Source organism: Aegilops tauschii, chromosome 1 (genome assembly GCF_002575655.3).
Source record: "Aegilops tauschii subsp. strangulata cultivar AL8/78 chromosome 1, Aet v6.0, whole genome shotgun sequence".
NCBI classification, from domain to species: Eukaryota; Viridiplantae; Streptophyta; class Magnoliopsida; order Poales; family Poaceae; genus Aegilops; species Aegilops tauschii.
Window position 1 is genome coordinate 91,389,536 of NC_053035.3, and position 71,767 is coordinate 91,461,302.

Genomic DNA, 71,767 nt, shown 5'->3' on the forward strand with positions numbered 1-71,767 from the left:
GGGCGACACGCAGAATGCGGAGGAGCCGTAATAAGCAAAGGCGCCGATGTTCCATGGCTAAAGGGTTCCTTCCCAGAGGTATCCAGCTTATGGCAACGGGTGTGGTTTTACATCACAGCTCCCCGGGGTACTAAGTGGGTGGCCGCCCCTGCCTTTCGCTCGGGCCCCCCGCCACAACTGACGTCATGGATCAACAGGGGGCCGGACTGGGGGCCAGTAAATGATGTGCCATTATTGCAGAGTCGCATCCGAGATCTCCTCGAGAGAGATGTTAGCCTGGTCACGGTAATGCAAGTCATGCTAGTTCGTCGAGTCCCGCCTTGCAAACGTCGACCTCTCCGTATGTGGGAGTTCAACCCGGAAGGACCGCGAGCTATTCAGCACTTACTCGGCATGACGCTCGAAGAGATGTACAGATTGTTCTTCAGATCACGAATAAAGTGTCCGGACACCACCGAGGATGCGGGTCTGAGCTGCAATCGTCCAGATACCCAAGTAAGTAGTCCTTCGGCCGAACACGTTGTCTCTTTATTTATCACAACATCATTTTGAAAAGTCGCTCTTTGACCAGGACTGGGTAAAAAAGGCGAAGATGATCAGGTGTTCGGCCCCCCTTCCCGAAGGCTCAGCAGATCCAGTACTGGCCAGAATGCTTGAGCTTGCGCCTTATCAAGCGCCCTCAGGGGAAGATAAAGGGGGGAATAAAGAGGCTGGAAGTGGGCCTCACTCATTATTCATCCAAACCGGGGGAATTAGCGCCTCCGCGAAGGAGGATAGCCGGGGAGAAGAATCTGAAATTCCCTCTCCCCAAGGAAGGAAGAGGACCGCCTCTGAAGACTTGGATGGTTTCCAAACGAGGGAAGAAATCTTCGCCAGAGGGTCCCGCCCCGGAGGGTATCCTTACCGCACAGTGCCCGCAAGGGTATCAGCCCTCCACCGAGCTGTAAGTAAACAAAAGTACTCCATAGTAAAAATATCCTGCTTTATTTCTGAGGACAATAACCGAAGCATATGTCTTGTAGTTCGGATCGTAGCCCTTCTCGACAGAGTTCGTCTTCGGGGGATCTTCTTCCGGAGATGATGGAGAGCGAAACACCTCCCCATGCCTCCCCGCCTCATGAGGCGGGCGACCCTGAGGTGTCGTCATGGAGGATTTCTCCTGATCCGCCAAGGACAGAGGGTAACCCTTCGGCCACCCGAAGTCCGGAGTATTCGGCTCCTAAGGAGAGCAACAGAAAAAGGCCGGGACTGTCCGGTGCGTGACCCGACGCACTGATGAATCTTCTGGAGCAAGCGGCTATCTCAGAAGCGCATCGTACGCTGATGGGTACGGTGGTTGAGAGGATTTCATCTGCCGAAAGCGGGTTGCATGAAGCTTTTATGAGCCTGCTGAGAGGCTTTGAGGTACGCAAAGTAGTATATGTTTTTGACGGTACCGCACACGCTAGGTGTGCCCTATGCAGATAGTAGCCCCTGAGACTCTGGTTGCTGTCGAAAACGGCAGCAAACAGAGGATCATAGTCCCAGATAATAATCATGCCGCCTTCATGTGCAGGTGGCTAGCCGGACTGGTGAGTTTGCCGAGCTGAAGCGGCAACTTGATGCGGCAGATGCCAACATTGTGCTTGTAAACAAGCGGCTTGACGAGGCACAGGGTATGTGTTTTCTCTGGTGATCAACACATATTAAGAGGAGCATGATGCTAGTATATTTAATATGTTGTGACTGCAGATGGGGTTGCCGCCGTGGAGACCCTTCGGGCGGAACTTACCCGAGCCAAGGAACAAACCAGGAAGAGTAATGCGGCCACTCTAAAGGCGGTCGAAGAGCTGAGAGCTGAACAGGCTGCGCATTGCCAAAGCAAGGATAAAATAGCCAAGATGGTTGTTGAGTTGAAAAATGCCGCCGACCGTTACGAGCTTCTTGAAAAGGAAAGCCGAACGAAGATGACGGACCTGGAGAAGGCCATGGTCGCAGCCAAGGACGCCCGCTCTAAAATCAGAGCGGCGAAGGAGGAGCTACGTCAAGCCGAAGATATCGCGACTGGGAAGCCCTTTTTGTTGCAAACGAAGTTCGGAGATCCTAAGTATGCCCCTCTTGATCAGTTATGGAGTTCTGCAGACGCATACGTGGATTTGGCAGCGAGTGCTGCTGATGCGGCCGAGTTTTTCAAAGATCAAAAAGATCGTGAAGTGGAAAAGTTGTTCTGGTCACAGTTCAATGTTCCAGTGCGTCTGCTGCTGTTAAATGAGCGAATGGCCGAGTGGGCCGAGCTCCATAGGTTGTCCGGGCTTGCCATGAGGTCTGTTGTGGATCATCTTTGGCCGGAAGGACCAAGGCCGAATAGTTATTTTGGCTTAGTGCAACGATTCCTTGGTGCTGTGCCGCATATCGACGCTATGAAGAGGTTGGCGTGTATAGAGGGTGCACGGATGGCTCTTGCCCATGTCAAGACATACTGGGCAGAGATGGAGGCCACCGCTATTGCAACCCAGAGTTCGGTCGTAGGCCGAGTATCGGCTGAGCACTACTTTGAAGAAGTCCTTGAAGGCGCTCGTTTAATAGAGGCTCAGTGCTCAAACAATATTATGTTCTAATGACATGTATCCCCATTGTAAGAACAATGTTATTTGAATTATAAAGGATGTGTTTATACTTTTGCCTGAAAGTATTATTATGCCTCCTGTGCAGTTGTTTATGTATATATATGTATATATCCTGAAAGTTTGCAGTCGTTGGCTTCAGCCCCCACGCATATAATGCGGGGGTGTTCACAAAAGCACGTCTTCACACTTGATCCAACGTCTTGGTCCATTAAGGAGGTGGTAGTGCGGCGAACGAGGCAATCGGACTATATTGCTTTAACACTTTCACTTAACCATAGGAGTTTGACAGTGGGGCTACTATATAGCCCCTGGTATTTCCGCGGCTATCCGAATATGGTGCGTGTACATACATGGCCAGGAAAACCGGCCCTTCGTTAATGCGGAGGAATCCCGAAGATTCCGCTAGGTCATCGAGTGGTTGACCAGTCTCGCGCTTTATCATGACAGTCAGTTTTCGGCTTCCTCTATTGAGGTGCTCATCCGGATGAACCAGGGCACAATCGCAGTAGTTCTCCCGGTGCCACCTTAGCCGATAGAGCGGAACGTAAGGTAGCAAAACACGGGAGCCGGGCAAACCCAACATTTGACCAAAGACATGATTTGGAGCTGATGCATATAAGGCCAAACTCGCGACGCCAAACACTCCCTAAGGTATTCGGTCTTTATAACATATACTGGGTTGAGCAATGCCCTTGATAATGAACCCCGAGTGTCCAGGTACGTGCAATATTCTGACGCGAAATGCCAATAACGTCAGCATCCTTCCGGTTATACTGAGTATCCGGAGGATGTGAAGCAACAAAAGACAGTAAAAAAGGTTTACACAGGGTCTTAATCTAAAAAGAAACCTTTGAGCGGGTCCCTGCTGCACGTCTGCGCCTGTGTCTCCATTGTGCCATATCCTGGAAGGGTGTAGCATGATTATCATCTGTAAAAGAGAAGAACTTAGGTGAAAGTTGTCGTGCGAAAATTGGTTATTCTCAATAAACCATTAAAATTCAAGATAAGTAAAGTTGGGCCGAACTAGTCCTTTTTATACGCGGGAAGCCCCTGGTACCGCCTATGGGGGTATAATCATCAAACCAATCTCAGGTTTATCTAAGCTGTTACAGCTAGTAATGCGCCGGACTCGTCTAGCCGTGTCCGTGGTCTTGACGACCGATCATTTATTCTGGTTGGAGAGGTCGTTTAGTGTTCGGCTGTTAAAGCCGCCGCGCGTTCTTCCGCGCGTAAGGAACGCTCAATATTTCCACTAACTGTGATGATGCCACGTGGACCGGGCATCTTGAGCTTAAGAGAAGCGTAATGCGGTACTACATTAAAACGAGCGAAAGCTGTTATTCCGAGTAGTGCTTGATAGCTGCTTCGGAATGGAGCGATGTCGAAGGTTAACTTTTCACTTCGGAAGTTGTCGGGGGAACCGAATACAACCTCTAGTACTAGAGAGCCCGTACAGCGGGCCTCTGGGCCTGGTATTACCCCTTTAAAGGTAGTAGTACTTTGGCAGATTCTTGTCGGGTCTATCCCCATTTTGCGGACTGTGTCCTGATATATCAGATTAAGACTACTGCCACCGTCCATGAGGACTTGGGTGAGATGGTATCCGTCGATAATTGGGTCTAGCACCAAGGCAGTCAATCCTCCGTGCCGGATACTTGTCAGGTGATCCCTGCGATCAAAGGTGATTGGGCGGGCCGACCAAGGGTTGAACTTGGGGGTGACGGGCTCTACGGCGCACGTGTCTTGGAGTGCATGTTTGCCCTTTCTTTCTGTTACGTGAATCATGTTCACTGTTTTGACCTCTGGTGGGAATTTTTTCTGTCCCCCAGTGCTTTGCTGACGAGGCTCATCCTCGTCTTCACTTGGTGTCTCCCTCCCCTTGTGTTCGGCGTTTAGCTTGCCGGCCTGCTTGAAGACCCAGCATTCTCTGTGGGTGTGATTCACAGGTTTGTCGGAGGTGCCGTGAATCTGACATAATTTGTCTAGAATCTTGTTGAGGCTGGACGGTCCATCTCTGTTGCCTTTGAAAGGCTTCTTCCGCTGACCGGGTAGAGAGCCCCTGAATCCGGCGTTTACCGTCGTGTTGGCTGGGCTATCTTCGTTATTTCGACGCTTGATTTTACTGCATCGTGGTTTTCCATTACCATCCCTGACTTCAGATGTGCCTGGGTTGCTGGTGCTACTACGAGCCAGCCAGCTATCTTCGCCCGCGCAAAACCGGGTCATGAGGCTTGTTAGGGCTACCATTGCCCTTGGTTTTTCTTGGCCGAGGTGTCTGGCGAGCCATTCGTCGCGAACGCTGTGTTTGAAAGCTGCTAAGGCTTCGGCGTCCGGGCAGTCGACGATTTGGTTCTTCTTAGTGAGAAATCTGTTCCAAAGCTTTCGGGCTGACTCTCCGGGCTGTTAAATTATATGACTTAAATCGTCTGCGTCCGGAGGTCGGACATAAGTCCCTTGAAAACTGGCCCTAAAAGCATCCTCAAGCTCCTCCCAACTTCCTATTGAATTTTCGGGGAGGCTCTTCAGCCAGTGCCGAGCTGGTCCTTTCAGCTTGAGGGGCAGGTATTTAATGGCGTGGAGATCGTCTCCGCGAGCCATATGGATATGGAGGATGAAGTCCTCAATCCAGACCCCAGGGTTTGTCGTTCCGTCGTACGCCTCTATGTTCACGGGCTTGAATCCCTCTGGAAATTCATGATCCAGTACCTCATCGGTGAAGCATAGGGGGTGTGTGGCACCCCTGTATTTGGATGTATCGTGGCATTCGGACGGTTGTAGTATTCGGTTTTGATTTTGTGCCGGAGCACGCTTCCTAGATCCATAGATGGACATGGTCATACCGGATTTTTGGCGCAAGTCCTCACGTAAATCGTGTGTCGACTTATGTGCGGCCCCGTTAGCCGCCCTATCGCGGCCACGAGGTGGTCGATCCGGCTGATCGGCCGTTTTATTCTTCGGCTGTGTAGGCTCTACAGCCTCATCATCGAACTCAGGCAACAGCTTGCGCTTTGGATAGCTCTTTGTATGGCAACTACCACCATACTTTTCTTCAGTGTCGAGCACTTTGTTCCATCTACTGTTGAGCGTATTCTGCGCGGCCTTAAGCCTTTGCTTCTGCTTCTGCTTCTTCAGACTCCTCACGGTGGCAATAAGCCTTCTACGGAGGTTCTCTTGTTCCAAGTGCCTTTCCGGGATGACGTGTGCGTCGTCGTCCGGACTGTTTTCCTCTCTGGAGAGAGTTTGATGAGCTTTATCCTCGGCGCCGACGTGTTCAGACAGCTGCTCCGTACTATGTTCGCCGTTCGCTGGTTCATCCTACTCTATCGCTGGGTCAATGTTGTCGTCTCCTCTGGAGTTGACCGGGGTGTTATTTTCTCTTGCGCTGTTATCGCTGTTTTTGCCGAGGCGGGATTTGGAGCGGCGCCTACGCCGTCGCTTTGGTTGCTTCTCGAGGGAGCTATCCTTCGCTGCATCCTTCCGTTCCTCGTCATTGTTTTCTTTGGGTGTATCCACCATGTATATATCGTGTGATGAGGTGGCGGTCCAGCGCCCTGTGGGCGGTGGTTCCTGTTCGTCTCCTGCATCGTCGTCCATACCGTCGATGTCTTCGGAGTCGAAGTCGAGCATGTCGGTTAAATCATCGACAGTGGCTACTAAGTGGTTGGTGGGTGGGGAGCGAATTTCTTCGTCATCCCCATCCCATTCTAGCCGGACATAGTTCGGCCAAGGTCCTCCTGACAAGGAGAGAGATCTTAATGAATTTAGCACATCGCCAAAAGGCGAGTGCTGAAAGATATCCGCGGAGGTAAACTCCATGATCGGTGCCCAGTCGGATTCGATAGGCACGAACGCAGGCGGCTCGGAGCCCGTGGCCGGGGACGAATCCAATGGTTCGGCAACACGGCTCTCATAGGAGGTGAAGTCAGTATTCGGCTCTATCGCCACTGAGAGTGCGGCCTCCGTGGCGGGGTCTATCCACCCGTCCTCAGATGGCGCAATCTGTTCCGGATTGAGGGCCGGAGTAGTTGCAGGTGTGATCTCCCGAACACTGTCCGACGGCAGAGTTAAGTCATGTCCGTCGTGATTGTGCGGCGCACCTGACATGGGCGCGAATCCATCGAAGATCAAGTCTCCGCGGATGTCGGCAGTATAGTTCAAGTTTCCGAACCTGACCTGATGGCCAGGGGCGTAGCTCTCAATCTGCTCCAGATGGCCAAGCGAGTTGGCCCGCAGTACAAAGCCGCCGAATATGAAGATCTGTCCGGGGAGGAAAACCTCACCCTGGATCGCATCGTTGCCGATGATCGAAGTAGCCATCAAGCCTTACGGTGACGGCATAGTGGAACTCTCAATGAAAGCACCAATGTCGGTGTCAAAACCGGTGGATCTCGGGTAGGGGGTCCCGAACTGTGCGTCTAAGGCGGATGGTAACAGGAGGCGGGGGACACGATGTTTACCTAGGTTCGGGCCCTCTCGATGGAGGTAATACCCTACTTCCTGCTTGATTGATCTTGATGATATGAGTATTACAAGAGTTGATCTACCACGAGATCATAGAGGCTAAACCCTAGAAGCTAGCCTATGGTATGATTGTTGTTGTCCTACGGACTACACCCTCCGGTTTATATAGACACCGGAGGGGGCTAGGGTTACACAGAGTCGGTTACAAGGGAGGAGATCTACATATCCGTATCGCCAAGCTTGCCTTCCACGCCAAGGAGAGTCCCATCCGGACACGGGACGAAGTCTTCAATCTTGTATCTTCATAGTCCAACAGTCCGGCTAAAGTATATAGTTCGGCCGTCCGAGGACCCCCTAATCCAGGACTCCCTCACCCCCCTATCGCCCACACTCACTTGGCGACGATTCCAAATACCGTCGCGAAAAAGGGTAAAAACCGTTTGTATAGCACCGATGCGTACGAGTGGAACAACAAAAAAAGTTTTAAAAAGATTTTCCCCGTTTTTCTAAAAATTTGGATTTTCCCCGATACTAAAGATTAAACCAAGAATTTCAATTTTAAAAAACAGAGTAATTCAATGTACATTAAAAACTCAGTTTTTCTCGTTACTAAAGAATAAAACCAAGAAGTTCAATTTAAAACCGTGGAGAAGTTTGATATTTAATTCAAAACTCAAAAAAATTTGATTACTAAAGAATAAAACAAATAAGTTCAACTTAAAATAACGAAGAAGTTTGATGTTTCTAACAAAACTACAATTTTCATATTTCTAAAAATACATAAAATAAATTCAAATAAAAAAGTTAGAGCACTTCGATATAGAAGTTCGATGATTATAGAAAACTCAGATTTTCCTCGTTATTAAAGAATGGAAACAAGAAGTTCAAAAATAAAAAACAAGAAGTTCAACTTTTAAAAATAGAACGCTTCAAAATTTCATAAAAAAGAATTAAGAAATAAAAGCAGGAAGTCCATATTAAAAAGATGGAGAAGTTTGATGATTATAGAAAACTGAGATTTTCCTCGTTATTAAAGAATGGAAAAAAGAAGTTCAAAAATAAAATAACAAGAAGTTCAACTTTTAAAAATAGAGCGCTTCAAAATTCATAAAAAAGGATTAAGAAAATCAGATTAAAAATTCATAAAAAAACTCAGATATTTTCACATAACCGAGAGAATTTCAGATTGATAACTGCCAGAAGTTCACGTACTACACGTTGTGCATTTTGTATTAAAAAGAATAAAAAAGCAAAGCTAAAAGTTTTGTTGTTATAAGTTCAAGTCCTCCGTCGGAGAAAGTTAAAAAAAATATTGTGAGAGAGGTTTATACAAAAGGAATATCATTTGTGTAACACTGACGAATGGATGAGAAAATTAAAAACGAAAATACGTCACAAAAGTTCAACGTGAAGACAGCAGGAAGTTCAACTACTACAATGAATGAATTTCAGATGAAAAGCTTTTAAAATCGTCGCGAGTATGAAAAAAGATCACACGGGGAAGTTGTGTGTTTACAACACCTTTCCATCGGTATATCACTTGCTCAATTTCGGTGAGTGTTCCGGTGAGTGTATGGAGAGCTACGGGCAAAAAAAAGCACGTGAAAAACAGAGTGAAGTTCAAGTAGACATGCCGAGAAGTTCGAGTTCTTCACGCGGTGCATTTTCGAAGAATCTGTGTTGCGATAAAGGCAGAACGAATGATCCCGCCATTTTTGAAATTACTTGAAAACGGCTTGGAATCAGAGAAAACCATCAAGATGAAAAATTTCGCATTTTCCATAGTTTTTCAACGGTATATTATTTGCCCCATTCTGATAAAGTTTGTAGGAATTATGACGAAAATACGTTTATAGCTATTATCAAAATTTCCTTAAAACAGTAAGGAATTGGAAGAAACAATGTATACCAAAAAATTCGCATTTCCTCAAGCTTTCCAATGCCGTATCATTTGCTGCATTCCGACATACGGTTAAAAAATTAGCTCAAAAATACAAACTTGATGGAACTTGTACCGTTTTTTAAATTATTTTTAAACCGTTCAAAATTAGAAAAAACTTTCAACATGAGAAAGTAGCGCATTTTTATAAGCTTTCCAACGCCATATCAATTGCCTCAATTGGATTAGCCGTTTAGAAATGACACCGAAAATATGAACACGGTTGTTCGGTTTGCAAAATTTTACGATTTTCCAAATTACTCTTTACCCATAGGGAATTAGAGAAAACTTTCAACATGTGGAAGGAGCGGTTTTGCAGCAGATTTCCAACGCCATATTATTTGCCTCATTCCGATAAACGTTTTAGAAATGCGATCAAAAATACGATTCACATTTTTGGTATGAAGAAAAAACGGTTTTCAAAACTGCTCTTAAACCGCTCACATTTTGCCAAAAAATTTCCTTGGGTCATGATACTCGTGTCCATATCTTTCCAACGGTATATCGCAAGCCCCATTTGGGCAATGTTGATGGAAGTTCAACCTAGCACTTGGGGAAGTTCAACATACTACTGCCGGGGCAGGTCACGTTGTGATCAGAATATTATTCTCATCCCGTGATCAGAATAGTGTTTATGTGTGTATGTACTATTCATCATCTAGGGTGTAGAATAAGTTATTCTTCACCCGAGGTAATCTTACGATCGTTTCCTAAATAAATTACATATGAAATATAAATAGTTACATTCATGTCGATTCACTATGTAATATTTGACATACAAAACAAAAATATAGATCATAAGACTAGAAAATTTGCATTTTATGTATATTTTACACTATATTTTTACGTCTACAATTTTACGTAACATAAATATTTTTTACGTTGATTACATATTTTATTACGCTCTCTTATTACGTATGAAATAAGACAAAAATTTACGGAACGTAAAATTACAGTGCATTGATGCTAAAATAGAGAGGGTGAAGAGGATCGTCACGATCACACATGATCACCTAAGAAAATGAATCATTGGACAAACTATTTTTCTTAGAAGATGTTTCTTGCGCCTAAACGTAATATCACATACGCACTGGTTCGCTTTGTTTTTCGAGCCCCATATCCAGATTGCCTCGCTTGCTGAAATACCTAGTCCGCGTGTTCGGATCAAAAGTAGGGAGCACTCCCCGGCCCATGGCTGGGGAGGGAGAAGCCAAAGGCTGGCTAACAAAGTTTGTACAATAGCTACAATTCGAATGACATAAAGTACATCAATACGTAGAGTCATTAAACATATACTAAAACTTATCAAGCCCGTCTATTAATGATTTAAGGGAACAGATCTGCTGCAAAAAGCGTGCGGCGGGCATCAGGGAATCATATGCCAGACTGGTCAGCACCTCTTTCCCATCGGGATCAATGGGGCCCACCTCAGCAAGATGCTCCGTCTTCACCTTTGTATATCGGGTCTTCACCATGGCCCACTCCCCCCGCGCTCCTTCCCGGCAGGCCGATATTTTCCAGGCCTGCAAGCGGCACCGCGCCCCCTTGAGACGTTCGGCTAGCTCGGACATTCCATCGGCACTTTTTCCTCGGGCCATAGAGATTTGCATACGGCCTTCATCGCCTTCCGAGCCTTTTCATGCTCCTGAGTTAGCTGCACAAGGATGTCTTCGGGCGCCCCACCGAGGTCTTCTCTTGGTTGGCCTGTCAGAAGCACTAGTCGAACCACATGTTAAGTACTCAAACAGACATGTTATTGCATCCGGTAATCCCTTTCTTAGAAAAGTTTAGAGGCGCTTACTAGACACAGCTTCGCTGGTCTTCTGGTCTTTTGCTTCGGCAACTGCCAGCCAAGCCCTCAACAGTTCAAGCTCTTGGGCTTGCTGGTCATTCTTTGCCTTCAGTGTAGTGACCTTCTCCTTGCAGCACGTCAACACGTGGTGATCGGCTTGCTGTTGTGACTCCAAATATAGTTGGTCCTCCCGGGCCTGCTTCAGGTCCTTCTCCAACTGGCCAATCACTTCCGCTGCTATGGAAACATAATCTTTTAGCATGGATTTCGCATCCTTTAGGGAATTTTCTCCAATCAAATACACTTACCATGTGCCTCCCTGGTAAAGGCCTTGACCTGTGCCACCTCGGCTTCTGCCGCACCTAGTTGCACCTTGATCCGAGCTAGTTCCTTGGACAATTTTTTGCTCTTGTCTCGAGACGACTGCAAATTCACAACAAAATTTATCAAACCTTTATACGGTCCCACCTAATTACACCACGGCTTGGGGGCAAACCGCACATGGACACATCTCCAATTTGTGTTTTGCTAAATCCACCTGCTGGATGTACCATCCATCTGGTGTCTTGGGGGCTACTGCCTATGTGACAGTTTCTTCCCCTTTTCTTGGATGAAAGCCCAGTATACCGTTCTTGTGGCCGCCTCCAGTTGAGTTGTACTGCTACTAGGGCGCTTCGAGCGTCGGCCCTTTGGAAGAGGGGTCAAGGTGCTCGGGAAGAAAGTTCTCTTCTTGGATAAAATAGGGGAAAGCTTTACCGAGGAAGATGGCCGTATTCGCGGCAAGTCCGGAGTGATGGCTACTTTGGATCCGTCAAGGCCCTCGGGAAAGAATGTACCTTCCTCATGTATTACGGACATCTCCTCGTCTTCATGGAAGAGAGGATCGGCGCCGCGACAGAATGTTCCTGGCTCAGGGGTAGGGCATTTCAATTCTTCAGCCCAGAGCCTCTAGGGTTGTTTAGATACATTGGATGTTTAGCAAGGAGGAGACATACTATTCAGTAAATGGAAGGGCCGGAGCAGACTTACTCTGCCGTCGGGATTGTAGTAAGACAGGTCGTTTATAAACTTCCTCTTGGCGAAATCCGCGGCTTCTCCCTTATATAACTTAGACATGACCGCGTCAAAGGTTGTGTCATTAGTGAAGCTTCACCGGATCGACCGGGTCGCGTCGTTGGTTCCATTGTACATATATAGTGGATGTTGTCGTTGCCGAAGTGGTTGGATTCTCCGGTCGATGACCATTGCCATCACATCTATAATGGTGAGGCCTGTACTTGTTAGGCACCTCACCTTCGCCGCAAGACGAGCCACGTCGGCGTCGTCCCATTGAGCATGGCTCTGTGGCCTCCAGCTTTAGAGTTTCTTCGGGGGACCTGAGGAGAAGGGCGGAAGCCCGGACCGAACTGGCTCATATAATGGCACATCGGTCATATAGAACCATTCCGACACCCACGTGTCATCTTCTCGAGGAGTACCGATAGGATAGCCGGTACCGGCTATTCTGCACACCTCGGCTGCTCATACCTCGTGCAGTTTCTTGTCTCGAGAGCAGGGCATCACACAAAAATATCGTCTTCACAGCCTAAAGTGGGCCTCACACCCGAGGTACATCTCACACAGGGGGACGAACCCCACGATGTGTAGAATCGAGTTGGGCTCAGATGGTGGAGTTGGATCCCATAGAACTTAAGCAAGCCACGCGGGAAGGGGTGGATTGGAAACCCTAACCCGCGCAGGAGGAAAGGAACGAAGCATACTCGCTCATCCCCATGCGGATGGGATAGCTGTCGGCGTGTGTCTTCTTGCCGATGGACAAAAGGCTTGGGCGGGTGGATGCCAAATCGGGATCCGACAGGTATCCTTGCGTGGAGAGCCGATTCAACTGAAGGCGTGTAATGGTGCAGCTTCCCCGATATCCTTTGAGGGGACCATGTGGGCGCTTGGAGGAGCCAGCTTTGGTCGCCATTGGTGGAACTCCTCGAACTTGAGTTTGCGGATGGGGAATGGTATTGAGCGACGGAAGGCAAGCGCGCGTTGGAGTGTCAAGTTGGGCCCGCCGCAGGTTAAATAAAGCCAATTGAGTAATGGTTTGATGTCCAGGACATAAAGATAGCACGATTCCCCAGACGATGCGGAGCACAAAGCGGCGTGAGGTGGTGCCTGGGCCAAAGAAGAGCTCGGTGACTCATGACGGCAATTCAGAAAAGGAGATGGGAACTTGCCTGCTAAGTCGAAGATTATTATCCAAGGAAGATTGTCAACCTCGGCTTCAAAGACAAGTTTAGGGGCTACTAACGGTGTCCTGGGCAAGGGGGTCCTAGCCCGGCCGGAATAATGTTGGGGAACGTAGCATGCAATTTCAAAAAAAATCCTACGATCACGCAAGATCTATGTAGGAGATGCATAGCAACGAGACGGGGAGAGTGTGTCCACGTACCCTCGTAGACCGAAAGCAGAAGCGTTAGGTTAACGCGGTTGATGTAGTCGAACGTCTTCACGATCCAACCGATCCAAGTACCGAACGTACGGCACCTCCGTGTTCAGCACACGTTCAGCTTGATGACGTCCCTCGAATTCTTGATCCAGCAGAGGGTTGAGGGAGAGTTCCGTCGGCACGACGGCGTGGTGACGGTGATGGTGATGTGATCCGCGCAGAGCTTCGCCTAAGCACTACGACACTATGACCGGAGGAGTGAACCGTGGAGGGGGCACCGCACATGGCTAAGAGAAATTTTGGTGTGCCTATGGGGTGCCCCCCGCCCCCGTATATAAAGGGGGGAGCAGGAGGCCGGCGGCCAGGAGGGGCGCGCCAAGGGAGGAGTCCTACTTGGACTCCTAGTCCAAGTAGGATTAGCCCCCCCCCCCTTTCCTTTCTCCGCCGGAGGGAATAGGAAGGAGAGGGAGCGGGAAAGGGAAGGGGGTCATGCCCCCTCCTCCTTGTCCTATTCGGACTCCCAAGGAGGGGGGCGCGCGCCACCCCCTGTGGGCTTCCCTCTCTCTCCCTTTAGGCCCATGTAGGCCCACACTTCCCCCCGGGGGTTCCGGTAACCCCTCGGTACGCCGGTAAAGTACCCGAATCACTCTGAACCATTCCGATGTCCAAATACAACCTTTCAATATATGAATATTTACCTGTCGACCATTTCGAGACTCCTCATCATGTCCGTGATCTCATCCGGGACTCCGAACAAACTTCGGTCACCAAAACACATAACTCATAATACAAATCGTCATCGAACGTTAAGCGTGCGGACCCTATGGGTTCGAGAACTATGTAGACATGACCGAGACACATCTCCGGCTAATAACCAATAGCTGAACCTGGATGCTCATATTGGTTCCTACATATTCTATGAAGATCTTTATTGGTCAAACCGCATAACAACATACGTCATTCCCTTTGTCATCGGTATGATACTTGCCCGAGATTCGATCGTCGGTATCCTCATACCTAGTTCAATCTCGTTACTGGCATGTCTCTTTACTCGTTCCGTAATGCATCATCCCGCAACTAACCCATTAGTCACATTGCTTGCAAGGCTTATAGTGATGTGCATTACCGAGAGGGCCCAGAGATACCTCTCCGATACACAGAGTGACAAATCCTAATCTAGATCTATGCCAACTCAACAAACACCTTTGGAGACACCTGTAGAGCATCTTTATATCACCCAGTTACGTTGTGACGTTTGATAGCACACAAGGTGTTCCTCCGGTATTCGGGAGTTGCATAATCTCATAGTCACAGAAATATGTATAAGTCATGAAGAAAGCAATAAAACTAAATGATCATAACGCCAAGCTAACGGATGGGTCTTGTCCATCACATGCACCATTCTCTAATGATGTGATCCCGTTCGTCAAATGACAACACATGTCGATGGATAGGAAACTTAACCATCTTTGATTAACGAGCCAGTCAAGTAGAGGCATACTAGGGACACTCTGTTTTGTCTATGTATTCACACATGTACTAAGTTTCCAATTAATACAATTCTAGCATGAATAATAAACATTTATCATGATATAAGGAAATATAAATAACAACTTTATTATTGCCTCTTGGGCATATTTCCTTCATTCTCCCACTTGCACTACAGTCAATAATCTTGATTACATAGTAATGATTCTAACACCCATGGAGTCTTGGTGCTGATCATGTTTTGCTCGTGGAAGAGGCTTAGTCAACGGGTCTGCAACATTCAGATCCGTATGTATTTTGCAAATCTCTGTGTCTCCCTCCTTGACTTGGTCGCGGATGGAATTGAAGCGTCTCTTGATGTGATTGGTTCTCTTGTGAAATCTGGATTCCTTCGCCAAGGCAATTGCTCCAGTATTGTCACAAAAGATTTTCATTGGAACTGATGCCCTAGGTATTACACCTTGATCGGATATGAACTCCTTCATCAAGACTCCTTCATTTGCTGCTTCCGAAGCAGCTATGTACTCAGCTTCACACGTAGATCCCGCCACGACGCTCTGCTTGGAACTGCACCAACTGACAGCTCCACCATTCAAAATAAATGCGTATCCGGTTTGTGACTTAGAGCCATTCGGATCAGTGTCAAAGCTTGCATCGACGTAACCATTTATGACAAGCTCTTTGTCGCCTCCATAAACGAGAAAAATATTCTTAGTCCTTTTCAGGTATTTCAGGATGTTCTTCACCGCTGTCCAGTGATCCACTCCTGGATTACTTTGGTACCTCCCTGCTAAACTTATAGCAAGGCACACATTAGGTCTAGTACACAACATTGCATACATGATAGAACCTATGGCTGAGGCATAGGGAATGACTCTCATTTTCTCTCTATCTTCTGCAGTGGTCGGGCATTGAGTCTGACTCAACTTCACACCTTGTAACACAGGCAAGAACCCTTTCTTTGACTGATCCATTTTGAACTTCTTCAAAACTTTATCAAGGTCTGTGTTTTGTGAAAGTCCAATTAAGCATCTTGATCTATCTCTATAGATCTTGATGCCCAATATATAAGCAGCTTCACCGAGGTCTTTCATTGAAAAATTCTGAATCAAGTAACCTTTTATGTTATCCAGAAATTATGTATTATTTCCAATCAAAAATATGTCATCCACATATAATATTAGAAATGCTACAGAGCTCCCACTCACTTTCTTGTAAATACAAGATTCTCCAAAAGTCTGTATAAAACCATATGCTTTGATCACACTATCAAAGCGTATATTCCAACTCCGAGAGGCTTGCACCAGTCCATAAATGGATCGCTGGAGCTTGCACACTTTGTTAGCACCTTTAGGATTGACAAAACCTTCTGGTTGTATCATATACAACTCTTCTTTAATATATCCATTAAGGAATGCAGTTTTGACATCCATTTGCCAAATTTCATAATCATAAAATGCGGAAATTGCTAACATGATTCGGACAGACTTAAGCATCGCTATGGGTGAGAAGGTCTCATCATAGTCAACTCCTTGAACTTGTCGAAAACCTTTCTCAACAAGTCGAGCTTTGTAGACAGTAACATTACCGTCAGCGTCAGTCTTCTTCTTGAAGATCCATTTATTCTCTATGGCTTGCCGATCATCGGGCAATTCAACCAAAGTCCACACTTTGTTCTCATACATGGATCCCATCTCAGATTTCATGGCCTCAAGCCATTTCGCGGAATCTTGGCTCATCATCGCTTCCTCATAGTTCGTAGGTTCGTAATTGTCAAGTAACATGACCTCTAGAACAGGATTACCATACCACTTGGGTGCGGATTGTACTCTGGTTGACCTACGAGGTTCGGTAGTAACTTGATCTGAAGTTTCATGATCATCATCGTTAACTTCCTCACTAATTGGTGTAGGAATCACTAGAACTGATTTCTGTGATGAACTACTTTCCAATTCGGGGGAAGGTACAATTACCTCATCAAGTTCTACTTTCCTCCCACTCACTTCTTTCGAGAGAAACTCCTTCTCTAGAAAGGATCCATTCTTAGCAACGAATATCTTGCCTTCGGATCTGTGATAGAAGGTGTACCCAACACTTTCCTTTGGGTATCCTATGAAGACACGTTTCTCCGATTTGGGTTCGAGCTTATCAGGTTGAAGCTTTTTCACATAAGCATCGCAGCCCCAAACTTTAAGAAACAGCGGCTTAGGTTTCTTGCTAAACTACAGTTCATATGGTGTCGTCTCAACGGATTTAGATGGTGCCCTATTTAATGTGAATGTAGCCGTCTCTATAGCATAACCCCAAAACGATAGCAGTAAATCGGTAAGAGACATCATAGATCGCACTATATCTAATAAAGTACGGTTACGATGTTCGACACACCATTACGCTGTGGTGTTCCAGGTGGCGTGAGTTACGAAACTATTCCACATTGTTTCAAATGAAGACCAAACTCATAACTCAAATATTCACCTCCACGATCAGATCGTAGAAACTTTATTTTCTTGTTACGATGATTTTCCACTTCACTCTGAAATTCTTTGAACTTTTCAAATGTTTCAGACTTATGTTTCATTAAGTAGATATACCCATATCTGCTCAAATCATCTGTGAAGGTCAGAAAAAATGATACCCGCTGCGAGCCTCAACACTCATCAGACCTCATACATCAGTATGTATTATTTCCAATAAGCCAGTTGCTCGCTCCATTGTTCCGGAGAACGGAGTCTTAGTCATCTTGCCCAAGAGGCATGGTTCACAAGCATCAAGTGATTCATAATCAAGTGATTCCAAAAGCCCATCAGCATGGAGTTTCTTCATGCGCTTTACACCAATATGACCTAAACGGCAGTGCCACAAATAAGTTGCACTATCATTATTAACTTTGCATCTTTTGGCTTCAATATTATGAATATGTGTATCACTACAATCGAGATTCAACAAAAAATAGACCACTCATCAAGGGTGCATGACCATAAAAGATATTACTCATATAAATAGAACAACCATTATTCTCTAATTTAAATGAATAACCGCCTCGCATCAAACAAGATCCAGATATAATGTTCATGCTCAACGCTGGCACCAAATAACAATTACTCACGTCTAGAACTAATCTCGGCGGGAGATGTAGAGGTAGCGTGCCGACGGCGATCACATCAACCTTGGAACCATTTCCCACGCGCATCATCACCTCGTCCTTAGCCAATCTTAGTTTAATCCGTAGCCCTTGTTTCGAGTTGCAAATATGAGCAACAGAACCAGTATCAAATACCCAGGCGCTACTACGAGCATTACTAAGGTACACATCAATAACATGTATATCAAATATACCTTTCACTTTGCCATCCTTCTTATCCGCCAAATACTTGGGGCAATTCCGCTTCCAGTGACCAGTCTCTTTGCAGTAGAAGCACTCAGTCTCAGGCTTAGGTCCAGACTTGGGCTTCTTCCCTTGAGCAGCAACTTGCTTGATATTCTTCTTAAAGTTTCGCTTCTTCCCTTTGCCCTTTTTCTTGAAACTAATGGTCTTGTTAACCATCAACACTTGATGCTCCTTCTTGATTTCTACCTCCGCAGCCTTTAGCATTGCGAAGAGCTCGGGAATAGTCTTTTCCATCCCTTGCATATTATAGTTCATCATGAAGCCTTTATAGCTTGGTGGCAGTGATTGAAGAACTCTGTCGATGACACTATCATCAGGAAGATTAACTCCCAGCTGAGTCAAGTGGTTATGGTACCCAGACATTCTGAGTATGTGTTCACTGATAGAACTATTCTCCTCCATCTTGCAGCTATAGAACTTGTTGGAGACTTCATATCTCTCAACTCGAGCATTTGCTTGAAATATTAACTTCAACTCCTGGAACATCTCATATGCTCCATGACGTTCAAAACGTATTTGAAGTCCCAATTCTAAGCCTTAAAGCATGGCACACTGAACTATCGAGTAGTCATCAGCTTTGCTCTGCCAGACGTTCATAACGTCCGGAGTTGCTCCTGCAGCGGGTCTTGCACCTAGCGGTGCTTCCAGGACGTAATTCTTCTGTGCAGCAATGAGGATAATCCTCAAGTTACGGACCCAGTCCATGTAGTTGCTACCATCATCTTTCAACTTAGCTTTCTCTAGGAACGCATTAAAATTCAAGGGAACGGTAGCACGGGCCATTGATCTACAACAACATAGATATGATCAGGTACTAAGTTCATGATAAATTAAAGTTCAATTAATCATATTACTTAAGAACTCCCACTTAGATAGACATCCCTCTAGTCATCTAAATGATCACGTGATACATATCAACTAAACCATGTCCGATCATCATGTCAGATGGAGTAGTTTTCAGTGGTGAACATCACTATGTTGATCATATCTACTATATGATTCACGTTCGACCTTTCGGTCTCAGTGTTCCGAGGCCATATCTGCATATGCTAGGCTCGTCAAGTTTAACTCGAGTATTCTGCACGTGCAAAATTGGCTTGCACCCGTTTTATGTAAACGTAGAGCTTATCACACCCGATCATCACGTGGTGTCTCGGCACGACGAACTGTAGCAACGGTGCATACTCAGGGAGAACACTTGTACCTTGAAATTTAGTGAGGGTTCATCTTATAATGCTACCGCCGTACTAAGCAAAATAAGATGCATAAAGGATAAACATAACATGCAATCAAAATATGTGACATGATATGTCCATCATCATCTTGTGCCTTTGATCTCCATCTTCAAAGCACCGTCATGATCTCCATCGTCACCGTCTTGACAGCTTGATCTTCATCGTAGCATCGTTGTCGTCTCGCCAACTATTTCTTCTACGACTATCGCTACTGATTAGTGATAAAGTAAAGCAATTACATGGCGATTGCATTTCATACAATAAAGCGACAACCATAAGGCTCCTGCCAGTTGCCGATAACTTCTACAAAACATGGTCACCTCATACAACAATTTATATCTCATCACGTCTTGACCATATCACATCACAACATGCCCTGCAAAAACAAGTTAGACGTCCTCTACTTTGTTGTTGCAAGTTTTACGTGGCTGCTACGGGCTTCTAGCAAGAACCATTCTTACCTACGCACCAAAACCACAACGATTTTTCGTCAAGTGTGTTGTTTTAACCTTCAACAAGGACCAACTGTAATCTAACACGATTCAACTGAAGTTGGAGAAACAGACACCCGCCAGCCACCTGTGTGCGAAGCACGTCGGTAGAACCAGTCTCATGAACACAGTCATGTAATGTCGGTCCGGGCCACTTCATCCAACAATACCGCCGAATCAAAGTAATACTTAGGTGGTAAGCAGTATGACTATTATCGCCCACAACTCTTTGTGCTCTACTCGTGCATATCATCTACGCATAGACCTGGCTCGGATACCACTGTTGGGGAACGTAGCATGCAATTTCAAAAAAATTCTTATGATCACGCAAGATCTATCTAGGAGATGCATAGCAACGAGATGAAGAGAGTGTGTCCACGGACCCTCGTAGACCGAAAGCGGAAGCGTTAGGTTAACACGGTTGATGTAGTCGAACGTCTTCACGATCCAAGTACCGAACGTACGGCACCTCCGTGTTCAGCACACGTTCAGCTCGATGACGTCCCTCAAACTCTTGATCTAGCAGAGGGTCGAGGGAGAGTTTCGTTAGCACGACGGCGTGGCGACAGTGATGGTGATGTGATCCGCGCAGGGCTTCGCCAAAGCACTACGACACTATGACCGGAGAAGTAAACTGTGGAGGGGGCACCGCACACGGCTAAGAGAAATCTTGGTGTGCCTTTGGGGTGCCCCCTGCCCCCGTATATAAAGGGGGGAGGAGGTCGGCGGCTAGGAGGGGCGTGCCAAGGGGGGAGTCCTACTTGGACTCCTAGTCCAAGTAGGATTCACCCCCCCCCCCCCTTTTCCTTTCTCCACTGGAGGGAATAGGAAGGAGAGGGAGAGGGAAAGGGAAGGGGGTCACGCCCCCTCCTCCTTGTCCTATTAAGACTCCCTAGGAGGGGGGCGCGTTCCACCCCCTGCGGGCTTCCCTCTCTCTCCCTTTAGGCTCATGTAGGCCCAACACTTCCCCCGGGGGGTTCCGGTAACCCCTCGGTACTCTGGTAAAATACCCAAATCACTCGGAACCATTCCGATGTCCGAATACAACCTTTCAATATATGAATCTTTACCTCTCGGCCATTTCGAGACTCCTTGTCATGTCTGTGATCTCATCCGGGACGCCGAACAAACTTCAGTCACCAAAACACATAACTCATAATACAAATCATCATCGAACGTTAAGCGTGCGGACCCTACAGGTTCGAGAACTATGTAGACATGACCGAGACACATCTCCGGTCAATAACCAATAGCGGAACCTGGATGCTCATATTGGTTCCTACATATTCTGCGAAGATCTTTATCGGTCAAACCGCATAACAACGTACGTCATTCCCTTTGTCATCGGTATGTTACTTGCCCGAGATTCGGTCGTCGGTATCCTCATACCTAGTTCAATCTCGTTACCAGCAAGTCTCTTTACTCGTTCCGTAATGCATCATCCCGCAACTAACTCATTAGTCACATTGCTTGCAAGGCTTATAGTGATGTGCATTACCGAGAGGGCCCAGAGATACCTCTCCGATACACTGAGTGACAAATCCTAATCTTGATATATGCCAACTCAACAAACACCTTCGAAGACACCTGTAGAGCATCTTTATAATCACCCAGTTACGTTGTGACGTTTGATAGCACACAAGGTGTTCCTCCGGTATTCGGGAGTTGCATAATCTCATAGTCAGAGGAATATGTATAAGTCATGAAGAAAGCAATAGCAGTAAAACTAAATGATCATAATGCCAAGCTAACGGATGGGTCTTGTCCATCACATCATTCTCTAATGATGTGATCCCGTTCATCAAATGACAACACATGTCTATGGTCAGGAAACTTAACCATCTTCGATTAGTGAGCTAGTCAAGTAGAGGCATACTAGGGACACTCTGTTTTGTCTATGTATTCACACATGTACTAAGTTTCCGGTTAATACAATTCTAACATGAATAATAAACATTTATCATGATATAAGGAAATATAAATAACAACTTTATTATTGCCTCTAGGGCATATTTCCTTCAAATAATGCATGGGCCGGACTACCAGCCCATTAAGGAAGCAAGACTCTGGAGGCCCTCGAAGTGTGGCGGCCGAAGACTTCGTGTGTACTTCAAGTATATTTAGATTCGACATGTATGTTCTTATATGGCAACCGACCATGTGTAACCCTGCATATCCCTGGTGCCTATATAAACCAGGAGGTTTAGCCCATAGAGGGATCCATCCATACACCCATTCATCATACCCCTAGGGTTTAGATCACAACTTACGATCTCGAGGTAGATCAACTATGTACTTCAATACCTTCATAATATAAACAAGAGCAGGATGTAGGGTTTTACCTCCATAGAGAGGGCACAAACCTGGGTAAATCCCCTATGTGTTCTTCTCCTGTTACCCATCGATCCGATCTGATAGCTCGGGGGGCGGGCCCTACCCGAGATCTGCCGGTTTTGACACTGACAGGGAGTATGTATGGGAGGGCATGATCCGTTGATGAAAAACTTGTTGGATATCAGGTTAATCTAGTCAGATTTGAGACATTGTTGTACTAGACTTAATTTGCATGCTATGTATGGATGATTTATGCTATTTTCTGTCCGAACTTTGATGAATATCCGCCCGTTTGCATGAATTTTGCCCGGTTAATTTGAATGCGGGTTGAAATGTACGCGGGCAGCGTTGGATGGCGGCCTCCCGTATCCGTGTCTACGGACTGGACCCCCTTGTCCGTGGACGGATAAAGGAAGGATATTTGCAGGTCACCGTTGAATATGTGGTATCCCTTGCAAAGGTCACTCCCACATCGCCTGATGATGACAAGTGACGCATAGCACGTGCGACACTTGTTGCAATTAGAGAGTTTTGATGGATTTCTTCCCACACGCAGAGAGAGTTGGGTGGGTTTATTCATGCTATTTTCATAGTTTTGATTTTTTTAATGATTTATTTCTCGAACCATGTCTCCAAATCATGAAACCATTTTCATCGTTGCGTTTCTTGCGACGAGATTTCAAAATTAGATCACATGTTGATAGATTTCTATAAACTTTCTTCGTTGTGCTCCAAAAATATACTAACATGTGCTTCACTTGTTGGGGGAATCATACTTGTGCTTTAGGAAAAAGCGTAATTGTGCTTCACGCGAACAACTATACTTCACGTAAAAGCACACGTGTGTTTCACTTTTGAGAAGAAAAATTGTGCTTTCATGTGGAAGCAGAATTGTGCTTCACTGTTTTGGAAGCATAGTTGTGCTTTAGCGAGAGAAGCACAACTATGCTTTCACATGAAAGCGCAACCGTGCTCCACGCTTCTGACAGACAAAAAAAATTAGAACACCCAAAAAACAAACGGCTATTTTGGTGGGGAAGCGTCTGGCGTGTGACACATGGCGCCGCTGAGGTGCTCCCGCGCTCCGAAAAGAGCCCCCCCTCCCCCCCTCGGGGGGAGGGCACCCTCAAACTAGCTACTCCTTTGTTATTTGTTGTTTGAGATGGCTTACCACGCTCGGTGAATTGACAATAGGTCTAGCATGATAATACGGAAAATTAACAATATTGGTTTAGTAATTGGAGAAAAACACCCTTCAAGGTAAAATGAGGTTTCTCTAAAGAAAAAATTTAAAATGAGGTCGCTGATGCTTTCTTGTAGAAAATAAAAAGGAAAACAACATTGCCGTCGTTTTTTATTATTTATTTTTGGTCCATCTAGAACTCATCTAGATGAGAACTAACTATTGCAAATCTAAAATTAACATCAATTTTTCTATTCCCTGTCTCCCTAGCATTTTCCTATGTTCTTGAGTTTTTGCGTCTGAGCTATATCTCACTTATCACTTTGCTCGCTTGAAGAAACTCTTCTAAGCTTCGTTTTTGGGCTGGCTGTCTAGAAGTTCGCTCGTTTCTTCTCCTCGCTTCCTCAAGAAGATCATTGTACTAGTTTTCGGTCCGGTTTTTATGGTACTTTTGTTTTCTATTTTGGTTTCTTTGTCTCTTCATGGTTTTATTCATTATTTCTCTTTCTCATTACTATTTTCACCGGTTTTCTTGGTTTCTTTTCTCAGTTTTCACTGTTTTATTTATGTCATTTTCTACAATTTATTTCAGTTTTCTTTGTTTCTTTTCATGGTTTTCACTAGCGTTTTTCTCTTTTTTTTGCATTATTTTTTATTTATTTTTCAGTTTTCTTCAATTGCTTGTTTGTTTCTTTCTCGGTTTTCGTTGTTTCCATTCATTTTCATTGATTTCCTTTATTTTTTGTTTATTTTTTGGTTTTCTTTAGTTTCCTTTGTTTATTTGTCGGTTTTTCATCGGTTATTTTTTTGTGCAATGCATGCCTACTTTTTTTTATACACGGTATACTTTTTAGTGTACACACGGAACATTTTGTTAATACACATTGGAATTTTTATAAACAAATGATGTATATTGTTTCTTAAATACAAGTTTTGAATACATGATCGACATTTTTTAAATACACATGAACATTTTTATGGCAATAAAGTTTTTTACACATAATCTACATTTTTTGTATACATCATGATCATTTTGAAATACATGTTTGAAAATTTTCTAAGACAAAATAAATATTTCTATATTTCTCTATCTATATATATATATATATTATGTCTGATTTTAGTTAATGTTGAACAATTTCCGTATGCATCGGGAACATTTTGTATGCACGTTCAACATTTGGTTAATACATGAACAACATTTTCTCATACAAAATTTTATTATTATTTTTTACACATTTTTGCATACAAGATAAACATTTTGTTCTATTCATGTTTATCATTTTTCAAAGGCTTGATTAAAAAATTCAAATATTTGATTGAGATTTTTCAAATGTATCATTAATATATATTTTTAATACATGATCAAAAAAACATACAAATTGTATATTTTTTGTATACATTTTACGTATACATGAGAAAAAATGTGTACACATTAAAAGATTTTTTAATGCTTTATTAACTTTTTTCAAATGTTTTATGTAAAGTGTTTTTTTGTAATTTACTTGTTTACAATATTTAAAGTATAAACAGAAGTTAAAAAGAAAACAAAAAACGAAAATAAAAAAGTAAGAAAAACAGAAGGAAAAAAAGAAGGTTGTGGCTTGTGGCCTCACGCGCACCAGTGAGGAAGGTTGCATGTGAAGAATGAATATGCAACTAGGTGGGACGAGTGGAAGTCGATGGTGGATTTCCTACATGAGGGGCATGTTAGCATGTGAAGAATGAATATGCAACTAGGTGGGGCGAGTGGAAGTCAAGGGTGGATTTGCTAGATGAGAATTAGCAAATCCGAAAAATGAATACACCCAACCCTCCCCGATAAAGTTGCACATGTGTTTCCTTTATAGTTGTATGATAGGTGGGACACGTACAGTTGCATGCGGATTGTGACACGTGCAGTTGTGTATCACATCTACACATGTAACTGGTTGTAAAAAAGATTGCGAAAAATCCTACAGAAAAAGAACATCCCCCGTGGGTTTCGGATATTGTTTTCATGCGAGGAAAATACCATTTAAAAAGGGAAATTAAACATAAATAAATCTACATGAAGTATGCCTACACTTACTAGAAAGGAAAACAATAAGTGACATGAATCCCATTTAAAAAGTAGTCTACATGGGCCTGAAAAGGCTTGACTCTTCTCTTGAAAAAAATGAAAATTTATAGCCAACATAAAAACACAACATTGGGCCCATATAAAACCCAAACACACAGATGCCAAAACAAAAACAGACCACGCGCGATACAAAACGGTCTGACAAGGAAAACGAAATGCACAGACGCGGGACACAGCTGAAACCAAGTGTGTGATCAACAGTTTTGCATGAAAAATTGCATCACTTGATCGTGTGGTGGAGAACTTAGATGTGACACAGCTAATTTTCATCTAGACATGAATTAGCAAATCTGTTCCTTTTTTTCCCTTTTAGATTTCCATGAGTAGTTTGGTATAAGTTACCCGCAAAAAAAGGTATATAAATTGATTCAAAAATAGGGGTTTGAGGCTAAGGCTAAACTTGCATTCTGAATGCTCTTTACCAAATAACAGTAGCGATGTTTGTTCTGTTTTCTAACAAATGGATTTTATTTTTGGCGAAAACTAACAAATAGATACCCAACTGAAAATGAAGGAACTATTTGTAAAATCTGCAATAACCTAATGCTTCAAAGCATTTTTGGAAAACCACATTTAGAATGTTGCCAAGCAGTAGTGAACTTTTGCTCCCGTGACATGGTGAGCTCCACGGCGACGCTGTCTGGACCATCATTTGTGCGCATCCACATCATTCCAGGTGGCGACGGCGACACTGCCTTTGCAACTTGCAGCGACAAGAGAACAAGGTGCTCCCTGGTCCACGAGAGAACAAGATGCTTGGCTAATCAATGGACATAATATCCGCATTGATCCACAAATACATCGGGTGCTTGTGCTTCTTCTTTTCCACAGGCAGCTACACCACCCCCAAAAGAATTGATTATACTACGTACATGATGCCTTAATTTCGAACAAATATGGTTTTTGCATGATTGCGGGCAAATATGATGTTACCTTATTAATATGTATTGCCGTAGCTTTTTTATGAAAGGGTGTCGCTCTGGCACATTTTTGTGGAGACTTCAAATTTCAAGTTCTATAGTGCGTCTTCGCAATTTATATATATGTAAGTTTTCAACACGTGTAATGGAATAGCAAAAGACAGAGACCGACGTGTACTTGGAAGTCAGGAACACATATTGTTTTCAACTATTATGTATTGTGCGATAGCGAAATGAGATAAGAAAGGAAGAGCATGCATGTCTTTGACTTGTGCACAGTGTACACATGATACCACCGACTTTTACAGAAAGTAATCATATGATTGCATTGTAGGTTTCATTGTACATACCCACTAGACCTACTCAAAGGAGGGTGCGATTTCAGGCTTGTTAAGAGCATCTCCAACCAGACTTGGCTAATTTGGCCCCTTGTACATTTGCGGACGCGTTCAAACAACGTTTGGGTATGTCCACTTTAACCCTCGTTTGTCCGTGTACGCAGTTGTGTCCCTCAAATTATGTGATCACATGCATATGATTAGTGCGGATGAAGAGAGAAATAGAAAAGAAAGAATAAAAATAATATGATGTGGTCAAGTATGGGCCGTGTCCGACGTGGCGGACTGCCCAGACACCCTCATTTATATTCTCCCCATATATGGGCTAAGTTACAGGGTTCAAAGAAGGATTTGGAGGTCCTGTTAGGTGGCATTTTTTCTATTCTCTCCAGTCAGGGCCATGTCTGGACTATCTACCCGGACATGTGATGATTGTTTGAGGGGTCTGGTTAAGGATGCTCTAACAAGACAATTTTAAATTTGTACGAAAACAAGTCAATTTTAGAGAATGGAAATAACATGCACAAATTTAGGCAATTGATAAGGTATAATTGCTTAATTTACAACCTAATTAATAACTATATATTTCAACTAAATCCAATGAAAAACTTCTATTCAATACTTATTCTAGTGTCTATGGAGTATTTGAGAGTTTCTGGTTTACAAAATACTTGTATTTTAAAATTGCCTCTCTCTTTCTCCAATATATCTTCACCCTTCTCTTATATATGTCTATAACAGAAAATTACATTTAAGTAAATAAATAGTCTGGAACTTCTTGAGCTTCTTTGTCTAGGGGCTCTTGTTACGACTCTAGACAAAGAAGCTCAAGATGATGGTCTATTTTTTTAGAAATGGAGGAGGACTTCTAGCCTCTACATCTGGACGATGCATGCAGTCATTGTATTGATTATTCATATAAGACCTTACAAAGTCATACAACAGTAGAACTAAAGCCACCGTCTAGGCAACATCTGTCGCTACTCCTATCCAGTTGATGTAGGGATGCTGATAGTCTGGGCCTAATACCAAACAGACCTTGCAGCCAGACCTAACATCTAAGACCTGAGGTCCCAACCAGGACGTCTGCCGGGTATGGGGCACCCACCAGTCAGGCGCTCTCCTCAACCAGGATGCCTGCCGGGTATGAGGCCGCCGTAGCTACCTGCCATCAATCCATCTTTAGTGATGTACTGTTGCATCTACCTTGCCAGGTCTAGCTGCCGTCGACGCCACCACGACGCCAGACAATGTCACCATCCTGCGCTCATCCATCATCACACACCCATCGGTGAGACCCCGCTGCTCCATGCCGCAGAGACCCGTCGTCGTCCACGCGAGAGAAGGCACGCCACACCACCTCACGCCTCTTCCATCCGGCGCCGCTCCACAAATGATGCCCCCAATAGGGAACACGACACCGTAGCGCCGCCATCATCCGATCCGGAGATCTTAGGATTTCTCCCGGAGTGGCACGAGCAGGTTGACGATAGTTGCTTGACGATGCCTTCATCAAGGTAACGACGTAGACACCACCATCGCCCGCCATGACCGGACTCGGCTCGGTTTTCACCGGCGACTATGTCTCCCCAACTCGCCGCCGATGCTAATAGTGGGATCCAAGATCCGTCACTACCAGCCTGGCCAACCGTCTTCGGTGGAGAAGGCAGCCGCCACCACCATGCCCGGGCCAAGAGACCCGGACGTCCTCGTGCCGTGAAGATTACCCAGGGGATCTCCTCTTGCTGTTGTCGAGACGAGGCGCAGCCGCAGTAGATCTCGATCTAAACCCCTGGGGCCATATCAGATCTCATCACGGCCAAATCTCATCCGCCAAGCGGCCGCCGGAGATCTCCTGGCCACCGCCAACCCGCTGCGCACTGCCGTTGGAGGAGGAGGGAGATGGACGCCTACCACCGGAAGATGATGGTCTATAGCAGACTCGTATTTGAGGCGACAGCTGGTTCATCGGTGTGACTGGGTGCTGTTGTCTGGGTACAACAGGATGATGGTCTATAGCAGACTCCTGCAGGTCGGATGCGAGTTTTCCGAACCCAAAATTCATGGTGGGTGCACGTCCAATTTTGTGGACTTGCGCTAGCAGCGTCTTCTTCCCTAATCATATATGTTCTTGATTGGATGTTGGTAGGGCAATGCTTACCTGGAGTCCTTCCTTGGACAATGTTTCGAGAAGGAGGATCAACCTTAACGCAGATCTCGTGCATGTTATGCGTTCTTGCTATCAAGTTGGTTGGTACCTTTGCCCTTAACGTTAGCCTGCCATATTAGGTTCCACAGTTTCCTCCCACCATCAGAAGCTCCACTATGTTGACCCGTATCTGCAACATGATTGCACTCGTTGAATGTCATTCCATATGCACCCCTAACCAAGAAACTCTATTCTTCTCATTGTGTCAAGCAATGAGATCATCCCATGCCAATAATGGAATACACATGCCAACCACAGCATGGGCGTCATGAGGATTGGATAGCTGGAACAAGAAGTTCTGGCACCCATTTGAGCCTCGATCTGTTCCTTTTTCAAGATATGATATACTACTAGTAGTAAGTTGTATCATCATGATGATGCATTAATAATGATATATAGGACCCATTAAATTAAAGTAGAAAAACGTTCTTGCATTGATAATGATAAAGAAGGCGGGTACACCATCTCAAAAAAGAAACTACCGATAAAGAAGGCGGGCATACCCTTCCCTTTGGGTACCCAAGACTCCATCTCTCCCTTTTTGTAGCAACTACTCAAGATTTATCTCTAAAAGAAATACTGAAGATTTTCTATGGTAAGTAATATAGATAACTTAATGTGGTTGGAGCCTAGGACTGGGTAAACCTCACCCTTGTAACAAATTTTCAAAAGAAACCAGAGAGAAACGTTGGATGGTTGTGGCATGCAGCAGATAGCAGTCGATCGATCGATCGGCTTTCAGTTGCACAATTTGAGGGGAGGAGGCCAAAAATGGCGCAGGATCTTATCAGTCCACACCTGCACTCGTCACCTCCCACTTCCTCCTCCACTTGCACTCGCACTACGTCCGCTCGTTCCGCCGCCTGCGTGCTCCATGGGCGGCTACACGCCGGAGGGCGGCGGCAGCGGCGTCCGTGCCGCCCGCCCCGGACGGTACCCTCCCCTCGCCTCCCTCGTCGTCTCCACCATCGCCGCCTTCTCCGCCGTCATCGTCATCGCCGTCCTCCACTCGGTTCGTCGTCCCCGCCGTTGATTCTTGCATTTCTTGGTTTTGCGTTCCGTTCCCTCTGAATCGGATCGAATTGAAAAGTTTTCTCGAGATTGATCACGACGACGAACAATGTTGATTTCTTTCGTGTTTGCATCCACGTCGATGGTGACCATGGTTTCTCGGCGCGGTGATTGATGTTGCAGGCGTACGACGACGCGCTGTCCCGGACGCGGACGCTGCTGGGGCACAACCTGGAGCCGACGCCGTGGCACCCGTTCCCGCACGACAAGGGCCGCCCGCCGCCGCGCGCCGCGCTCCGGTGCGCATCCTACCTCTCCTGCCTCCCGCCGCTCTCGCAGCCGAAGCCGGCGGCGGCGGCGGCGGCCAACGCGTCGAGGCCGCGGCAGTGCCCGTCCTACTTCGCCGCCATCCGCCGCGACCTGGCGCCCTGGCGGCGCCGCGACGGCGGCGGCGGCGGCATCACGCGCGCGCTCCTCGAGTCGGGCCGCCACCGCGCGTCCATGCGCGTCACCATCACGGGCGGCGGGACGCGGCTGCACGTGGACCTCTACTACGCCTGCGTCCAGAGCCGCGCGCTCTTCACCGTGTGGAGCCTGCTGCAGCTCATGCGGCGCTACCCCGGCCGCGTCCCGGACGTGGACCTCATGTTCGACTGCATGGACCGGCCGGCCATCAACCGCACCGAGCACACCGGCGAGGGCGCGCCGCCGCCGCCTCCCCTGTTCCGCTACTGCACCACCCGCGACCACTTGGACATCCCGTTCCCGGACTGGTCCTTCTGGGGCTGGCCGGAGACGCACATCGAGCCGTGGACCCGGGAGTTCAGGAGCATCAAGCAGGGCTCCAGGCGGGTGCGGTGGCCGGACAGGGTGCCCACGGCGTACTGGAAGGGCAACCCGGACGTGGCGTCGCCCCTCCGCCTCGCGCTGCTCGCCTGCAACGACACCAACCTATGGCGAGCCGAGATCATGCGCCAAGTAAATCGTCGTCCATCTCTATCCATTTGAATGCACATGTGGCGAGCCGAGATCGAGCTGAACAATCACATTTGAATGCAGAACTGGGAGGAGGAGGCCAAGTCCGGGTACCAGAACTCCAAGCTCTCCAGCCAGTGCACGCACCGGTAATTCGCCTTCGTCTTCTATCTCTATCCAAGCATCCATCCACCAATCCATGGCGGCTAACGTCTTGATCATGGGGTGGCGGTGCAGGTACAAGATCTACGCGGAGGGGTTCGCGTGGTCGGTGAGCCTCAAGTACATCCTGTCGTGCGGGTCCATGGCGCTGCTGATCGACCCGCTGTACCAGGACTTCTTCAGCCGGGGGCTGGAGCCGCGGGTGAACCACTGGCCGGTGAGCACGGTGGGGATGTGCGAGTCCATCCGGGACGCCGTGGAGTGGGGCAACGCGCACCCGGAGGATGCGGAGCGCGTCGGGAAGCGCGGCCAGCGGCTCATGCAGGAGCTGGGCATGGACACCGTCTACGACTACATGCTGCACCTGCTCACCGAGTACGCCGCGCTGCTCGACTTCCGGCCGGGGCCGCCGCACTCGTCCCAAGAGGTCTGCGCCGGTTCCGTGCTCTGCCTCGCCGACGACCGCCAGAGGAGGTTCCTGGAGGCGTCCGCCGCGTACCCCGCCACCGCCGGGCCGTGCTCCATGCCGCCGTCCGACGGCTGATCAATGCAAGTCAATGCGGGGTGGAGATTGAGCGTCCGTGCGTCGAGGGTAAAGGTGCATGCGATGCGCAATGGATGCGCCGACTTGTACTACTACTGCCATTATCAGGGATGATACGCCCGTGGGCGGGGCTGATTTGCGAGATTCTTTAGCCTGAGAGTGAGAGGGGGTGGGTCAGGATGGGGGTAGCGGTAGAGGGACACTAGTGTAGTGGAGTGGTACTAATCTCGGCACGTCACAATTTTGATTTTGGATTAGCTACTGTTGATCAGTCTCTAATAAACCTAAATGATAAGTGCCTTGCGAGAGAAAAGTGGGGAAAAAGTTTGAACGCTTTGTGTTTAATGAACAAGGTGATTCCATTTATTTTGTTTCTTTTTGAAGCAAAACTGAACAAGGTGGTAAATAATGCAGGTGCGCCTTACTAGGCAGATGGGCAGAAATTGCTTTGGTGGAGAGTTGTCATTCTGTTGCGCCTTCCATGGTCTAGTGTCTCATCTTCCTTTTGTGCATTTGCTGGTGTTGTAATCAGTTTTTGTAGCTGTGGTTAGTTATTTCGGTTGTTGGGCTATGCGGAGTAGCTGGTTATTAATGAAAAAACTCCTTTCGAGAAAACCAAATTTTCAAAGTCAAGGCTCTGCCATTCTTCAAAGGGAAACGCTTTGAATCAGCCGGGTCGATTTCAGCAAAGCTTCCGCCGCCTCCATCGCATGCCACGCGTCCAGTGGTCCTACACACGAAACCGGTGGTGCTCAACAATCGCCCGCAGCGAAACAATCCCCATCCATGGCCACATTCTTCTTCCTGTTGCAGGGAAAGATTTTTGCAACAAAACTCTTTTTGCATAAGGCTCTATGCAACAAAGCTCCTGTTACAGAGATCGAACGAAAAAAAAAACGGTTTGAAAAAGTTCTGCAAAAAGGTTGTTGTTGCGGAAGACTGGGTGCAACAAGGCTCATGTTGCAAAAAATCAAAGAGAAAAAAGATGGTCCGAGAAAGATTGCAACCAGACCGTTGTTGCAGAGAGATGAGCGCGCTCCAAAAAAGTTTCGCAATAACGTCCTTGTTTCAGAAGCATGAGCGCAAGAAGGCTCCAGATGAAGAAATCAAAGACGAAAAAACAGTCCGAGAAAGATTGCAACAAGACTGCAGAGAGATTAGCGCGACATTAAGCTTGTTGAAGAGATCAACGGCTCCTTGGCACTCCATCCAACGGCTATTGAGGCAGCGGATCTTTTCATATTATCCAGCGGCCGATGCGTAGCGCTGCCCTTTTTCAAACTACTAAACACGTTCTTTTGCCAAGAAACGCGTTCATCTTTCACTCTCTTTGGTTTGTATTAGAGCGTTAGCACCCATGAATGGGAATCATTTATACAAGAAGGAAATTAGGTGAAGATGTTCAAAATTGTGAGAACTTTGGTAAAAAATGACTGCAGGAACTCAGAAACACGCCCCACCCTCCCTAGTCGTCTCCTCTCCTAACCCTAGCGAGAGGCGAACTTGGACGCGCCGTCCCGCTACTTCTCCTTTGTCAGTATGTCGCCGCCCCCTCCTCGGGCGGCTCTATGGGCGTGGGAGTGTGAAGGTCCTGATCTACTAAATGGAGATGTAGTATTCCAAATTTTGGGTCTTTAGGTAGAGGCCTTGGGCCTCTGAACAAAGTGGTTTTCTTATACTTTTCTTCTAAGAAACAAAACCGATCAAGGTATATGTAAGGTTGTTTCATTGATCATGCAATGGAAGGCAATAGCGGTTGTGTTGGGTAAGATTCAAACCATAGTCGATGTGCCTTACTAGGCAGATTTGTAGAAATGGTGTGGGCGGGGAGTTTTTACTCAATTTGCGACTTCCATTGTATAGGGACTCATCTTCCTTTTGAGCATTTGTGAACGTTGCAATGAATTTCTACTTTGAAGTTTTGGTTAGTTATTTCGGTTCACAAACTATGCGGAGTAGCTGGTAATTAATGAAATGTCTATTTCAAAAAAACAAATTTCGGATACTTCTCCTTCCTTATCTGTCGCTTCGGCCCTTCTGGCGACGGTGATGGTGTACAACATAGTCGCCTCTAGCCGCGTGTCATCGATGGGGGTGGTGGTGTCTACCCAACAAATAAGTATTTCTTGAGCCTTTCGATCTCAATGGTGTTGTCCATAGCAGCATCTTGATTCGCATGTAGATTCCTGTTGTTTGTTCTAGACAGTGAGGTTAGGGTTTGGGGGGTTAGTTCGTGACCTCCGACCTCATCCGCACGTTAGTGTGCCCTTCGGTGTCGGTGTGAGGCAAGCAGTATTAAATGGACATTGGACTCTTAGAACTATGACTCTTTTGGTTGTGATAATTTTCCACGGTCTCACTTGCCCTTCGTGGTCGATGATGTAAGGCTAGCTCCAATGTTGGAGCAGCTTGTGATGGTGCAACATTGTCTCATTTGAGATGAAGAAGACAGTCGGTCCAAGGTTTTCAATGTAATTTCTTTATTTTCATAGTTGTTCTATTTAGTCACTTGATAATTAATGCTTTTTAATTTCGCCTACGTTGTCTCAACATAGTCGGTCCTAAGATGGGGTAAAGGAGGAGGATTGTGATATTCTTGGCGAGCCAACATCAAAACTCAGACACTCTTATGGAGATGAAACCCATAAGAACATCGTCGAGGTGCAACCCTCAGCAATGTGGCATATCGGAACCTGCGTGTGGTGTTAAATGGGTAAGGGTCAGGTCATCACCCCCTTGGTGGCGTGTCGTATCTTGATCTGGATACGGTCATGCGTGAGCAAGGATCAGGTCGTCGCATCCTTAGTGGTGCGCTACATCGGCGCCCTGGTGCAGTGGAAAATGAGCAATGGTCTTCACATTTGACTCAACAAGCTGAAAAGGTAAGGAAGCTAGCCGAGCCTAGCAGGATCCGCATAGGTGCTGGAATGTAGGGTCTCTGGTGGGTAAGTTACGGGAGTTAGTTGATAGTGGTGATGAGAGGTGTTGATATCCTATGCATCTAAGAAATCAAATGGAAGGGATAGAAGGCGAAGGAGGTGAAGGATACCGGCTTCAAGCTATGGTACACGTGGACAACTACAACACAAAAATGGAATAGGAATTTTGGTCAGCAAGAGCGTCAAGTATGAAGTGGGAGATAGAAAGAGGACTAGATTATCCTCATCAAGTTGATCATTAGAGACTTAGTTCTCAATGTTATCAACAAGTATGCCCCAACTAGGCCACAATGAGGCCATCAAGAGGAAGTTGTGGAAAGGTCTGGAGGACATAGTTACGAGAAGCTCTTCATATGAGTCAATTGCCACATAGATACATCTAACACAGGTGTTGAAGGGGTGCATAGGGCCTTTAGTTATGGCAACAAGAATCAATGAGATGATGAAAGTTTCAATTTAGACTATGACATGATTGTAGCTAACACCCTCTCTGGAAAAAGATAATCCCATCTAAAGTTTACCCCTTAGAGGTGTCAAAAAAAGGGATTTCACTTTTTTGGGTTTTGACTTTTAGTAGTAACACTTCACATGGAGAGAGTGTTGTCCCTCAACTTGTGGTGGCTTACTTTCACTATTTGATTCGTTTAGAAGGTGATGCAAAAAATATGTCGACGAAGACATCGACTTGTGTTCAAAAGGTGATTAAGGCCGAGTTCTTGATTCTCCGGAATCCAATTTTGGGAAGCTTCCCCTAGAATCAACCATCGAGTTCTTTTCTAAGATTGTGGGATGCAGTTGTGTGCTGAAATGTCTGTAATGTCCTGAACTGAAAATGTGTGTCGAATTGCTGACACTTAGTTGTTTTGAGTGCTAATATTACTACTACAATAAAGATGGTTTTCACGTTTCCTTTGCTACACTACAAAAGAGGGTCAACTACAAATAGAATGACAAATCTCATTGACAGTAGCCAATCATCTACTCCCTCCGTTCCAAATTATTCGTCGCTGAAATGGATGTATCTAGAACTAAAATACATCTAGATACATCCATACGTGCGACAAGTAATTCGGAACGAAGGGAGTAGTAGCTAGTCATCAAGCAAGTAACTAGGAGTCATCTACCAAATCTCTAGCAACTCAACATCATTCATATCCAAATCAATAACCATTCATCATCTATCCAGCAGCAAATCTGAAGCAAAAAACCAAGGAGAAAATCATCTAGCAAAAAAACTACATATGCATCATTCATCCATCTACCAAATCTCTAGCAACTAACAACATCATTCATATGAAGCAACAATAATCATTCAACATTTATCCAGCAGCAAATGTGTAGCAAGAACAGGATCAGGAGGAAGATGAGCTCGCCAGCCAGAGACGAGATCAGGAAGAAGATGAGCTCGCCAGTCTTGGAGAAAACGGGGCACCGTAGGTCAAGGGTGAGCTCGGGCGAGGTCCCGGCTGGGTCTGGTTGGGCGGCGGCGCGTGCTCCTCTACTGAGCGTAGATATGCAGCTCAAATATGGGTACGCCACAACAGGCTATCTTCCCCTGGGAAGTTGCGCTGTTGAACATGCTAATCTTTTTTAGATTGCTCTGATTTACGTGGACAGGTTTCAAACGAGGGTCAGAGCATTTCAGCCGTGCAATAAAATTCGGGAACAGGATAAAATCCTATCCATGATAACGCTATCTTTTGCCAAAGAACGAAGCTACCGTGAGCTGCTTTGTACCAAACGCAATTATACCTCACAGCCGTGTAGATTCCAACTAAAGTAGGGAGCTCCCACGTTCTAACAGATTAAGTTGGCAGAAATACGAAGGGCAAGGAATTATCTAAGTCATACTTGAAAAGCACTGCAAGAGAAGGATAATTCAGTGGTACCGAGGTGCCTCCTCTAAACCAGAGATGCCTACTAGTGTTTCTGACGACCCATGTACAAAATGAGACCAGCCCGGGAAGATAGCAACCGAAATCCCCAAAATAAGCTGCAACATCGCAGCAAGTCATTGGAGCGTATCATGAACGTGACACGGCAGCTGCCACCATCAGCAAGCTTGCAACCTACCACCAATACTAATCAAGCCAGATATCTGTATGTGTTGGCGTTGTCCTTGTCCCGCTCCAGGTAATCCCTCGTGATGAGATCTTCAATCCTCTTCTTGATTGCTTTGAAGTCAGGCTGCGGGAGGAACAAAAAAATCAGGTTACAGAACTGAATTCAAGCTAAAAATCTGTCAGTTGCTAAACCAACCCATGTGTCAAAACAATATGAACAGTCTAGACAAGCATAAACAGCTAGCTAAGTCTTTTGAATTCAAGCTAAACATCTGTCAGCTGCTAAACCAACCGATGTGTCAAAACAAATATGAACAGTATACAAAGCATAAACAGCTAGCTATGTCATTTGCCTACAACTACCCCAAAACATGACATTAGCAACTTCAGTGCAAACATCAGGCGTCAGCCACATTGTGTTCAAAAAAAGAATAGGAAAAATCATCCATAACAAAAGGCAAGTGCAACAAAAATGACAATGTTAGTGCATGCTATGCCAATGAATTTGGGTAATGTTTAACAGTAGCAAGTTATGTAAACAAAAATCGATGATGTTAAATGCGCATAGTAGCAAGATATGCCAAATTCCCAATGACCAAGTATGTAGAGAAGAACAGTACCTTGAACATGCGGCTGAGCTGCTCCACACATTCCGCAACTAGCTGTGTATGGGCCATAACTTTGCGACTCTTCATGATACGCACAATTGATGCATCAATTGCATACCTCCGGTCCTTGTCAACGTCCTCAACAACCTTTTTCTTCTCATCAACAGGAGGTAGGGGTATCTGCAAGTAAAGTGAATATGCAATCAGAAAGCATCACATAGATATAATAGCCTATAAAGACCAAAGAAGAGAAAACCAGAAAATACCTTGATCCTTCTCATCCTGTCAGTAAATTTTGAATTGAACTCAAAAGAATCATTGGGCGAAATAGTTCTACCAGCTGGTTCTTTGCTAAGAATCTTGTATTTCGCGCAAGAGAGAGAATGGAGCAAACGGACAACATCATCATCTGACAGGTTCAGCTGTGTTACAATCTCAGAGTAACTAAGCTTAGTAGATCCATTGAATAACAACAGCAGTGCAGCCTGCCAAAACAATAAGCATGTCAAAATAAATCACAGATGACAGATTATAACTTGCAAGTACACATTTGTCAAAGTGAATGTATACAGTTTGTCAAAGTTACCTGATATGTTGTAACAATGAGCTCTATAGTTTTAGCATCAAATTTTGCACTGATATTGCAGGTCCCCAAGGAGTATATCCAGGTAAGCTTCCTGTGCTTTGTTCTTGTTGCGTAGAACTCCTTAAAAACCTCTACACATTTCACCTGATAAAAATCGATAGTGTAGATAAATTTCCATTTCCAAAAACGCAAAAACAGGAAATACTTAAATCAAAAATCATGCTCCTTATTTCCCAAGAAAATAGTTATCTTACCATCTCAGAGGGAAGGTTTATGTCAAAAGTTTTGTAGGTTGGCCAGAATCCAGTTGTCAAGACAGTAACAGCCAAGTCTACCCCAGGATTCGACTCCGGATGATCAGCTACAAACTCTTCAAACTTAGTTTGATGATCTCTTGCAACAGTAAGGTCAGTAACCATGCCTTCCATTTTTGAAGTAAACTGCCCGCCGCACTGCTGCTTGAGCTTTGTCAGGATGCTTCTTTCATGTTCATCATTGGCACTCTTGTCAAAAAGCAATCTCCTTGCAAGTTTCTTCCTGTAAAATTGATCGAGCATTTCAACATAAATACAAAGCTCCAAATGATGATCAACTATTCAGTTGTGGAGGTTAAATAGGCAAAAAAATCCCAAGCAAGGTTAACAAGTAGTTACCTGTAGAACTCGGCAAAGAGATCTTTATCACTAATGTACGCAAGCAACCGCACCACCTGAAAGCCATTCACTGACAAACTTGAGTAACTTACTCTAAATTTATGACATCAGCAAATGTGAAGGCAGTTGTACCTTCTCAAGGGCATCCTCAATGGCCTCATCGCTGAGCTTCTCACTGCAGCCTTTCTTCAAAATGTTGTCACAGAAGGTGGCAAGTAATTCAGCACTGGAACTGCCAGAGACACCCTTATTGCAGAAGACCTCAAAGGCTTCTTTAAGTGCCTGGACAAAGAGAAGTTTGAGAATGAGGCAGCCATTTCAATTTACGATGAAAGCAACGTGGAAAACAAACGTATCAACCAGCAGACCTTGTGAAAGAGTGTATGGCCCTGAAAACAATCTGTCACATATGCTACATACTTGTCATGCAGCTCAATGATTTTCCAGACAAAAACCTGAAAGGCAAATAACAAGCATTAGGTAACAGATGTCAATTATAAGTGTAGTAAAATAAAGTTACACACCTGTTCCTGCATGCCAACCATCTCCTTCTTCTCTGGCTGTACAAACAATAATTTCAGAATATGTATTCACAGAAAAAAAAAGAATATTAATGTGGAATGGCGTCATTGACACTTGAATGATATATATTACTCCCTCCGTCCCATAATATAAGATGAAAGAGTGTCTTCTTGAACCATATGATATGAGACGGAGGGAGTACTACGCTAATTCAACTGTCTAATCAAATTGAACCACAAACAAGTGCACAAATGATGTGATGGCTGAAGTTAAAGACTGCACCTTCTTGTTATTAGCAGAATCTTCTGCTTGCTTGACCAAAGCTGTACCCTCATTCGTAACATGCTGCAAAGATGTACAGTTAAATCACAATTTAGGATTAACTGTGAGGAGTAGAAAGGAGAGCTGAGAGAACTTGAGGACTATAGGGAATACCGTTTTAAACATGTTAGAAATAGGTTCCAGACCACGGGTGATTTTTGAGAAGAGTCTGTACATCCTTGAAAGATCCTCAACCTGTAGCAAACGATGGATGAGTGGCCAATTCTGTTGATGAATATCATACACTGTTAAGAAATGTACATCCTTCTGATCAAACCTTGTCATCCCGAAGCAATGCAAAACATCCAGAATGCTCCTTCTCCAAAAGTTGGGTTGCATAACTGGCAAGCAATTCATTTTGCACTTTCTGTAAAATCAGGAATCACAAATTAAATACATATATATCACAGACTGCATTATTTTGTATCATTCATCAAAGATTGGTCATCAAAATATTCTGGTTACTAAACTGTGAATGCATATTCAAAATATAATCATTGCAACAAAAAACAGTCAAGAGAGTTCCAAACAGGTTCACAAACTTTCAACATACCTCCAGCAACTTCGGCTCACTATTAATATGCAAGTAGTGACCAACTCGCTCCTTCTCTCTTTTCAGGCACTCTTCAGCCTAATGAAAGAGGCATCAGCAATCCATTACATAGAACAAAAATACAAGGCATAGGTAAATATGTAGGCAGTCACAAAGGCCTTATATCAATGGTACCTTTATCATGTAATCAGGACAAGAATCCTCAACAATCCAGCTTTGAGCTTTGACAGAATAGTAATCTGTAGTATCCTTGAGCAAGAAATCTTCGAAGTCATTCTCGTAACAATCCATATTACCTAACCCAATTTCAACGAATATATCCAAGACGTTCTTCAGCAAGGCCCTGTCAATCTGTTCACCTTCACGCTCTTGATCAATCTGTTTAAGAAAGGTGCCGCCACACTCAGTTATATATGTACACAAAATCATTGGATATAAGTTCATAGAGAGATGCAAAGACTCACCAGAGCTATCACCGCATCTTTTACCTTCCCTTTGATCTCTTGAAATATCTGTTACCATGAGTTGACCGATTAGAACAGAAAAATAAAACACTAAAAATATGCATATATCAAGAACAGGAACTACAAAATGGCAATTTACCAGGTCTCGGAAGCAAATAAGCCCAACATCTCTAAGTGCAGTAAGCGACCTCCGTGTGATGAAGTACCGGTCAAGATAATGGAAAAAGCGTGAAAGCCACCTAACCATAACTTTATGGTTTGACCACCTTTGTACCAGCTCTCTGAGCATAAACTCATCATGCTTCTCTTTTAATGATGGCAAGACCTACAGTAATTTGAGTATAAGTAAAAGGTGAGCAAACAAATAAACCAGAGGATGATTATAAAACAAACTGTAAGATGTGTGCTTGTGTGACTCGTGTCACAAATTCAGAACATAACTATCACACTGGATTCCTAGTCCCCCTTCATCCCATCACATCACAGAAAGATTACAAGTTACATAACTAGACTAAATATGATGGAGAAAATATACACTCAATGACAATGACCTTAAATATCCAAAAATTATACGAGGATATACTATTAACTTTTACATTTAAATTCAGCGGAATAAAATCATTCAGTCACACAAACAGAGTCTCTACAGGATAAATAAATGGACTCAATGTTCATATAACCAGCCCGGAATGGTGACCCTGACAGAGTGAGTTATTCGACAAGACAATCTTAGTGATAGACAAGATAGCTAGACAAGTGTTTCATCGGATTAGAGGAGCAATAAATTTTAACCAGATATACAGTGCAAACATGATAAAAGTACTCTTCATCTCAAGAACAACCACAGAAAACGCTGAGAACAGTTCTAAAATGCAGGTTTCACTTTTCCAGCTCCGTGAAGAAATTTGTTTGCATAGCAGCTTTGGCCCCAGAAAGATGGAGCAGAAATAAACTGACCTAAAAACACATTGTCGAGTAAAAGCAAACTGACTGGTGCATTTATGTTAAGGGATGTTTGACTGGGATACTGGAATTCTAATAGGAAGGTTTGTTTCAAATTGTGCAGGCACAAAATATTTAAACAGGATCTTATCATGTGTGTTAGTAAATACTCCCTCCGTAAACTAATATAAGAGCGTTTAGATCACTACTTTAGTAATCTAAACACTCTTATATTAGTTTACAGAGGGAGTACTAGTAAGATAGAATGTAATCAGTTGCATAAGCGGGAGCAGGAAAATCAGCTCACCGTGGCCCGGATGTACTCCTCGAAGGCCTCGCGGTACTTGTCGTAGAGCTGCTGCGAGTAGTCGTGCGGTGGCTTCTGCGTGCACATGTTGTATATCGTCCTGCGCGACAAAGGAGAGACAAGCAAAGGGGCGGGGAAACCCTAGATCAGCACCGGATCAGATCGAATCGGGCCTAGCCCAGGCACGGCCGGAGGGAGGCGGGGACGGGGGCGACTTACGTGTAGAGCATCATGTAGTCCTCGGAGCTGAACTGCGGCTCGGGCTTGCCCTCGAGGATGTTGATGAGCTTGGTGATGCCCCGCTGCATGAACGCCCACCCATCCTCCAGATCGATCGTCTTGCGGTCCTGCCCGTGGCCCGCCATCGCCGCCGTAGCCGCCGGTTTTCCGCCCCCGACGGCGGCCGCAAACCCTAGAGGAGGAGGCTGGGTTCTGTTGCGCCCGTCGCCGCGTGGGGTTTGGGGGAGGAGAGAGATGGTGGGTTGGAGACGGGGCGGACGGCTTATGAGGAGGGGAATCCCGTCGCAACCAAGGACGTTTTGATTGGAGGAAGGTTCGCTTCCGCTCCCGGGGGCCGTTTGGGCCGTCCGATCGGCGGATGACGGCTGGGATGAGGCGTGTGCGAGGGGATCGTGTCGCCCCTGTTATCTAGCCACGCGTGTAGGTCGGTTCGGCACATGATTACGACTGCGTTGAGTTGAACACATGCTTAGTAGATTAGCTCATGTCTGACTGGCCGGTGGGACATGCTCAGAACCATAATCTACCCCCATTGTGTTTTTTATATTATGCAAAAAATATTAGCGGATGTGAATCTTTAAACTCAAATCTCGATCAAACCTTATTCAATTTTATTTATTTATAAACTGACTATGTCTCTCTCTCTCCCAAAAATTGTTGTTGTATTTAATGTACATCGTTCAAAAGTGACACCACCAAACAATTATATATCTTCAAATCAAAACAAATTGGCAGTACGTGGCGTCTCAATCATCATGTGTTATGCCTATATTTGTGTTTTGTAGTCTGTGTAATCCAAATACACGTGGCCATAAAACTAAATTGAGTTCTCTGGATAATATTTAAGTTAAGCTCTCATGAGTGAATAAGTAATTATGTTATGTCAATGTGATTCTTTTTCCGGAATATTGGATCATGTGATTGTAGCATATGTGAGAATGAGAAGTGATGGTCGAGACTTTGCCCCCATTGGTCTTCACATTATTGCATTGTCCAGGCGTGTCGCACTTAGGCCAATCCTAGCGATCGTTTAGTATTAGTCATATGTAACCTTGTCAGTCATATGCTTATAGTCTCGGAGTATCATAATTATATAGAGCAAGTATTTAAGTGCATCTCATTTTCATAAGATTAGGGCACTTCTAATGAATTACTATATCTTTAGAAGCTACATCATATGTACTCTCTCTTCATTTTTGTATACAAGGTCACTTCACATTCTTATGTCCAACACTGGCCATTAATTTTAACAGAAAAAATATGAGTTATATGTCATAAAAGTATGTCACTGGATGCACATGTCAATGAACTTTTTGATGATATAGTTTTGATGACATATAACCCATAATTTGTTGACTAAAATTACAAGTCAAAGTTTGAAACGAAAAAGAGTGGCCTTGTATACAAAAACAAAGGGAGTATTTAGATATAGCTCCTCCAATTAATTGCACTATCTTATTGTTGTATCTATAAGCAATCTCTCATTTAATGTATTTTGTGAGAGAAAATCTGTGAGTTGTTTTGGTTTTGATACTAAGAGCTATATCTAGATTAAGATACACTCCCTTTGTTCACAAATATAAGATGTTTTCAATATTTCATACAGACTACATACGGATTGAAATGAGTGAACAAGCACACTAAAACGTGTCTATATACATAATATTCACAAAAAGTTAAAACTTCTTACTTGTGGATGGAGGGAGTAGCATATCTCTTTCCTTTTTACATATATAGTTCAAAGTGAGGGGGGGGGGGGGGCGGATTATGTAAGTCCATCCAAATTATGAGTACGATATTTAATTACCCTTTGTGTTGAACTATATGAAAATAAGGTACACCCTTCGATTCATACTAATTATCGCAACTTAAATTAAAAGTACGACAATTAATATGAATGGGAGGAAGTAGTATTTAATAAAGGGGACGGCTTTCATCCTCTCTGTCTTCATAACTATATGCACAGAGACAAAAAACATGACGTGTTGAGCTAAGGAAAAAAATAAAATGTTGTCATATTAGAGCGCTAGGTCTTCTGCCGCTGTCGTCCTTGTCCTGACCCAGTGTCACGGATCTAGTACTAAAATCCAAACGCCCTCTCACATGCATTATTTCCATTTATTTGAAAAAAATCCAACTCTATTATAAAATTTCACTATAAGTACAAAGCACCCAAAAGCATAATAAAAAAAAATACTTCACGGCTTTTGGACCATGGAACGATCACTACCACCGTCAAAACGAGTCCTCGATGTGTCGCTATCGCCGCCCCCTATCAGAGCCGAACTAGCCTTATCGATCACGGCCAGAAAATCTTCATGCACATGTAACTAAGGAGCAACATCATAGAGCCGCAAATCGTAGTTATTGAACCCTTGAATCGATATGAAGCGCCTAGCATCATACCACCATCGTGAACCCTTAAATCGACATGAAGCACCTAGCATCATACCACCATTGCCAGTACAATGAGAAACCCTAACCTCACTGCCTCAAGAGACAACGGGAATCTATGCCAGAGCTTCATTGAATCCGTCAAGACAAACAAACTCGGAAAGGATCAGAGCATGGAAGACGAGCTCGAATCCACAGGCTCATCGGCAAAGTCCAGAGGGGAAGAACTGACCCTAGCCACCGCTAACGAGGTCCACTTAAATGCATACGGATTACTTCAAAAACATATGAAATCATTTACTTAAAGGAAACAAACCCAAATGAATAGCTAAGAACATGGATCTGTACAGTTCACAACAAAAATAGAGTCAGTATCAACCGGAAAGTGATTTTCCCGTTGCGTTAGAGCTCATATTATGTTGAAAAACAATTATAATAGTTCCTTCAAAATACATCAATGTGAAAGGAACCCTCTTTTTCCACTGAAACTCATCAGTGCAAAAGGAACCCCAAATCCCATTGTTCCAGAAGGCGTTGTAGTTTCCCCTGTTGAAATGCTGCATACCGCACCGTAACCGTCAGGTTCAAATGGACGGGAGAGTATCCTATGTGATACGGGAGCTTAGGTGCTCCCATGATACGGGCTTTTGGGCCATCGGATCTTAGATCCAACGGCGTATGAGAAGCTGCTGTAGCTGCTGTACTTGCACGCATTTTTCAGATTCTATGAGGGCTTTCTTGCAAAAATGTTCACCATCTCACAGGAGCTGTTGGATTTGAGATCCAACGGCTGAGGTCGCACGGGAGCACCTAAGCTTAGGTGCTCCCGGAGCACCAGATATTTTCCCTCAAATGGACCTCGAGCAAATTTCACATGATCCCAGTTTTGACATCTATCATCATCTCTTTATATGAAATCCTTGTGAAGTCACAATACAGTCTCTTGCCGCTGCTACAGAAATTACACAGCCGAAGGTGGTCCAGCAAGAGATACATCCCTTTGAATTATCTTTGTGTCGCAAGGATATATTACAGGAAAACTATATTGATAATACAATCGAAAAAACTGAACACAACAACCAGTAGGAGTGTACAACATTTACCAAGGCCTGCCCCGACGAACCACCTTCTCTTTTACCAGAGCAGTTCTATCATACAGGTAGGGCCAAAGAACTGGATCTGACGACCTTCATGTACAAATGACAGATGTCGGTGCTGCCACCAGGTTATCCATCTGGACAAGCCAATGCGGTGTGCCATGGCACAAAATATAGCATCCTTAAAATAGCAGTAGCTTGGTAGGCATACACGCAAGATGTTACCGAGCCCAGCATGGAGAACCGATGATCAAGCCAAGTATCGGTAGACGTTCGGGTTCTCCTTGTCCCTCTCCAGGTAATCCCTGGTTATAAGATCCTCAATGCGCTTCTTAATTGCTTTGAAGTCGGGCTGAAGGGATAAAACGAGCATCCATGATCAGGTCAAGGAATTAAAGGAAATTCTACATAAAATGTACTAGCTTCAACGTTTGGTAAATATTTCAGTCTGGAATATCCATAGTTCCCAAGAAAGAAAATAAGATACTGGGCAACATCTGGATGCATTGTGTATGGTTTAAAGTATACTGTATGATTTAAAATTAATTACTCCCTCCGTTCACTTTTATAAGTCGTTTCCGACAACTGAAATTGAGCTGTTTTGCACGCTGTCTGAAATGTCTACAATGCCTTATAAAAGTGAACAGAGGGAGTAGTAAATATAGCTATATATTTCTCATTTGCACTAATGTGAGGATGCAAGTCTGAGGACTCAACAAGCTACATGACAAAAAATATATATGGCTTGAATTTGACATACTAGCCATGTAAACACATCTGTCGCTGGTCCTACAAAGGCAAGATCAAATGGACACAACCACATTTACCATTAGCACAGCTAACAGCACTTGAAGAATGTTTCATACCTTGAACATGCGACCAAGCTGCTCCACACACTCCATTACTAGTGTCTGGTGACCCAAGACTTTGCGGCTCTTCATAATACGAACAATGGATGCATCAATTGCGTATCTTCGATCCTTGTCAACATCTTCAACTACCTTCTTTTTCTCATCAACTGGAGGCAGAGGTATCTGTGGACAGAAATAACAAGCAATGATTACATCCAACCGTAACGAAATCGAGGAAGCAAGAAAGAAACATACAACCAAAAATACCTTAATTCTCCTCATCTTGTCAGTAAATTTTGAATTAAATTCAAATACATCATTAGGAGAAATAGATCTGTTACTTGGTTCTTTAGTAAGAATCTTGTATTTCGCACAAGAGAGAGAATGGAGCAACCTCACTACATCGTCATCTGACAGGTTCAGTTGCGTTACTATCTCAGAATAACTAAGTTTATCAGCTCCATTGAACAGTAGCAACAATGCAGCCTGACAAAGAGACCGAAAGAACTCATTAGTCTGTGGCATCTGAAATAAAAGCAACACCATGTACGTGTTTATGCTTACCTGGTAAGTTGTAACAATGAGCTCGATAGTCTTGGCCTCAAACTTTGCGGTGATATGGCAGATTCCCAAGGAATATATCCATGTAAGTTTTCTATGCTTAGTTCTTGTTTGATAAAACTCTTTGAAAACCTCGACACATCTCACCTATTTTTTTGGGAGTTGCCAATGTTAATAATCTTACAAAGAGTAAGGCCATAAAATAGTTAAGACCCCAGTTTGCAGAAGTGGAGAGCACAAGAAAACAGTAAATTTACCATCTCAGCAGGAAGGTTTATATCGAATGATTTATAAGTTGGCCAAAATCCTGTTGTCAGAACAGTGACCGCCAAGTCTATCCCAGGATTCAATTCAGGGTGTGTGCTTATGAACTCTTCAAACTTAGTTTGATGATCTCTTGCAACAGTAAGGTCGGTGACCATGCCCTCCATTTTTGAAGTAAATTGGCCACCACACTGTTGTTTTAGCTTGGTCAGAATGCTTCTTTCGTGCTCATCATTAGCACTCTTGTCAAATAGCAATCTCCTAGCCAGCTTCTTCCTGCCATCATCACCATGAAACATCAGGCCCAGAGTGAAATCAATGGAATTCCTTATCTTCTTGAGCTTACAAGGCATTAAAGTTACTGTACAATGTTAAAAACAATTACCTGTAAAACTCAGCAAAAAGGTCCTTATCACTGATGTAGGCGAGTAATCTCACTACCTGATGAATGGCCAGTTGCAGATTAACACCCGAAAGATAAAAATCCACTAATGTCTGCAAGTAAAAGAGAACACATAACAGATTGACGCATGTACCTTCTCCAGGGTATCCTCAATAGCTTCATCACTGAGTTTTTCACTGCCGCCTTTCTTTAAAATATTATCACAGAAGGTGGCAAGCAATTCAGCACTTGAACTACCAGAGACACCTTTGTTGCAGAACACTTCAAAAGCCTCTTTAAGCGCCTGTGCAAAGGAATAGGAAACAAAGATCAGAGAGTGTTCCTGTTTATTTTATTGCAAAAGATGAATCATGGAGAAACAAATAAACATATAATCTGACAAACCTTATGGAAGAGGGTATGCCCCTGGAAACAGTCAGTGACGTATGCTACATACTTGTCATGGAGCTCAATGATTTTTCGGACAAAAACCTAAAACCAGAAATTCTCAGATGGTGATAAATGTCGCAACTAAAATTACAAAAAGTTGGGTTGACAGCAATATAGTCTGAATGTACATACCTGTTCCTGCATACCAACAATGTCCTTCTTCTCTGGCTGTAAGAATAATTAATTATTAGATGTTCACTTCAAGATGACGAATAAAGAAATTACTTGAAAAGCCAAGTCTGAAGCACAGAGACAACTACTAGACAGAGCAAAATAAAGCATCGAGAACAAACCAAAACGGCACATACTGTAACAACCAATTTCTAGGCACTATCTGACAAGGAATCCAACTGGTCCTTTCCTCCAACAATCACTTGTACAAGCAGGGGCCGCATGAGGCAGGTACAATCAGGGAAGAGGGAAGGTACAAGAGGAAAAATGAAAGAGTTCAACCCAGCCCAGATAAATAACGGGCTCTAGCATGCAAGGCTAAATTAATGGACTGGGTGTTGCACGTGGTACAAGCGGGCTTAAGTATAAAAATACATTGAGATCCACAGAAACTGTGAAGTTATAGTGACAAGAAATGTGCACCTTCTTATTACTAGCAGCATCTTCTGCTTGTTTCACCAATGCTGTCCCCTCATTGGTAACATGCTGCAGAATAACATCACTTAAATACAATGTCCAAAACTCCAAATTGTTCTATGGAGTAACTAAAGCATGCTTTGCATAAGCAGATACCTGCTTAAAAATTTGAGAAACAGGTTCTAGACCACGAGTTATTCTAGAAAAGAGCCTGTACATCCTTGAGAGATCCTCAACCTACAACAACAGATGCAAACAGTCAATATACTTGATGTTCCCGATTATTATTACTCTCCAGGGATATGACTCTCTGGTCATACCTTGTCATCACGAAGTAATGCATGGCATCCAGAATGCTCCTTCTCCAAAAGTTGGCTTGCATACTGCGTTAACAACTCATGTTGCACTTTCTGAAACAATCCACGAATTATGTTAATGTTAAGTTAACTGATATGTTAAAGAGAGGGAAATCATGACAAATGTTCTCTCAGGGAGACCAACTAGATACTAATTGTGTAATACACATCCAGTATGGATGTGGCATTTTCAAATCACCAAAAAGGGGGGGGGGGGGGGGGGGGGGATTGCAGCAGAGATCTTTTCACAAACCTCCAATAACTTCGGTTCACTACTAGAATGCAAATAATGAGCAACTCGTTCCTTCTCCCTCTTCAAGCACTCCTCGGCCTAGTGAAAAGGACATCCAATGCACATATATTATTGTCCTTAACTATGTAAACAATAAGGAAAAAGGTCCTGAAACTACCTTTAACATATAGTCAGGACAAGAATCTTCCACGATCCAGGTTTGGGCCTTGATAGAGTAGTAATCTGCAGTATCCTTCAGCAAGAAATCTTCAAAATCATTCTCGTAACATTCCATACTGCCTAAGCCAATCTCAACAAATATATCCAAGACATTCTTTAACAGAGCCCTGTCAATTTGTTCACCCTCACGTTCTTGGTCTATCTGTTGAAGGAGAATGTCACAACCACATCTAGGAAAATTATCTGTTCAGACTACTATGTGATGCAAAGACTCACCAAGGAAATGACTGCACTTTTTACTTTCCCTTTGATTTCTTGATATACCTTTACCATTAGAAAAGAGTTAGAACAAAGAAGGCAAAGCAACTACATATAAATAACTTCAATGCCAGAATACATTCATTTACCAAATCTCGAAAGCAACTGAGCCCAACTTCTCTCAATGCTGGAAGCGATCTCCGTGAAATGAAATACCGATCAAGGTAATGGAAGAACCGTGATAGCCACCGAACCATCACTTTGTGGTTTGACCACCTCTTTACTAACTCCCTCAACATAAACTCGTCATGCTTCTCTCTTAATGAAGGTAAGACCTACATGGAGTCAAAATAAGTGTAAAGCCCTACATGGAGTCAAAATAAGTGTAAAGCCAACAAGCAAACACACAAAAGGTAGCTAAGACAACATAGGAATGATCAAATGTAAGTAACTAAATACCTATGCTACCATAAAACAAGGGCAACTCTGTTATTTTATTATTTAAGCTGTTGGTTATAACCAACATTAGAATTGAAGATTTAAAGGCGTGAATGGGGATATCTCTAAGAAGATATGCCATCAACAATAAGATAAAGTTTTAGATGAGACTATAAGCACGATGCATTTTAGCATTAAAAGTACTGTATAATAATGATCGTGTGAGATAAAGAGGCTCCCAATTATCAATTCCTTGAAACCAAGCAAAAGCGGTCTGTTTAAAAAAGAACATTACATGGCGAGATGGCACCTGGCCCAGAGCCATCTATTCTAGGCTTCAGTCCTCAAAGGCTCAAACCTACTCGGTCTCCTGTTTTTTACAGCAAATAATGGACCATACACCTAAGACCATGGCAGATTAGCCAATGTGCCGTTATCTAAGATTCGCAATGAAAGATGTCCTTTTTCCATAGAGGCAATGCATCAAAGGTGACCTACTGGTTAATAAAGGTAGAAACCGCTTGAAGAAGCCACCAACGGCCTAGTTTGCAAAAACTTGCCAACTAGGTACCTTTGGCCTTCAAATGATCATTAACAACCCCCTCGTGGGCACTCCTCTTTCTCATTTTTGTGGATCACACCCTAGGCAACGGTTAGTAGTCACAACCCATGATAACTACTCTATCAATTGCTCTGGATTAGGAGAAGAGACAGTAAATGTGAATCCCAATGGTCAGTTCTCTGCTGACTGTTTCTGGCCATATTTCTATCGGATATTAACCTGAAACGCCTTCTAACGATTGTTGCAAGTAATATCAGTTCCAGATATCCCTTTTCTGTAATATGCATGGTAAATATAGCACAGAGCTAGTGCAATATGGAACTCTTATGTATCATGTTTCTTCATTCGCACAGAAGTATGTATCATGCATGAGATTCAAGATAATTTCCAGGTTGTACTTTGTGATGATGTTAAAATCCCCTACTAGTTAGCGTAAAAACATCACGCATAGCTCCCGGTCCCACTATTTCAATCTATAAGGGGTATTTGGTGCGTCATGGACATTAAAGATGTTATCTGACAAGGAGAATAGAATGAGGCTATGACTTTAATGTCCCTGCTATGCTATGTGCTGTTAGCGTTAATAAATGACGAAGAGAGAGAGGAAGTTAAGTTAGACCCGAAAGAGAACACTATCATTGAATTTCTACAGCATATATGGACATTCTAATTTCATAGGCATCTCCTGATTCTGGCCGCATTTGGCATTCCCTCTCTCCGTTGCATTTATCAGCACCCAAGTCAGCTAGTCATTCTCTTGCTCCCAAGACATTGATAGCAGGAAATTAGAGACATTTCCATGTGCCATTATATAGGTCTAAAGCTCCTTGGGTGCTATTTGGAACATGGGAATTTGACAGGTGCCCATAGAAATGTTACAGTATCATGCAAAATTTTCGTGTTCCAATGATGCACCCCTACTGCATACTACTTTTGATTTGAATGTAGGTTGCAGGGTACAAACGTATCCACTATACCACTTTTGTACACCCACAACCTACATCCAAACAAAAGACAGAAAGCAGACGAAACAAGTCTACTAGCCGCATACTGCATATAACAAAACCAGTCCGTTTATAGTATTCGTAACCACACAGAGGTGAAGAGAATCATCATCACGCGCACCATTTCGACACCCCTACCAGCTATAGCAACCGTGTGCAGGTCAAAAACTTAAATGCTCCACCCGCCGCACGCGGCTCGTCCAATCCGACAGCTAAAATTAACGGGGCAACAGCCACAATCAGCACACGGAAGACCCTGCTGCTCACCATGGAGGAGATGTACTCCTCGAAGGACTCGCGGTACTTGTCGTAGAGCTGCTGCGAGTAGTCGTGCGGGGGCTTCTGCGTGCACATGTTGTATATCGTCCTGCGCAGAGCAGAGCAGAGCGGGCACGGCGAAAATCAGATCAGGCCGCGGACGGGAGGCGGAATTCGGGGGCAGGGGGAGGGGGTACCGTACGTGTAGAGCATCATGTAGTCCTCGGAGCTGAACTGCGGCTCCGGCTTGCCCTCGAGGATGTTCTTGAGCTTGGTGATGCCCTTCTGCATGAAGGCCCAGCCTTCCTCCAGATCGACGGTCTTCCGCTCGTGCGTCGTCATCGCCGCCGCCGCGGCCGTCAGATCGGGGCGGGGGGGCTCGCCGGAATCCTAGCTCGCGTCGTCTCGTCGCCCCTCTCCTGCGTGGGAACGGGAAATGGGAGGACGAGGAGAAAGGGGAAAGAGGGCCCGATCTAGCGTGGCGGAATGCCGAAACAGGGGAGGGGGGATGGATGGTCGCCGCCACTCCAGCTCTCTCCGTTACTTTGGCACATGGCTGCCGTGCTGATGGCGTGTCCACTTCACAGCTAAGCCTAAGATAACTAAAAAGTCAGAAACTTACAGGGTGTATATGCCAACAACCAACGTGATTCGTAAATTATGACCACCAAAGCGAGTAAAACGTGACTTTGGTTGGATGTGTGGCATTGGTTTTGCCTTGGGACAAACCAACGTCTTTGATTTAAATTTCACGGGTGCAAGTTAATGGCAAAAAAAATGGCGTGACATGAGATTATCTGATCGACGGTATCCTTAAACTAATACAGTCGCTCATTCGGTTCTACTACCGCCGTCCCATAATATAACGGATGAAATCCTCACGCTGCATGAGGTATTGCACCATACCCATCAGAAGAAGAAATGTGGGATTGTGTTAAAATTGGACTTACAATAAGATAAACTGGGATTTCCTTCTGGAATGTCATCACAATCGTGGCTTTGGGACAACCTGGTGTGGATGGATAGAAAGAATCATACATAATGGCACGGTGAGCATTAAGCTGAACAATGAAACAGAACCATACTTCCAAAGTCACAAAGGGGTCCGGCAAGGCGACCCCCACTCTCCTTTCCTCTTTAATTTGGCTGTTGAGACACTCTCGAAGATGGTTCTCAGTGCCCAAAAAGAAAAAATGTTGACGGGCCTAGCACCTGACTTGATCAAAGGGGGTGTGGCTATTCTGCAGTATGTAGATGACACTATAATATGCTTTGAACATGATAAAGAAGCGGCTGTGAACCTTAAACTCTTGTTGTACCTGTTTGAACTTATGTCAGGGCTTAAGATCAACTTCATGAAAAGTGAAATCCTTTGTGTTGGTGGAGATGATAGCACCCTTTCCTTTTACGCTGATCTCTTTAACTGTAGTATTGGACACTTCCCAATGAAATACTTGGGAGTCCCAGTCAGTTTTTCATCTTTGCGTAGCATAGACTGGGATTTTATGGATGTGAGGTTCCTTAAATGTTGTGAATCCGGATTGGTAATGCAACATCCTGAGGTGGGAGACTCATCCTTCTCAATTCCTCTCTGACCAGCATTGTTTTTTTAACTACATGTCCATGTCCCTACTCCCCAAAGGGGTGATAGAGAAACTGGATAAACACCGTAAGCGGTTCTTTGGCAAGAGCATGAGGGTCGTAAACGATATCATCTAGTGAGATGGGACAGAATCTGTAGATCCAAAGAGAATGGGGGATTGGGAGTAAAAGATCATCATAAACAGAATTTAAGCCTCCTCACCAAGTGGTGGTGGAAGCTGGAAACAAAACAAGGACTGTGGCAGGATGTGATCCGGGCCAAGTACTTCAAAAAAGATACAGTGGCCTCGGTTAAAACTAAGTTCAATGATTCCCCAATTTGGAAAACTATCATGAAAACCAAAGATCACTACCTTGCTGGCAGAAAAGTGATTTTGCAATCTGGAGACCTTGCTAGATTGTGGGTTGACCCAGTTGGCAATGAGCCTCCTCTTCGGATACAGTTCCCTATGATATATAATATATGCAATTATCAGGAGATCACGGTTGCTAAGTTCAGGGGAGGGGTGGAGGAGAGTGACTTTTTTAGAAGGCAACTCCACCCTCCCATGCTTGAACAGTGGAACAAACTCAAATCTATAGTGGAACACATGGCCATTAGTGAAGCTGACCAAGTGGTTTGGACCTTGGGGAAGAAGAGTAGATTTACTACGAAATCTGTATACGAATACTTGGAGAGAAATGTGGCGGGGGCAAACTACAAATGGATCTGGAAAGCAAAGACCCCCCTTAAGATTCAAATTTTTCTTTGGCAACTATTCCAGGATGCTATCCTAACAAGAGATGTAATGAGTAGACGAAAGTGGCTGGGGAATCCTACTTGTTCCTTCTGTGATGGGAGAGAAACATCCCATCATCTTTTCTTCACTTGTCCTGTGCCCAGAGTCCTCTAGAGAACTGTAGGATGTGTTCTGGGCACGGAACTGTGTCCCAACAACATATGGCAGTACTATTCCTGGGCCTATGCGTTTTTACCTGATGGGGAGAAATTTTATACTTTTTGGCTTAGCAGGGCTCTGCTCGGCGATGTGGATTAATCGTAACAGTGTTACCTTTGAGTCCAAGCAGATGAGGTCACCTTTTGATGTGGTTTACACTGCATGTGGTTTTCTTAACTACTGGGCAGGTTTGATGACAGGGGATGATTGGGAGATGATGGAGCGCGGAGCCAAGATGCTGAGAACCAATGCTTCAATGCTTCAAACATGATGCGGATCTGTGCAGCGCCGAGGGGAACGTCAAACTAAGAGCGAAGCGCGAGGGGCACGCTATCTGCACTCCGCTCCCTTTTGCTGCTTAGATAGTCCATTTGCTCTTGCGTGGGCACATATCTGTGTCTGGGATAGTCATTTTGCTCCTGCGTGGGCACATGTCTGTGTATGGAGTTGCCTTATAAACTTGTATGAACCCTTCTGGTCATGTTAGTGTCGCCTACAGGTTTAGGGTGTCGTTGGGTTTTCGCCCCATGGTGAGCTGCTCGATGACGAGTGTTCATTGTGGGTTTCCCAGCAGTGCTTTGAGCTCGCTTTCCCCTTTCTAGGTTTCCTTTCAAACTCTTAAGACTATCAGTATTTTCATTATGCAAGTAATGGAAAGGGGTTACGCCCGACTAAAAAATAATAATATAAGAGCGACAGTAATACTGAGCACCAAGCCCATGCATTGCTAACAGAAACTACAAAAGTAAATAAATAAACCATGTGCGTGTGTATTATCAAAAGACAACCTTGACAAGTATTTTGGAACGGGGAGGGTACAAGTCAGAGTGGTCTAACGTTGCTTCAATATCTCTATCTTTTTTGTCGTCCTACAACCGTTAAAGCTTTGCTTTGATGTGGACAATCAAGGGCTCGGCATTGAGTTTGCTCAACGCTAAACATCTCAGGCTGGTCGTAGTGATAGTGCTTTAGCAAATAAAATAGCGGATTTGAAGACAAGTTTGCTTATGTGGCATATAGTTAATGAGGAGAGAGGAGTTTGGAGTAACATAACGCAATCCAAAGCAAAATGAGTCTACAATGTAATAAATGCAATCATCTATGATACTACTTCTACGTTATTCTGCACTATCAAGGTAATACTAGTCTAAGTTACTCCCCACTATGACTAGCCTCACGAACATTTATATTGAGCTTCCGTGCCAGTTTTGGAGTTTGTATGTTCATGTGTTTCACTCTTGGAATCCAATGGGAGAAACAATTATAGCTTTTTATTGGTCTGTTACGTGTCGAATTGCACATATATGAAAGTATCTCTAACCGATGCCTTATAATGCTTTAGAGGAGTAAAGTTTCCACCCTCAAAAGCTTTAGAGGAGCATCATTTTTACTCGAGGCGCCTCTCGATCCATAAATATACTTGGCTGTAGTCGAGTGGAGTAAAAATTTCGTTCGCTCCGAAGAAGTGCCTGCACCTCCCATCCCGTTAACGCCGTCGTGGCCCAGCCCCCGATTGTCGCCACTGCACCCCTCCGCCATAGCCTCATGTTGTCATGGCCTACCCAGCCGTCGAGCTCCAGCAATTCGCTGAGATGGTGGTCGCCCTGTCTTTGTCGCCATGCGGGAGAACACCATGTCGTCGGAGTCGTCGCTCCACTCCACTAGTTGGCCACCGGGATCCCCGAAGCTGATGCTCCTCCATCCCTTGCGCGACCTCGGTTTGGTGGTGTGGCGGCGCAGGAAGTGGCAGCGCAAGCGGGGTGGTTGGCTGATGGCCATATAATTCGGCGGGGCTGGAGAGGGAACTATGGCCATGGAGCTTACTCGCGACGTGAAGGAAATATGCCCTAGAGGCAATAATAAAGTCATTAATTATTTCCTTATATCATGATAAATGTTTATTATTCATGCTAGAATTGTATTAACCAAAAACTTGATACATGTGTGAATACATAGACAAAACAAAGTGTCCCTAGTATGCCTCTACTAGACTAGCTCGTTAATCAAAGATGGTTAAGTTTCCTGACCATAGACATGTGTTGTCATTTGATGAACAGGATCACATCATTAGGAGAATGATGTGATGGACAAGACCCATCCGTTAGCTTAGCACTATGATCATTTAGTTTATTGCTATTGCTTTCTTCATGACTTATACATGTTCCTATGACTATGAGATTATGCAACTACCGAATACCGGAGGAACACTTATTGTGCTATCAAACGTCACAACGTAACTGGGTGATTATAAAGATGCTCTACAGGTGCCTCCGATGGTGTTTGTTGAGTTGACATAGATCAAGATTAGGATTTGTCACTCCGGTTGTCGGAGAGGTATCTCTGGGCCCTCTCGGTAATGCACATCACTATAAGCCTTGCAAGCAATGTGACTAATGAGTTAGTTGCGGGGTTATGCATTACGGAATGAGTAAAGAGACTTGCCGGTAACGAGATTGAACTAGGTATTGAGATACCGACGATCGAATCTCGGGCAAGTAACATACCGATGACAAAGGGAACAACGTATGTTGTTATGCGGTTTGACCGATAAAGATCTTCGTAGAATATGTAGGAACCAATATGAGCATCCAAGTTCCGCTATTGGTTATTGACCGGAGATGAGTCTCGGTCATGTCTACATAGTTATCGAACCCGTAGGGTCCGCACGCTTAACGTTTGGTGACGATCGGTATTATGAGTTTATGTGATTTGATGTACCGAAGGTTGTTCGGAGTCCCGGATGAGATCACGGACATGACGATGAGTCTCGAAATGGTCGAGATGTAAAGATTGATATATTGGAAGGCTATATTCAGACATCGGAAAGGTTCCGAGTGATTCGGGTATTTTTCAGAGTACCGGAGAGTTACGGGAATTCGCCGGGGGGGGGGGGGGGGGTCAATGGGCCTTCGGCTTTAGTGGAAGTAGAGGGCAGCAAGGAAGTGTGGGGTGCGCCCCCCTAGGCCCAAACCGAATTGGTTTAGGGCTTTGGGGGCCGGCCCCCTCTTTCCTTCCTCCCTCCTCCTCTTTCCTTCCCCTCCTAGTTGGACTAGGAAAGGGGGAACATACTCCTAGTAGGAGTAGGATTCCCCCCTTGGGGCGCACCCTATGAGGCCGTCGGCCCCCTCCCCTTGCTCCTTTATATACGTGGCCAGGGGGCACCCCAAAGACACACAAGTTGATCATTGATCTCTTAGTCGTGTGCGGTGCCCCCTCCACCATAATCCACCTCGGTCATATCGTTACAGTGCTTAGGCGAAGCCCTGCGCCGGTAGCTTCATCATCACCATCATCACGCCATTGTGCTGACGAAGCTCTCCCTTGACACTTTGCTGGATCGTGAGTTCGTGGGACGTCACCGAGCCGAACGTGTGCAAATCGCGGAGGTGTCGTACTTTCGGTGCTAGGATCGGTCGATCGTGAAGACGTACGACTACATCAACCGCGTTGTCATAACGCTTCCGCTTACGGTCTACGATGATACGTGGACTACACTCTCTCCTCTCGTTGCTATGCATCACCATGATCTTGCATGTGCGTAGGAATTTTTTTGAAATTACTGCATTCCCCAACAATGGCATCCGAGCCAGGTTTATGCGTAGATGTTATATGCACGAGTAGAACACAAGTGAGTTGTGGGTGATAATAGTCATACTGCTTACCAGCATGTCATACTTTGATTCGGCAGTATTGTTGGATGAAGCGGCCCGGACCGACATTACGTGTACGCTTACGCGAGACTGGTTCTACCGACGTGCTTCGCACAGAGGTGGTTGGCGGGTGTCAGTTTCTCCAACTTTAGTTGAATCGAGTGTGGCTACGCCCGGTCCTTGTTGAAGGTTAAAACAACACATACTTGACGAAAAATCGTTGTGGTTTTGATGCGTAGGTAAGAACGGTTCTTGCTCAGCCTGTAGCAGCCACGTAAAACTTGCAACAACAAAGTAGAGGACGTCTAACTTGTTTTTGCAGGGCATGTTGTGATGTGATATGGTCAAGACATGATGCTAAATTTTGTTGTATGAGATGATCATGTTTTGTAACAGAGTTATCGGCAACTGGCAGGAGCCATATGGTTGTCGCTTTATTGTATGAAATGCAATCGCCATGTAATTGCTTTACTTTATCACTAAGCGGTAGCGATAATCGTAGAAGCAATAGTTGGCGAGACGACAACGATGCTACGATGGAGATCAAGGTGTCGCGCCGGTGACGATGGTGATCATGACGGTGCTTTGGAGATGGAGATCAAAGGCACAAGATGATGATTGAAAGTGCGTTATATCGACTAGAGGGGGGTGAATAGGCGATTTTTATGAATTCTTCACTGAGGAATTTGCGGGTGAGGAAATTCCTTAGTGAAGAACTACTTGCAACGGAATAAGTACTCAAAAGTAAACATAACAGAGCACAAGCATGGTCATCATGATGAGATGAAGACAAGCACAGAGTATAGAAAGCGTAAACACAGGATAACACAAGATGAAGACAAACAGACTGAAGAAATAGAACTGAGGAAATTGAGAAAGTCTTCAGTCAAAGTCTTCAAACACATATATGAACAAGTGCACAACACAGTTATGAGGAAATGGAAGAGTTGAGGAAATAGAACCAGTAAGCTTGGTGAAGACAATGATTTGGTAGACCAGTTCCAACTGCTGTCTCAGTTGTACGTCTTGTTGGAGCGGCTAGGTATTTAAATATGAGGACACACAGTCCCGGACACACAGTCCTCACCGTATTCTCCTTGAGCTAAGGTCACACAGACCTCGCTCAATCACTCGTGGTAAGTCTTCAGGCGACTTCCAAACCTTCACAGACTCGGTCACTCGGCGATCCACAATTCCTCTTGGATTCTCTAGACCATGACGCCTAACCGTCTGGAAGAAGCACAGTCTTGAAAGGTAACAAGCGTCGGATCCACGCAGGATCAATCTCTTTAGTGATGCTCAATCACTTTGGGTTTGTAGGGGTTTGGGTTTTCCTCACTCAATGATTTTCGCTTAGAGTCCTCGGAGGATGGGATGCTCTCAAATGACAAGTGTCAGTTTCTCTTGGAGCAGCCAACCAGCTAGTGGTTGTAGGGGGCGGCTATTTATAGCCTAGGGAGCAGCCCGACATGATAAGACATAAATGCCCTTCAATGATATGACCGTTAGGTGGGTAGATATTTTGCGGCAGCTGGCACAAGGCACAACAACGGTCGGAAATTTGAGTATCAAATTCCTCAGGGCTATCATGTTCCTCACTGTGTAGGCAATCCGCACTGGCGAATTCTTAACTCCTCAGTCAGAACAAATTCCTCAGAGACCAGAAGAACTTCGTCTCTGTCACTGAAGAAATTGACTGAACTGTATGAGATTTCCAATGGCTTCACTCAAAGGGATTGGTAGGTGTAGGATTTTGAGATGAGCATCACTTGGAAAGTGTTTCCTTAGTTTTACCTCGACCCCCTTTAACAGTACGGTGTTTCCTATGACTCAAGAAAGAGAAAATGAAACTATGAAAACAAAAGTCTTCACGCTTCATGTTCCTCGAATGAATACCAAGTCTTCAAGGTCACACCAATTTCTTCACTTTCAAGGTCTTCAGAAAGTCTTCAGAAATCCAAAGTCTTCAGTCGAAGAACTTCATTTTTAGGGGCCGACTTTCTCTGTAAATATCAAACTCCTCATGGACTTATAGACCCGTGTACACTCACAAACGCATCAGTCCCTGAACCTATAAGTCTTCAATACACCAAAATCACTAAGGGGCACTAGATGCACTTACAATCTCCCCCTTTTTGGTGATTGATGACAATATAGGTTAAGTTTTCAACGGGGATAAACATATGAAGTGTAAATACTGATATTTAGGAATTTGATTGCAAGATATAGAAGAACTCCCCCTGAAGATGTGCATAGTGAGGAATTTGCTTTTGAAGCAATGCACACTTGAAGAGTTGAATCATGGAGATCTCCCCCTATATCTTGTAATTCATACATGCATTTGACATATAATATGAAGAATTTGAAATGCATGATGAAATATGGTGACTGATGTAATTCAACATGCGTGCATTAACATTAGCGAGGAATAAGCAAGCAGAAAATCATAGCAAAAGTATCAAGCCACCATAGAGTTTAAGTTTACAACTCGATCCAGCAAAGTCATCAAAAGAACGAGAGTTGTAACTTAGAATAAACGCCCATATAAGATAGACCCGCTTGAAGACTAACTCAAATTTCTCTCCCTTTGTCATCGAATGACCAAAAGGGTTGAAAATGAGGACTAACGCCCCTGAAGAATATCAAGTTGATGGAGGAGCGCCAGCGTTGTTGGGGTCGTTTGTTGATGTTGGGCCTGCCGCAGTGTCGTCCAAGTCTTCATGCTCGTCGGTTTCGCGCGATGAAGAATAGGAGCTGGCCACCAAGGAAGGAACCTTGACCTTCTTGTATTTCTTCGGTGGAGGAGCAGACCAGTCAAAATCTTCCTTGAGACCCATTTTCTTCAGATCTTCTTCACCATATACATGTGACAGAATAGCCCAGGTGCGACCGAAGACTTCATGGAGGTAGTAATGGTTTTTCTTCACTGCATTGTGTGTAGCAGTCATGTTGTGAAGAATTGAACCAAACTGACGCTTAACCCATTTATGGTTTCGATCCACCTTCTGGTGAAGACTAAGCAGAAGTTCACGGTCAGTCATCACACGAGGAGCAGTGGCTTGAGGATTTGGCTTGGATGCATGGGCAGCAGAATCGTGAGTGGCAGAGTCATCATTGGTGGAATAAGATGCAACTTTGCGAAACTGACCATCCAATGGACTAATGCCTTCATCAATAACAGCTGGTGCCTTGCCCTTTTCATCAGCTAGGAATAGGTCCGCTTGAGGACTTCAATCGGGGGCAAGTAGCTGAGATGATTCTGAAAATCAGCCTTGTAGTTGAGTGAAGACCTTGTTCTGAGGAATCTCATGATCCAAGGAGCATAAGGCTTCAACTCAAATGGTGACATAGCGACATTGGCCATAGTCCTCATGAAGAAATCATGGAAGTTGACGGGAACGCCATGCATGATATTGAAAAGCAGATTCTTCACGATGCTAACGATTTCTTCTTCATTCGAGTCGTGGCCCTTGATAGGACTCAATGTCTTCGTCAGAATGCGATAGACAGTCCGAGGCACATATAGTAATTCCTTCACGAGGAATTTTGTTCTTGGGGCCTGACCTGGCTTCAATGGCTTCATCAGCACTTGCATATAATGATCTGTAAGCTCAGGCTCTTGGTACATGCAACGTGCAGCTTCAAGGGGAGGGCTGAGAGGCAAAGCACGAAGCAATTCAGTAGCTGGTGCTTTGTAGTGAGTGTTTTCAGTCATCCAGTCTAGCACCCATGAATTCACATCTTCAGAGTTTCTGGTGATATGCAGCGTTACATAGAATTGAAGAATGAGTTCTTCATTCCAATCACAGATGTCAGTGCAGAAATTTAACAGTCCAGCGTCATGAAGAACACTGAGGACTGGTGCGAAGCACGACAGAGATTCCATATCCACGTGAGGAATGTGCTCATGATCGAAGACTTTTTCTTTGTTAAACAGCACTGAGGAATAGAAATTTGCCTGGCTGGCAGTCCAGAAACGCCTCTTCCTAATGCGAGCAGAGTCATAGGGGTTGTAATCTGTGAAGAATACATGCTCTCCGAAGAAATCATCAGTCTTGAATTTTTGCTTCCTTGAGAATGGTCCTTTGGCTTGGGTTGAGGAGTGTCAGTCAGTTGCATCACAACCTCAGGAATCGCAATCTCAGGTTCTTCAGGCTGAGGAATTTCCGGTTCTTCTTCAGTGGCAGTCTGCGTCTTCAAAGATTCAGCAGCAGCAGTTTCTTCAGCACTAGTGGCTGGAATTTCTTCACGAACAGACGAAGTGGGTGAGTTTCTTCAGAGCCCAATTGAACAGTATGTGTTGGGGACTGAGGGATTTGTTGCAATGGCGTGAACAGAGGAGAGTTGGGATGCTGACTATCCCAAAAATCATCATTGATCAATGGAGTAGTACTCCCAATGTCCACGTCAGAATTTTGTTCATCCAATTCCTCAACGCTGACCTCTTCAGCAGTGAACTGAGGCATGGGTGAGGAGACAATTGGGGTTGAAGGGATTACATCCACTTCAATTTCTTCATCCAACTGCTCTGACGAAGCAGCAGAAGGATTTTCTTCATCGGATTCGCTAGGAATCACATATTCTTCATCATAAGGAACAAGGTCCTTTGATGGCATGGTTGAGATAGGAACATCATCAATGGGGTTTGCAAACGAGCTGGTCAAAGGCTTCATCTTCTTCGGGGCTGAAGAATCTGATGAAGTTGATGCCTTCCTTTTCTTCACTGCTGCATGCTCTGCAGCCTTGGTCTTCTTCACATCTGATGCAGATGGAAGGATCGGAGTTGGGGTAGGCGCAGGAGGAGCAGAGGAACTTGGTCGAGTTTCTTCAGGCACAACTATCGCAGTTGCCCTGACTTCTTCATTTTCTTCAGGCGCACCACAAGTGGATGCCCTGGCAATTTCTTCAGTGGCTGGAATGCAGTCATCAGCCCTGGTGCTTTCATTTTCTTCAGCAGCCTGATTTTCATCAGCGGTGCTGGCGTGCTCTTCAGTTGGTTGAGCAGAGACTTCGGCTTGAGGAATTTCTTGTTGCATTGGAGTCGCAACATTGGAGGTGAACTTTTCAGACAATTTCACAAACCTGACTTTGGCTCCAAGCCAGTCAGCATGGTATGCGTCAAATTCATCACTGAGTTTCTTGATCTCAGATTGAATAGTGACAAGTTCTTCAGTTGTCATAGAGACAACATTTTTCTTCAGGAAGCGCTCCTTCCTGTACTACGCTTTCTTGATCTACCTGGCCTTTTCAAATTTCCATTTCTCTTCTTGAATGAAGGCACTCAGCATATGACTTTGGCCAGGAGTCAACTTTAAATCAGGCATAGGAGTGTTGGGGTCCTTGTGCCAGAGATCAATGTAGTCGAGGATCAACTTTGGATCCAAAAGCAGAGGCACATTTGTGCCCTTGGCTCTAGCGGCCCTGACCTTCCTATCTCTGATGATTTCGGCAAGTTCCTCATCATCAGCTTCGTCTTCATCAGACGGCACTCGAAAGGCGACCTGCTTCTTGTGAGGACTTGGGCGAGTACCTCGTCCAGCAGTGGCCTTAGTCTTCAGCAGAGAGGGGCCAGTTGAAGAATTTGGTGCAGCTGAGGAACTAGCAGAGGCTCCTGAGGCAATAGAGATGCCTGTTGTCCTTTGGCACATGGTGTGATGCACAGGTGCTGAGGACTTTGGCGGAGGAGCTGAGGACTTTGGAGGAGCTGGAGCAGCATGAGGAGTTGGCCGTGAGGGCTTTGAAGATTCTGGCTGTGAGGGCATTGCTAAGGAACTTGGCCGTGAGGGCATTGAAGAATAAGCACTTGGCTTTGTGAGCAGGCTTCTTTGACATGGCCTTCTTCGGTTTGACAGAGGCCTCAGTAGCAGCAGCAGCAGAGTCTTCGTTGAATTTCCTCACTGCTTCTCTAGCTTGTCTGGCCAATTTGGCCTGGCGCTTGGCCCATTCATCAGGATAATCCTCACCGCGCTTGAGGCTTGTGGGATCTGCTTCTTGGCCAGGTGCCAATGGAGGTCTTGGGCATGGAGGATTTAGAGCGAATTTCTTCATGTATTTGGGAGTAACATATCTGTACTCCCTCCACTCTCTTACCCATCTCCTTTCTATCCTCTGGATGCGCACCTTGCGCTGATTTTTGTCCTCTTTTCCAAACTTGGCCTCACCAGGAGTGCAGTAATCCTTATATATGTCATCAGGGATTTCAAACGCAGTATTGATCTCAGGCCTCTTTCCTCCTTTCTGTGGCTTCTTTCCATCAGCCATTTTCTTCAGATGAGGAATTTGAACAATGGAATTCTCTGAAGATGTATGCAACTTTTCTTCGAGGAACGCTGCAAATGAGTTAAGTTGATGAGAACCTAGTGATTCAGCAGCGGACATGAGTACCTGTGAACAGAGTATAGTTGCGAGGAATTTGGAGAGGTCATATGCGTTCTCAGAGGTTTTTCAAAAAGAACAAGTTTGAGGAATTTGACCAGATGAGTCTTGAAGAATTTCACTAAGCGTTCTTTGTCTTAGGTTCCAGAGTTGTTTAGATCATAAATCCACACAATTGAGGAATCTTGAAGAAAAATTGTTGCTTAGAGAAACGAATCAAGAACAGATGACATGTGAGGTGTTTAGTGTGTGAGGATTTGAAGAAAAACACCTTTGAAGATTTTGTAGAAGTCATTTGAATCAAAGAGGTAGTAAAAGTAACTTTTAATTACCCTGGACGAAGAACACGACGAACTGGGAAGTGTAGATGTGAAGTTCGTCAGCTCAGATCTTCCACGCCCTAACTTGGCTGAGGAAGACAACTACGTCGGCTGCGGAGTGAAGAAATCCGCGGCCGGCGCAAGTACGGCGGCGATGAGGTCGAGGCAGTGAAGCTCTTCCTCACCGGCGACGATGAAGTAGCGGCGGCGCTAGGGTTTGAGAAGCTCGAGCTGGAGTGAGGTCGAGCGGAGTAAAGGAGAAGTGAGGAAGGGGAGGGGTATTTATAGCCACGGTGAAAAAACTGTTCGCCCGAAGAATTTGGACGAACGTACCCCTGACCCTTCTCATTCGCTTGACATGTGTCACCCACGTACTGAGAAGTGGAGATCGTGGGTGAATAGATAAGTATTTCATGGAATGCGGAACGGTTTGAGCGGCAGAGCTGAAAATTTTGGATAAGTTTTAATGTTGCGTTCGCAATTTCTTCAGTTGACAAGGACACAGTGAAGATTTTGAACGAGTTTCAAATAGAACGCACATGAAGAATTTGTGAATAGATTGGGTTGAGTATAGCATAGAGGGGGCAGGGTCCGATCACATTCACTTAGCAGAAAACACAGCTTGAAGAAATAGCAATAAGTGAATGCTGTAGAGGACATATATATATATATATATAACCAATGAAGAAAAACAACGGAAACAGTGAAGACATTGCAACGTTGAAGAATACGAACAACTGAGGAATTTCAAAACAGAGGAAAAACTCAAATTGAAGATTTTCAACTTTTGTGGTGGCGTGACCCACCGTATAAGAATGATGATTTCAAACACCGCGTACAATTGTCGTAGGGTTCTGAGAATCAAATTCTTCGTTAATTTCTTCACACTTAGAGTGTTATTCTTCATTGATTGAAGAAAAACGTTTCTTCATGTGTTGCACATCTAAGTCATCAGTTTTGCATAAGTGTTAGGATGAGTGTCCTTTTCAAAGAACATTCAAAGATTCTAAGATATTTAGCTCACATCGCAACTTGCAAAATATCTTCTCATCCAATGGCTTTGTGAAGATATCGGCTAGCTGTTCTCCAGTCTTCACATGCTCAATAGAAATGTCGCCCTTCAACACATGATCATGAAGAAAATGATGACGAATCTGAATGTGCTTTGTCTTCGAGTGCTGAACTGGGTTGTGAGCAATCTTGATGGCACTCTCATTGTCACAGAGGAGAGGCATATTCTTCACGTTGACGCCGTAGTCCTTGAGAGTTTGCTTCATCCACAGCAATTGAGCACAGCAAGAACCAACAACAATGTACTCAGCTTCAGCAGTAGACAGTGATACGCAGTTCTGTTTCTTTGAGAACCAACAGACCAAAGATCTTCCGAGGAAATTGCATGTGCCAGATGTTGACTTGCGGTCCACACGATCACCAGCATAGTCAGAGTCGGAATATCCAATGAGATCAAAAGCCGAGCCCTTGGGGTACCATAATCCAAATGTTGGTGTGTGAGCTAGATATCGAAGAATACGCTTCACAGCCTTATGGTGTGATTCCTTCGGTGTAGCTTAAAATCGGGCGCACATGCAAACACTAAGCATAATATCTGGCCTAGATGCACATAAATACAATAAAGAGCCAATCATGGAGCGGTATACCTTTTGATCAAAGTCAATACCATTTTCATCAGTGCACAGATGGCCATTTGTGGGCATAGGAATTTTGACGCCTTTGCAATCTTGCATGCCGAATTTCCTCAGTACATCCTTGAGGTATTTCTCCTGAGATATGAATATGCCATTGCGTTGTTGACGAATTTGAAGACCTAAGAAGAATTTCAATTCTCCCATCATAGACATTTCATATTTCTCTCTCATCATATAACCAAATTCGTCAGTGTAACGTTGGTCAGTACAGCCAAAGATAATGTCATCAACATATATTTGGCACACAAACAATTCATCATCATAAGATTTAGTGAAAAGAGTAGGATCAAGTGAACCGGGTTTGAAGCCTTTCTTCATGAGGAATTCCTTCAAAGTATCATACCACGCCCGAGGGGCCTGCTTGAGGCCATACAGGGCCTTATTGAGTCTGAAGACTTTGTCAGGATGCTTTGGATCTTCAAAACCTGGGGGTTGAGCAACATATACTTCTTCCTAAAGCTTACCATTGAGGAATGCACTTTTTGAAGGAAATATGCCCTAGAGGCAATAATAAAGTATTATTTATTTCCTTATATCATGATAAATGTTTATTATTCATGCTAGAATTGTATTAACCGGAAACATAATACATGTGTGAATACATAGACAAACAGAGTGTCACTAGTATGCCTCTACTTGACTAGCTCGTTAATCAAAGATGGTTATGTTTCCTAGCCATAGACATGAGTTGTCATTTGATTAACGGGGTCACCTCATTAGGAGAATGACGTGATTGACTTGACCCATTCCGTTAGCTTAGCACTCGATCGTTTAGTATGTTGCTATTGCTTTCTTCATGACTTATACATGTTCCTATGACTATGAGATTATGCAACTCCCGTTTACCGGAGGAACACTTTGTGTGCTACCAAACGTCACAACGTAACTGGGTGATTATAAAGGTGCTCTACAGGTGTCTCCAAAGGTACTTGTTGGGTTGGCGTATTTCGAGATTAGGATTTGTCACTCCGATTGTCGGAGAGGTATCTCTGGGCCCACTCGGTAATGCACATCACTATAAGCCTTGCAAGCATTGTGACTAATGAGTTAGTTGCGGGATGATGTATTACGGAACAAGTAAAGAGACTTGCCGGTAACGAGATTGAACTAGGTATCGAGATACCGACGATCGAATCTCGGGCAAGTAACATACCGATGACAAAGGGAACAACGTATGTTGTTATGCGGTCTGACCGATAAAGATCTTCGTAGAATATGTAGGAACCAATATGAGAATCCAGGTTCTGCTATTGGTTATTGACCGGAGAGGTGTCTCGGTCATGTCTACATAGTTCTCGAACCCGTAGGGTCCGCACGCTTAACGTTACGATGACACTTATATTATGAGTTTATATGTTTTGATGAACCGAAGGTTGTTCGGAGTCCCGGATGTGATCACGGACATGACGAGGAGTCTCGAAATGGTCGAGACATAAAGATTGATATATTGGAAGCCTATGTTTGGACATCGGAAGTGTTCCGGGTGAAATCGGGATTTTTCCGGAGTACCGGGAGGTTACCGGAACCCCCCGGTAACTTAATGGGCCTTAGTGGGCCTAGGTGGAAGAGAGGAGAGGAGGCTAGGGCAGGGCCGCGCCCCCCTTCCCCCCCAGTCCGAATAGGACAAGGAGAGGGGGGCGGCGCCCCCCTTCCTTCCTCCCCTCCACCTCTTCCCCCTCTCTCCTAGTCCAACATGGAAAAGGGGGGGGAGTCCTACTCCCGGTAGGAGCAGGACTCCTCCCAGGCGCGCCTCTCCTCCTTAGCCGGCGGCCTCTCCCTTGCTCCTTTATATACGGGGGCAGGGGGCACCTCTCTACACACAATTGATCAACGATCTTTTAGCCATGTGCGGTGCCCCCTCCACCATATTACACCTCGATAATATCGTAGCGGAGCTTAGGCGAAGCCCTGCGTCGGTAGAACATCATCATCGTCACCACGCCGTCGTGCTGACGAAACTCTCCCTCAACACTCAGCTGGATCGGAGTTCGAGGGACGTCATCGAGCTGAACGTGTGCTGAACTCGGAGGTGCCATGCGTTCGGTACTTGATCGGTCGGATCGTGAAGACGTACGACTACATCAACCGCGTTGTGTTAACGCTTCCGCTTTTGGTCTACGAGGGTACGTGGACAACACTCTCCCCTCTCGTTGCTATGCATCACCATGATCTTGCGTGTGCGTAGGAAATTTTTTGAAATTACTACGTTCCCCAACAGTGGCATCCGAGCCAGGTTTTATGCGTCGATGCTATGCACGAGTAGAACACAAGTGAGTTGTGGGTGATATAAGTCATACTACTTACCAGCATGTCATACTTTGGTTCGGCGGTATTGTGAGATGAAGCGGCCCGGACCGACATTACGCGTACGCTTACGCGAGACTGGTTTCACCGTTGCGAGCACTAGTTGCTTAAAGGTGACTGGCGGGTGTCTGTCTCTCTCACTTTAGTTGAACCGAGTGTGGCTACGCCCGGTCCTTGCGAAGGTTAAAACAGCACCAACTTAACAAACTATCGTTGTGGTTTTGATGCGTAGGTAAGAACGGTTGTTGCTAAGCCCGTAGCAGCCACGTAAAACTTGCAACAACAAAGTAGAGGACGTCTAACTTGTTTTTGCAGGGCATGTTGTGATGTGATATGGTCAAGACATGATGCTATATTTTATTGTATGAGATGATCATGTTTTGTAACCGAGTTATCGGCAACTGGCAGGAGCCATATGGTTGTCGCTTTATTGTATGCAATGCAATCGCCATGTAATTGTTTTACTTTATCACTAAGTGGTAGCGATAGTCGTAAAAGCAATAAGTTGGCGAGACGACAACGATACTACGATGGAGATCAAGGTGTCGCGCCGGTGACGATGGTGATCATGACGGTGCTTCGGAGATGGAGATCACAAGCACAAGATGATGATGGCCATATCATATCACTTATATTGATTGCATGTGATGTTAATCTTTTATGCATCTTATCTTGCTTTGATTGACGGTAGCATTATAAGATGATCTCTCACTAAAATTTCAAGATAAAAGTGTTCTCCCTGAGTATGCACCGTTGCGAAAGTTCTTCGTGCTGAGACACCACGTGATGATCGGGTGTGATAGGCTCTACGTTTAAATACAACGGGTGCAAAACAGTTGCACACGCGGAATACTCAGGTTAAACTTGACGAGCCTAGCATATGCAGATATGGCCTCGGAACACAGAGACCGAAAGGTCGAGCGTGAATCATATAGTAGATATGATCAACATAGTGATGTTGATGTTCACCATTGAAACTACTCCATCTCACGTGATGATCGGACATGGTTTAGTTGATTTGGATCACGTAATCACTTAGATGATTAGAGGGATGTCTATCTAAGTGGGAGTTCTTAAGTAATATGATTAATAGAACTTAAATTTATCATGAACTTAGTACCTGATAGTATCTTGCTTGTCTATGTTAATTGTAGATAAATGGCCTGTGCTGATGTTCCGTTGAATTTTAATGCGTTCCTTGAGAAAGCAAAGTTGAAAGATGATGGTAGCAATTAGACGGACTGGGTCCGTAACTTGAGGATTATCCTCATTGCTGCACAGAAGAATTACGTCCTAGAAGCACCGCTAGGTGCCAGGCCTCCTGCAAGAGCAACACCAGAAGTTATGAACGTCTGGCAGAGCAAGGCTGATGACTACTCGATAGTTCAGTGTGCCATGCTTTACGGCTTAGAACCGGGTCTTCAACGACATTTTGAACGTCATGGAGCATATGAGATGTTCCAGGAGTTAAAGTTAATATTTCAAGCAAATGCCCGGATTGAGAGATATGAAGTCTCCAATAAGTTCTACAGCTGCAAGATGGAAGAGAATAGTTCTGTCAGTGAGCATATACTCAAAATGTCTGGGTATAATAATCACTTGATTCAACTGGGAGTTAATCTTCCGGATGATAGCATCATTTACAGAATTCTTCAATCACTGCCACCAAGCTACAAGAGCTTCGTGATGAACTATAATATGCAAGGGATGAATAAGACAATTCCCGAGCTCTTCGCAATGCTAAAGGCAGCAGAGGTAGAAATCAAAAAGGAGCATCAAGTGTTGATGGTCAGTAAGACCACTAGTTTCAAGAAAAAGGTCAAAGGGAAGAAGAAGGGGAACTTCAAGAAGAACAGCAAGCAAGTTGCTGTTCAGGAGAAGAAACCCAAGTCTGGACCTAAGCCTGAAACTCAGTGCTTCTACTGCAAGCAGACTGGTCACTTGAAGCGGAACTGCCCCAAGTATTTGGCGGATAAGAAGGATGGCAAGGTTAACAAAGGTATATGTGATATACATGTTATTGATGTGTACCTTACTAATGCTCGCAGTAGCACCTGGGTATTTGATACTAGTTCTGTTGCTAATATTTGCAACTCGAAACAGGGACTACGGATTAAGCGAAGATTGGCCAAGGACGAGGTGACGATGCGCGTGGGAAATGGTTCCAAAGTCGATGTGATCGCCGTCGGCACGCTACCTCTACATCAACCTTCGGGATTAGTTTTAGACCTAAATAATTGTTATTTGGTGCCAGCGTTGAGCATGAACATTATATCTGGATCTTGTTTGATGCGAGACGGTTATTCATTTAAATCAGAGAATAATGGTTGTTCTATTTATATGAATAATATCTTTTATGGTCATGCACCCTTGAAGAGTGGTCTATTTTTAATGAATCTCGATAGTAGTGACACACATATTCATAATGTCGAAGCCAAAAGATGCAGAGTTGATAATGACAGTGCAACTTATTTGTGGCACTGCCGTTTAGGTCATATCGGTGTAAAGCGCATGAAGAAACTCCATACTGATGGACTTTTGGAATCACTTGATTATGAATCACTTGGTACTTGCGAACCGTGCCTCATGGGCAAGATGACTAAAACACCGTTCTCCAGAACTATGGAGAGAGCAACAGATTTATTGGAAATCATACATACAGATGTATGTGGTCCGATGAATATTGAGGCTCATGGCGGATATCGTTATTTTCTCACCTTCACAGATGATTTGAGCATATATGGGTATATTTACTTAATGAAACATAAGTCTGAAACATTTGAAAAGTTCAAAGAATTTCAGAGTGAAGTTGAAAATCATCGTAACAAGAAAATAAAATTTCTACGATCTGATCGTGGAGGAGAATATTTGAGTTATGAGTTTGGTCTTCATTTGAAACAATGCGGAATAGTTTCGCAAATCACGCCACCCGGAACACCACAACGTAATGGTGTGTCCGAATGTCGTAATCATACTTTACTAGATATGGTGCGATCTATGATGTCTCTTACTGATTTACCGCTATCGTTTTGGGGTTATGCTTTAGAGATGGCTGCATTCACTCTAAATAGGGCACCATCAAAATCCGTTGAAACGACACCTTATGAACTATGGTTTGGCAAGAAACCAAAGTTGTCGTATCTTAAAGTTTGGGGTTGCGATGC

The 71,767-nt window shown here is 44.5% G+C and overlaps 3 protein-coding genes across 4 annotated transcripts; 1 reads left to right on the plus strand and 2 right to left on the minus strand.

Annotated features, from left to right (window-relative positions):
* The first annotated feature begins 29,547 nt into the window (after positions 1-29,547).
* LOC109765975 (uncharacterized) lies at positions 29,548-32,001 on the plus strand. The gene is made up of 4 exons (XM_020324744.4): positions 29,548-29,955; positions 30,138-30,932; positions 31,014-31,078; positions 31,167-32,001. Exons 1-4 carry the CDS (start codon positions 29,647-29,649, stop codon positions 31,633-31,635), a joined length of 1,638 nt encoding a protein of 545 aa, XP_020180333.1. The 5' UTR covers positions 29,548-29,646; the 3' UTR covers positions 31,636-32,001.
* Positions 32,002-36,410: 4,409 nt separating this feature from the next.
* LOC120961819 (cullin-1) lies at positions 36,411-42,109 on the minus strand. Its single transcript, XM_020324742.4, has 18 exons — positions 41,813-42,109; positions 41,594-41,693; positions 40,484-40,669; positions 40,345-40,392; positions 40,055-40,258; positions 39,881-39,958; positions 39,605-39,694; positions 39,442-39,522; positions 39,289-39,351; positions 39,009-39,044; positions 38,853-38,939; positions 38,617-38,766; positions 38,485-38,540; positions 38,086-38,368; positions 37,832-37,975; positions 37,512-37,730; positions 37,258-37,425; positions 36,411-36,761 (listed from the first exon to the last, which is right to left on the minus strand). Exons 1-18 carry the CDS (start codon positions 41,956-41,958, stop codon positions 36,660-36,662), a joined length of 2,241 nt encoding a protein of 746 aa, XP_020180331.1. The 5' UTR covers positions 41,959-42,109; the 3' UTR covers positions 36,411-36,659.
* Positions 42,110-45,111: 3,002 nt separating this feature from the next.
* LOC109765974 (cullin-1) lies at positions 45,112-52,281 on the minus strand. Of its 2 annotated transcripts, none has more exons than XR_006670006.2 (18): positions 51,911-52,272; positions 51,718-51,817; positions 49,596-49,781; positions 49,465-49,512; positions 49,187-49,390; positions 49,030-49,107; positions 48,741-48,830; positions 48,577-48,657; positions 48,427-48,489; positions 47,965-48,000; positions 47,788-47,874; positions 47,537-47,686; positions 47,386-47,441; positions 46,994-47,276; positions 46,740-46,883; positions 46,570-46,661; positions 46,191-46,358; positions 45,112-45,676 (listed from the first exon to the last, which is right to left on the minus strand). XR_006670006.2 is itself a non-coding variant. In XM_020324743.4 (18 exons), exons 1-18 carry the CDS (start codon positions 52,048-52,050, stop codon positions 45,575-45,577), a joined length of 2,235 nt encoding a protein of 744 aa, XP_020180332.1. In that variant the 5' UTR covers positions 52,051-52,281; the 3' UTR covers positions 45,112-45,574. The 2 variants fall into 2 exon arrangements, 1 of the variants encoding a protein (XP_020180332.1); XM_020324743.4 differs by having other exon boundaries at positions 46,443-46,661; positions 51,911-52,281.
* Between the last annotated feature and the right edge of the window lie 19,486 nt (positions 52,282-71,767).

Excerpts from the sequence above, each read along its gene's own strand:
- LOC109765975 (XM_020324744.4), top strand. The coding sequence starts at position 29,647 with ATGCAGCAGATAGCAGTCGATCGATCGATCGGCTTTCAGTTGCACAAT. Across the intron at positions 30,933-31,013 it reads GAGCCGAGATCATGCGCCAA|AACTGGGAGGAGGAGGCCAA; the intron begins GTAAATCGTCGT and ends ATTTGAATGCAG. Across the intron at positions 31,079-31,166 it reads TCCAGCCAGTGCACGCACCG|GTACAAGATCTACGCGGAGG; the intron begins GTAATTCGCCTT and ends GTGGCGGTGCAG.
- LOC109765974 (XM_020324743.4), bottom strand. The coding sequence starts at position 52,050 with ATGACGACGCACGAGCGGAAGACCGTCGATCTGGAGGAAGGCTGGGCC. Across the intron at positions 46,884-46,993 it reads TAAACCTTCCTGCTGAGATG|GTGAGATGTGTCGAGGTTTT; the intron begins GTAAATTTACTG and ends CCAAAAAAATAG. Across the intron at positions 46,662-46,739 it reads TCATTGTTACAACTTACCAG|GCTGCATTGTTGCTACTGTT; the intron begins GTAAGCATAAAC and ends TCTCTTTGTCAG.
- LOC120961819 (XM_020324742.4), bottom strand. The coding sequence starts at position 41,958 with ATGGCGGGCCACGGGCAGGACCGCAAGACGATCGATCTGGAGGATGGG. Across the intron at positions 39,695-39,880 it reads GTGAGCCGAAGTTGCTGGAG|AAAGTGCAAAATGAATTGCT; the intron begins GTATGTTGAAAG and ends CTGATTTTACAG. Across the intron at positions 37,976-38,085 it reads TAAACCTTCCCTCTGAGATG|GTGAAATGTGTAGAGGTTTT; the intron begins GTAAGATAACTA and ends GATTTTTATCAG.